Raw genomic sequence first — 72,089 nt, forward strand, 5'->3', positions numbered from 1 at the left:
AATAGAAATTAATACTTTTCAACATAATTTGTCAGGAAATAGATTCTTCGGCAAATCAGCCCAAGAACTTTCACCCAAAATGGGTGGGTTAATCTTACGAAGCTTGTTTTCTTCATTGATAGCAGTGTAGTGGCAAACCAAACAGGAAGCTTCTGTTATCAAAAGTTCCTGCCCCCAATTCCAGTCTGTACCAGGATCTTCACAAATGTTGCCATTAAGAACTACAGAAAAATAATACGTAGGAAGAAAAGTGTATCCTCTCTCTCTCTCTCTCTCTCTCTCTCTCTCTCTCTCTCTCTCTCTCTCTCTCGTTCTTACAAGCCTGAGCATGAAATTAGACATCCTGTTTGAAAACACACAATGAGCCAATAGGCAGAGAATGTAAAGTCGTATCTGGGAGAAGCAACACACAACTACATTAAAAGAAAAATGACTACCCTGCAATCCTATGTCCACTTATCATTGAGACTTACTTCCAAATAAATATCATTGGTATTGTTCTTGAGGGACACAATAAGTCCCACCCTCAGTCAGTCACTCATAAACTTGTTTCAGTAAAAGACTTATTTCTGTCTCAGACTGTTTTCCAAGGTAATTAAGGACATGACTGCAAACCATCTTCATTTTTTAAATGACATCAATAAAATAAAAATCAATAATCTCATGAAGAACACAAAATAGATAAATCAGAGTTAAGAATTAACTCACAGGATACACAAACAGGAACGTTTTAGTTCTGCCTCTAAAACCCTGGTCACACATATCTTTTGCCCTCAAGTAGGAAAACCAAAATCAAAACCTCAGGTGAAGATCTTGTGTTCCTGAATCAAAGTCCTTTCTTACTCCATCTATATCAAGATAAAAATGGCAATGCTGATTAATCATGATATCAGCCTCCGCATGAGTTTCTGAATGTAATAAGGTTTTAGATTTCTGAGAGATTTTTATAAGTCTCTTCCATTCTTCCACCCCCAAATAAAATAAATTATTCCAGTCTTCCATGAAGCCTAAAAAAGATATCAAAATGTGATCCTAGTTGGACTTGATTAGCCTGATAATGTGATATCGCATCAGCTCATAGATTGCCCCACTCTCAGTTTTAAACAGCTATCCAAAGTGTGTTTGTTTATTGAATTTATATATTGAATTTATATAGCCTCCCATCTCACTTCCATGTCACTCTGGACAGCTATAGGAAGCATATAGTTCTTTTTTCTTATTTTTATTTTTATTTTTATTTTTATTTTTATTTTTATTTTTATTTTTATTTTTATTTTTATTTTTATTTATTATTATTATTATTATTATTATTATTATTATTATATCTTATTTTATTTTTTTTTCAAAATTACCGTCTTCTTGCTTATTCCTCCTCACAGCAACTCTTATAACAACTAGTCTTATTCCAGGTTTACTTCTTATTAAGTGTACAAGAGCAGCTCTCAACAGCAAGTAAGGTTATTATATGTCTGGTATTTCCCAGACGAGTCCAGGTTTTGGGAATTCAAAAACAGAAATAATGTCCTGGTTTCTTTTTTCTTTTTTCTTTTTTTTAGTTTCCTTTCTATCTCCCAACTTTCTCTGTCCATATGCCGTCCTGTCACTCTCTCTCTTGCTCTCCTGGCTTTCTTCGTAACCCACATATTCCTGCTTTTCCTTCTTCACTTTCTCCCCATGTCCCTTAGAAGTCTACTCATTTGGGCCATTGAATCCAACTTCCTACTCAGTGCAGGAATCCAGATTAAAGCATTACAGAAAGATCTTTTTAGCCTCCTCTTGAACACAATGAATGAAGTACAGTCACCGACTCTCTGGGTATTCATTATTCTAAATGTAGTAAATAATTGGTTTTCTCTTCTCTGTTTTATTCCCTCCTTCCCTTCAAGCCATCTACTTGAGCCTAGCCACTACATTTTTCCCCACCCCATACTCCACTGCTTTTCCATCCAGTTTTCCACCCTCCTCATTGCTAGTTCTGGTTCCAGCCCAAACCCAGTCCTTCTCCTACGCCTGAATCCTAGCCTAAGATCCAGATTTCCCCTTCTCAAAAATCAGCAATCCCCAGCCCAGCAGCTATGGGATTCAGGAGCAAGAGTGGATATGAATGTTTAAAAAAATAAATAAATAAAACTGCAGAGACCTGAACATTCAAATCTGTAATTTCTGCAGTCTGGGATAGTCAGGTCCAGCAAGGACTGATCATGTAGCTCAATTGTTACTTTTTTCTTCCTCCCTTTACTACCTTTGTGCATGAAACTTTTGTTTGCTTTAAATATATTTTTGAAAGAGCCTTTGGGATTTATGACTCAGTAACTACTGTCTCCTTAGGAAATTTATTATCAGATGAAACCTATTTGTTGTTTCTCATTGTCAAAAAAGACATGGGAAGAAAGACATGAAACCAGATGTTATTCTCAAAAAATATAAGCAACTATAATTTTCCAGACTGTCACACAGAAGAATTTTTGAGCCTTTTCTATATCCATCACAAATGTTGGCACATCCTGCCATCACCAATGGAGATGGCAATTAAGTGCTAACTAAATGAGGAAGCATCCAGTTCCTTTTGCTGATGCATAATTTAAACCATTAGAAACTAAGATTGTCATTATCCAGTTTTTAAACAAAAAGCTCATTCAGATTGACAGATTTTGCTCAGTAAATTAGCCTGAGGTTTCTCTTTGTCATTCCAGCCCTTGTATAATAGCGACAATGAGTCCCAGCTGCCAACTAGGACAATTAAATTAGTTTTGGGAATTCTGATTATTTTTAGCACACTACTCTGCATTATCATCATTGCCATCATCATCATCATCATCATCATCATCATCATGCATTTTGCAGAACAAATATATTTCTGCAGCAATAGATTATCATCAGATTAAAAAATCTGCCTTCTCTTCTACCAATTTGCTTGAGAAAACTTGCACAGTTTATTAATTACCATCATTTCTTCTCCAACTACTTTTCCAATCTGTCTGATCTGGTTTCTATTGACTTATTTTTACCTATACATCATCTAGAATTATTTCCAGTTATAGCAGTGTGAACATTATCTAGTATCATTCTGTTGCTGCTTTCTGCCTAATAAGGAATCAAAGTATTTCTTTGAAGGATAGAGAGGGCTCAATTCCATATTACCACAAAATTTTATATCTTCAAAAACTGAGAATAAGCCATCATTTGTTCATTCCATGAACATTGAAAAAAATCCAGGTCCTTCACAGCATCTAATTTGAATAACTACAACCTACGCCAACTTTCCCTCTGCCAGTTTAAGATTAAGTACCATTTATTTCCCCCCATCATCATCCTTTCGCTATTGCTTTGCTTATCATCTTGCCTGATGTAGTGCTCTGGAGGTCTGGGAAGCTCACATACAGTTTTGGAAGCCTCACCTGGCCTAATCCGATGTGGTCCTAATGCAGATTGTAGATTTTTTTTTTATAGCCTACACAATTATCTTACTTTTTTTATCACAATAAAATATGATATATACCTTGTCTTCCAAGCACTACTTTTCTTATGCAAATCAGGTCTGGGACAGAATACTTCACCCTTGCATATCACATCTGTTTACTCCTGCAGTTCTCTACATCAGCTACTTTTACTCATGCTTATGTCTCAGATCTATATTTCTATCACAAACATAACTGTAGAACATAGGATGTGGGAAAAGCAGCAGGGAGAAGAGGGGAATTGTCTGTTGTTTTTCTGGTGCAACTGAAAATTTTGACAGGACTTGCCAAAAAAAAGAAAAGTTCAGGATAGCAGGCCATGTAATTCTATCCTAAGTGTTCTATCATGATGTGAGTTAAGGGTATCCAGGGGACAGCTGCATTAGACTATTGCAGGAAAAATAACCACATAATTGGAAGGGACAATTCAGCCTCTGCTTCAGCTTATCTAGCAAAGAGGAGTTTATCATTTTCCTTGACAATTTGTTCCACTGCCGAACTGTCCTTAATATTAGAATACTTTTCTAACATTCGACCAGAATCTGCCTTGCTGAAGTCCTGGACCATAAGTATGATACCCTTTCAGGTACTTGAAAATGCTATCATATCCCTCCATACTTGCCTTAGTTCAGGGCTAAACACTCCCAGTTCCCTCCCTTTCTCCTCATAAAGTTTAGTTTCCACCCCCTAATCATCCTTGTTGCTCTTCTCTGCATTTCCTCCACGTTTCTCCAAATCTTTTTTGAAATATGGTTCCAAATACCGAACACAGGATGCAAAGTGTTGTCAAATCTAGTGGAATAATTACTTCTTACGGCTTTTAAATAATGTATCTATTGATGTACCCTAAACTGCATTTCTCCCTCTCCCAAGTCTTGCAATGCTGCCCGTCATTGTGGTGATGGGCTATTCCTAGGAGGGACAAGTGAAGTATGCCAGGAGTGTATACCAACAGTGTATTCTCCCAGCAAGGGCACCCAAGGTGTGAAGGTCATTCCAGCTGCCCAGATACAGGAAGTAAGCACCTATATTACGCAGGAGCAATTTAGGAAATGCTGGAGGTAGGCGACCACTTTAGTGATGACAGAAAATATCTCATTTCATACTGCATGGGAGAAGGCAGTGGTAAACTGCTTGTATTTTACCAAGAAAATCACACAAGATAAAGTGATTGATAATATGGTGCCAGAAGATGGGTCTCTCAGTCGGATGGCACTCAATAAGCTTCTGAGAAAGAGCTGAGGATCTTTCAGAGTACTAGTGATGTTTATGATGTGGCTGTATTAAGGTCTTTAGGATGTGTAGTTGCTGACGATTTGCCACACAGGAAAAGAAAATCTGAAACTGCAAAGACAGAATTACAGTGGGAAAATGAAAAGTAAAAAGCATGAATATAGGAAAACTCAACACAGTGAAATATGAAATGAATTGACTACGCATTGACATCTTAGGCGCCAGTGAATTGAAATGAACTGGAATTGGACACTGTGAGTCAGCAGATCATGTTTACTGTAAAGTCTATCCTTATTTATTCAACCAATGTGCCGAACATATATTGAGGAAGGCTGGATTGGAAGAGGATGAATATGGTTTCAAAATTGGTAGAACATCAATAACCTGTGCTATAGTGATGACATTACTCTGATAGCTGAAAACATAAATAATCTACAAGCTCAAGTAGTGAAAATCAAGGAACATAGTGACAAAACATTGGACTACGATTATACATGAAGAACAAACTAATGACAACAGGTATAGCAGCCAGCCTTAGAACTGACAATGAAGACACTGAAGTAGTAGTTTCTGCCTTTTAGGATCAACTATCATTTTTAGTTTTAACTTTTAACTTTTAGGATCAACTATGCGGTGGCACAGTGGCTTAATGACACTGAAAGTTGCTGGCCAGAATTGGTCGACACTTCAGCAATTTGAGCCCAGCTTTTGCGTAGAAGAGTGATCTCCTGCTTCCTCCCCCAGTCAACCCAACAGTTCGAAAACTTATGTGAGTAGATAAATGGGGACTCTCACCCCGGTGGGAGGAAAAATGCTGGCGGCGCCTTGCAAAAGGAGTCGGGAGCAGTTGCCGGTAGCGCGGAAGCTGCGCTTGCCCGAAAAAGGCGTGAAGCAACGGAAACCCCGCCTCCTGCACTCGCCAGCTGGGTTCGGCTCTAGGAAGGAGGCTCTGGCAAACCACTTCCGAAACACCTTGCCTTGAAAACTGCAAAGGACTCATCCAAGCAGTCACTGCAGAGTCGGTAATGACTGAGTGCAGATTAAAAAAAAAAAAAAATCAATAGTAAAGGAACCAGCAGTCAAAAATATGCTGAGAATTGGCCTTTGGTAGAAAAACAACAAGGCCTTGGAAAAGATATTCCATACCTTGTTTTTACCTTTTTTATTTTAATTTAAATTGTGGTTTATAATAGTTTTTATGTATTTTATCTTATTATGTTCACCGCCCAGAGTCATTGTGTGAGATGGGAGGCTATATAAATGTGATAAATAAAGAAATAAAATAAGATATTCAGAAGTCATGCCATGTCTAAACCTACAAAAATCAGAATTGTGTAGGCAATAGTTTTCCCTATTATACTCTATGGAAGCCAAATTTGGACTTTGAATAAGCAGGATTTTTTAAAAATTGACATTTTTTGAATATTAGTATTGGAGTATACTCTTGAGGCTTCCAAGAAAACAAATAAATGGATCACAGAACAAATCAGTCCAGAGTCTCACTCAAGGTACAAATGACCAGGTGTTATGACCCTACTAAAGAATATGCCCTCAGATCAGAAGGATTGGAAAAAAATGGAGCCAAAGGCATCTGGTAGTGGCAGTCCTATGTAGCAGTACTGGAGTCAGTGATTACACTCTGGCTTTTATAGAACCAACATATTCCTAGGACCCCTCACCCACACCCATTGACTGTCTCTCAGATTCAGACGTTCAGTCTTTGTCCTAGGCAGAAGTCTTAAGTGAAGATTCAGAAGCAGAGAGGGACTCATACAGCTAAAAAGCATGGGAGTGCTATTGGGAAAGCAGACTCTGCAGCTTCTATGTGATATGTCTCAGCTTGCACTGAGTGGAGGGTCAGTTTGGCTTATTTATTGCAACATTGAGAACAACTTTCAAAACTCAGCTCTGACCTGTATCTGTGTTGCTTTGCCATATCTTAGACCCTGGATTTGCCTCATCTTGTCCCTTGCCTCTCATCCAGATTCATGGTCTGATTGTTTGTTCACTGGTCTCAATCCACGTCTGACCTGCTTAACCACAAGCACACTCTAGCCTCCAGGTACTTTTCAAAGACTGCTTATTCTCTAGTGACTGTGAATCAGCCTCAGCTCACTCATCTGTGGCTATAGCAGATTTATAGCTTGCTAGTTGATATTCTAGTAACCAGCCCAATTGACACAGAAAACTAAACTCAAATTATCATATTTTGGACACATCGTATGAAGATTCAGCTCCCTTGAGAAGTCCATAATGCTGGGAAAGATGGAAGGAAAAGGAAGGAGACAACCAGCAGCATGGTAGATGGGCTTGATTTCAGCACTGAAAGACCTGAAGGGTCAAGTTGGGGACAGATCATCCTAGAGAAGATCTATCAGTGTGGTCACTAAGAACTGACACTGACTTAATGGCATATAATCAATCAAAACTGCATTTGCCTTTTTTAGCAGTCATGTCACACTACTATTACATATTCATATGCAGCATGTGATCCACTACAATCCCAGAATCTGCTTTACCTGTAATATTATCAAGCCATATATTTCCTATCCTATTCCCATATCTGGGCATTTTATTTCTGTCTTCTAAGCGAAGAACTTTGTATCTGTCGCTATTAAATTTCATTCTATTATTTTCAGCCACTTCTCCAACCTATCAAGAGTTTTGTTAATATTATTTTTGTATTAGCTCTCCTATCCTGCTTTGGGTCATTTCTAATTTTGATAAGCATTCATTCCACCTTTTCATCCATGTCATTTATGAAATTGTTAGGGAGTGTCAGAGCCAGGGTTAAATTCTCTGGGATCCTGCTTGATACCTTACTTTAATTTTAGCTCTTTCATTCATGATTAAGACAACACCTCTACTTCTATGTATGCATTCATCAATATCAGACCCCTTCATTCAGATCTCTTATATTCTTCCCTTTCTCTTACTTTGACAAACACATAATAGAAAGTTTATGATAGATGACAGACGGGGGGGGGGGGGAGGTTACTAACCATAAAGATCCAATTTGGATCCCATTTAATTTAATTTAATGTATTGGGTTTTGAGCCCCCCTCCCCCCAAAAAAAGACTCTGGGCAGCTTACATTTAAAATACACAATTAAAAAAACATGACCACCTGAACAAAACCACATCAACAGCCTTCAAAAAAAAGATTTAATAGGGGCTCCACAAACACCCTAAACCCCAGGCCTGGGAACAGATGGTCTACCCAGGATGCTTTATGGATTCATCTGGTTTCTGACAGGCACTTGAAGATTTCTGACAATGTTGTGGGCTAGTTGGCTGACAGCCTGGTCTGCCCGCTGGTATGAGGTGGAATGTTGGGACCTTGACAAAGTTATTTCCAAGTGGCCTCTCTGTCAGCTGATCCCAGTTGACTCCTTGGTTCTACAAGGATCTTTGGAAATGTGCTTATCTTAGTCCTTTCGGACCTTTCAGTGGCTTTCAATATCATCAAGTATGGTACCATTCTTGATGGGCTGGAGAGAGTAGAAGCCATATGTATCCCTTTTAGCCACAATAATACTCAAAGTCCAGGTTCATTTCAGGCACTCTCACTCTATTGTATGCAGGTTATGACCAATAACTGGCCAATCTCTCCCTCTCCCAACTACTGCTGACTGGAACTAGCCACTAAGAAAGGGGAACTATTGCAGAACAATGCCTTCAATCCCTAGTGCCCACAGCTATCCCTCATTCTTCACTGATAACTTGGGCCTATGTCCCATGACTGTATTGACCTACTTGCATGCCCTGTTGTAGATTTTCCAGAAAAAGATGGTTTCCAGCATCTGGCAGGTAAATACCATCAGTGTGACAGAAGGCGCAATACCCAAGTAAGTTAAGATCCATTCAAATTCCAGGCACTGTTAAACATTATGTCTAAACAGTTGTTTATTAAATGAATCACAACTGGCTGGATTCTCATAACACCCTAAGGCATAAACCAAAGTTTTCAGATTGCAATGGTTGGATTCATGTAACACATTAAACCCTAATATTTAGCTTTGGCTTTGGCTTTGGCTTAGCATATCGTATGAAGCCAACCACTGCGTTCAGTGGGACTTACTCCAAACAAGGTTTTGGCAGTGGGGAATTCTGGGAGGTACAGTATATTGTATCTTCCCTAACATTAGGGAAATTTATATTCTTCTATAATCTATGTATGGTTCTGTGATAAGGGATTTTGGATCAGAAGTCAGTAATCATATACTATTTTGTCTGTCGGGTTAATACTTGGAAAGTGGCCCTGACCCCATGCGGTCTGGGGAATTCTGGGAGTTGAAGTCCACTCATCTTAAAGTGGCCAAGTTTGGACAACACTGCTCTATGATTATTAGTCCTTACGGCTTGAAGGCTATATAGTCAACAAAAGAGAGGGATTAGGGAAGTGATAAGAGATATGCCTCCCCATCATACGTTGGTCTCGGCCTGAAAGGAATGTCTGAATATATCTTGAAATGATATAGATTTTATATTACAGTAATCAGGTGAGCGTAGTCCGGGGTTTGCTTGCTTGCTTGTTTATATCTTGCTTTTCTGCCCAGAAGGTATTCAGGACACCTATCCTATATTTTAAGTTTTAATATTTATTTTGTCATGTTTTAATTGCTCTTGGCAGTCTTTTTCAAAACCGGGTAAATACAGCTGAAAGCAAAAAGAAAGCTGAAAAAACTAAGCATAGGTGAGTATGAACATTTTTTTGTTGTTGTTTAGTCATTAAGTCGTGTCCGACTCTTCGTGACCCCATGAACCATATTGCACCAGGCCTTCCTGTCCTTCACTGCCTCCCTGAGTTTGCTCAGTTTCATGCTCATTGCTTCAGTGATGCTATCTAACCATCTCATCCTCTGCCGTCCTCTTCTCCTTTTGCCTTCAATCTTTCCCAGCATCAGGGTCTTCTCCAAAGAGACCCATCTTCGCATTAGGTGACCAAAGTATCTGAGCTTGAGCTTCATTATCAGTCCTTCCAATGAGCAATCAGGGTTGATTTCCTTTAAGATTGACTGGTTTGACCTCCTAGCAGTCCAGGGGACTCTCAAGAGTCTTCTCCAGCACCACAGTTCAAAGGCATCAATTCTTCGGTGCTCAGCCTTCTTTATGGTCCAGCTCTCACAGCCATACATTACTACTGGAAAAACCATAGCTTTGACTATGCGGATCTTTGTCGGCAAGGTGACGTCTCTGCTTTTTAATATGCTATCTAGGTTTGCCATAGCTTTCCTCCCAAGGAGCAAGCGTCTTTTAATTTCATGGCTGCAGTCTCCGTCTGCGGTGATCTTGGAGCCCAAATAAGTGAAGTCTGTTACTGCTTCCATTTCTACCCCTTCTATTTGCCAGGAATTGATGGGTCCAGATGACATGATCTTAGTTTTTTTAATGTTGAGTTTCAAGCCAGCTTTCGCACTCTCCTCTTTTACCCTCATCAAGAGGCTCTTTAGTTCTTCTTCACTTTCTGCCATTAGGGTGGTATCATCTGCATATCTGAGGTTGTTGATGATTCTCCCTGCAATCTTAATTCCGGCTTGTGATTCTTCCAGCCTGGCATTTCTCATGATGTACTCTGCATATAGGTTAAATAAGCAGGGTGACAGTATACAGCCTTGTCGTACACTTTTCCCTATTTTGAACCAATTGGTTGTTCCATGACTGGTTCTAACTGTTGCTTCTTGGCCTGCATACAGATTTCTCAGGAGACAGGTAAGGTGGTCTGGTACTCCCATCTCTTTAAGAATTTGCCACAGTTTGTTGTGATCCACACAATCAAAGGCTTTTGCATAGTCAATGAAGCAGAAGTAGATATTTTTCTGGAACTCTCGTGCTTTCTCCATGATCCAGCGAATGTTGGCGATTTGATCTCTAGTTCCTCTGCCTCTTCGAAACCCAGCTTGTACATCCGGTAGTTCTCAGTTCATGTATTGCTGAAGCCTAGCTTGTGGGATTTTGAGCATAACCTTGCTAGCATGTGAAATGAGTGCAATTGTGTGATAGTTTGAGCATTCTTTGGCATTGCCCTTCTTTGGAATTGGAACGTAAACTGACCTTTTCTAATCCCGTGGCCACTGTTGCGTTTTCCAAACTTGCTGGCATATTGAGTGCAGCACTTTAACACCATCGTCTTTTAGTATTTTAAATAACTCAGCTGGAATACTGTCATCTCCACTAGCTTTGTTGTTAGCAATGCTTCCTAAGGCCCACTTGACTTCACTCTCTAGGATGTCTGGCTCAAGGTCAGTGATCACACCAGCGTGGACATCAGGGACATTAAGATCTTTCTTGTATAGTTCTTCTGTGTATTCCTGCCACCTCTTCTTAATCTCTTCTGCTTCTGTTAGGTCCCTGCCTTTTTTGTCCTTTATCATGCCCATCTTTGCACTAAACGTTCCTTTCATATCTCCAATTTTCTTGTAGAGATCTCTAGTCTTCCCCATTCTATTGTTTTCCTCAATTTCTTTGCATTGTTCATTTAAGAAGGCCTTCTTATCTCTCCTTGCTATTCTCTGGAAATCTGCATTCAGTTGCTTATATCTTTCCCTTTCACCCTTGCTTTTCGCATTCCTTCTTTCCACAGCTATTTGTGGAACCCTCATCAGACAGCCATTTTGCTTTCTTGCATTTCTTTTTCTTTGGGATGGTTTTAGTTGCTGCCTCCTGTACAATGTTACGGACCTCTGTCCATAGTTCTTCAGGCACTGTCTACCAAATCTAATCCTCTAAACATTTTTTTAGTTACATGTAAAATGTGTTTATTCATTTACATTTACCTTGTTTATACAGTTGCCCATCTAACAAAACTCTCTGGTTGGTGAACAAATAAAAGCATAATCCATAATAATAAAAAATGACATAAAAAAACAGAAATAGCAGTCGAGGCATAAATTTGCATGTATTTACGTGTGAATTTGCATACTTTTGTGTATACATTTATAGGTAACTGTCACTATATCAATTGACTACAGCCTGATTAGATTTTATTGGCAATCCTAACATAATCGCTTAACAAATTTTGAGAAACGAATTATATACAGTTTAAGCAACTAAACCTATACTATCTCTTTGTCAAGACATGCTAACTCATTTTTATAGAGAAATTATTTTGTTGGCAAAGAACTACATTATAGAAATAATATAAATTCTGCATTGGCAATACCTTGTTATTGGAAAATTAAACATATTTGCGAGGGGGGACAGAAGAAATAGTAAAAGGTGTTGTTTGGTAGTGGAGTTTAATTTCTTTTCATAGTCAGAAACTTATTAAAATATATAGAGCATAAAGAAATGTATCCACTATTGATATTTCATCTCAGCTAGCTGTAATTTGAAACAAAGAATCTTATTTCAAAGGGCACTTTTCAAGCAGAGAAAATGTGGATTAATATGTGAAAGTAGTCCAGTTCTAATGTAATAAAAGCCCTGGAGACAGTTCAGTGTAGAAGATACAGTCTATTTCAGTTTATGTGGATAATATCTATAAACAACTATAAAACCCTCTTGTAGCAGTCTTTCAAGACTTTTCAGAAGCCATGATGACCGCCAGTACTGAATGAAAAGTAATGCTTCCAATGTTTTAAGTTGCCAAAAGTTAATGGTACTGATGTATCACAAGCTTTGACATGTACTTTAGTATATATTCTTTCACTTCAGTTGCCAGGAAGTTGCTGTGAGAAAAGATTGCATTGATAAGGTTAGTCATTAGTTGCAGCAAGTAGTCATTAGTTCACTTTCAGTAATGTGCCATGCTTGAATTTTTGACTGCCAAAGGAGTTTTGCCAGTTAAAATTCACTGCCAAATGCAGATTGTTTATGGTGATGACTGTGTTGATATGAGTACTGTGCATCACTAGGCCAAAAAATGGTGAACCAGGAAGAGTTTATTTGTGTGATTAAGAATGAAATGGATGACCTGTGACAGCAACCAATGAGTTTCACAGGAGAAAGGTTGACAATCAGCAAATCACTCAAAGAGAAATTGCTGTCAAGCTTGGTATTTCATAGGAATGTGGAGGTCACATTACTGATGTTCTTCAGTATCAAAAGATTTGTGCAATGTAAGTTCTTCACATGCTGATGGCAGAGATTAAAATTTCAAGAGCTGGAATTTGCCAGCAATTGTTGTCACACTGCAAGAATGAAGGTGAGGTATTTCTTCATAGCATCCTAACAGCCAATGAAACAACTCATCATTATGATTGAAAAATGAAGTGCCAGTCCATGGAATAATATCACAAAGCTTCATCTGCAGGAAAAAAAAAAATCAAAACTCAGGCTTTGTCAGGAAAACTCATGATTACAGATTTTGGGGATGCAGATGGTATTATTCACATGGATTTCCTTGAACCCTGGAGTGCTATCAATTTAAAGAACTACATTGCAGTTCTAAAAATTTGAAACAATGATTAAGCAGAGTTCAGAGGCACAAAAAATAAATTTTGCTGCAACACAACTCTAGGCTTCACACCACACAAACCACAAGAAGCAGTTTCAGAGTTGGATCTCACCATCTTACCCCATCTACCATACACTCCAGGGCTGGCATCATACAGCTTCCACCTTTTCCCAAAATTGAAGGAATACCTTCAAGGGTATCTGTTTGATTTAAATGAAGAGGTGGAAAGTGCTGTCAGGATCCAGATGAAAAAGCAAAGTATGGAGTTCTTTTCTGATGGTCTTAAAAAGTTTGCCCATCATTGGCAGAAGTACATAGCAAACAGGTACACACAGAGAACAGGGAACAAAAGACCTCATTTCAAAAATTGCTTTTCTTTTTCATTTACTAACATATCCCTATTTAATCTAGTTATGGAGGTGATGGGATTTTCTTTCTTTCTTTCTTTCTTTCTTTCTTTCTTTCTTTCTTTCATTTATATAGCTGCCCTTCTCACAGGCAGCTTACAATAAAATAGATAAAATATATAATCTACATAGTATAAAAAATAAAACACATAGCAGCCAAGCATCATAAAACAACTATCAACATAGCCAGGAGATGGGCTCTGTTACACACTCAGGGCCCCAGGCTCAGCCCCAAAACCAAGTATTGTTGTTGCTGTTGTTTATTACTATTACCAGCTCCATGGGATTTTAAAATTGATAACTTAAGCTCTATTGTGCTGTCATTTCTTCATTCCTACTAATTATCTCTTCCTTAAAAGAGGCACAAAAGAAACGTTCTAAAAATGTATTGTGGTGATACCCTGGAAGCTACTGGCTGAAACTTCCATGACTAATATCTGCTAAAATGTTTACCATCCTAGGTAGGTAGGTAGGTAGGCGTGTGGGGGGGTGGGGGGGTGGGGGGGTGGATTTTACAGTCTTTCTAGGCCACCCCACTCCCAACAGACTGGGCAGTGAACAGCAAAACAAGAGCAACGTAATTAAGACAAGCTACCACTAATACAGTAAAATTCCTAATGCAGTAACATTTCTAATGTTTATCCTGTTCTGCAAAAGGTCAAAGCAAAACAAAATGAAGTAGCTCCATGTGGTTTGATGCTTCCCCATTATAACTGATGATTACAACTTTTTTCATTGAAACAAACATCCCATTGGTTCAAATTTAAACTTGTTCCCATCAAACCACAAATTCAGGTCACATCATACCACCTTCAAATCTTGGCTCTCACATACAAGTAGATAAATACATTCCTAGCAAGTATCGTCTTCCCTGCATACTTTCATAAGCTGCCTCCTTTCTTTTTAGCCAGAGTGCTAGATGAATGTTTGTTGCATCGGAATTGGTTATAAGGAAACTTAGGTCAGAATAATAATTGAGAAGTGTTGATTCCACACTGTCAATTCACTTCTGTGGTCCTTGCTGTTTTAGAAAGTAAATTAATATATATGCAAATATCTGGAAATCATTTCCAGTATTCTTCTTTAAACAAATAAGGATCCCCTGCAAAAGTTTGTTCAATCCTTTTACTGGAGTCTAAAAGAAAACAAAACAAACTTCTGGGCTCTTCTTGTCTTCTGTCAGTCAAGAATTATCTACGATACTCATGATTAGGTGTCCCATTTTCTTTGCCTACAACTGTTCTATAGTATCAGTTCATTTGAAGTATCTTACCTCAAGGGTATGCTCTTCATTAGTTTTATAGTTTAACGCTTACTGCACTAGCCCTCCATTTCTATTAGGTGTGTTCAATGAGTTTCAAAAGCCAAGTAGTCATTGCGCCAAATGTGTGCTATCAGAAGCTACAAAACCCATTATGAAAATACACAGCAATGCTTTCAGCTTCAGATTTCCACAGGCAGTTGAGCTTATTCTCTTAGTGTTGACTGAAATATGCTTCGCAGAATTAGATCCAAAGTTCTGTTCTGCTGGAATTGAGTATTAGCGAAATGGGAAGGAGTCTGACCAAAGGAAAGTTGTTGGTTAAGCCAGAACAATTCGTTAATAAGTTAGCTAGCTCCTCAGCTACAAAAGGCCAGCGTTGGGAATAAAGTGATTTGGAAGTGAAATGAACAGGACATGGTAATGAGAAATCCCATCTTTTCCTGAAAAAACAAGCAAGAGGAGGAAAGGTGTATCAAGACTGGGAAAATGCTAAATCTAGGTGAAAATCCCCCAAACTGCTATTTGTTTATGGGTAGGAATATTAGAGGTAGGAGCATCCACAGGGTGGGTCAAAAAAGTCAAAAAGGCAGCCACAACTATGCAGTGGAAGCCATGGCCTTTTTCATGTATCTTGCAGATGAAAGGGGATGGGGCTTTGCTCATGCAGGCACAACCACCATCTTGACTTTTTTTTTTTTTTACCTCCCCTGCAGACATCCCTGATCAGGGATATCAAAAGGATAGCCCTCCAGTTTACCTATAGAGCAAATATTAACTCCAAGCAAGAAGGTTAGTTTCATCAGCAAGACAGTGCATTTGGAAAGGATAAATGTTCTTCTGCTGCCCCTATAAAATTCTTTGTACTCTAAGTTTAATGACAGCATTTCCACCTAATCCTGAATGAGTGAACAGATGACAATCAGCCTGCAACAATATTGCTTAGTGATAGAACCTGTAGAAAGAGTGGAGAATGTAACAAAGTGGAGAATGTAACAAAGAGCGGAGAGGTTTATCATATTCTTCAGTCCATAAACTATGACCAGACCATAATTTATTTTAAAAAATACAATTAAAATGATAATTCAGAATTGCTTTAGAATGTTTAAATTCATGTCTAGTGAAATAAACCATATTTGATACTGAAGCTTCTTAGAACACTATAATTCCTGGTTTTGCACTGGAATTTAAGAAGCTTTTAAGAAGCACTCAAGGATACAAAACCCGTTATTTAGTACAGAGAGAAAGCCAAACTGAAGTAAATAATCATGTTGATCTTCTCCACTTCTAGATAGATGTACAGTCACTCTTAGCAATATCAATAGAGTGTCTAAGATTAGCTACATATTCCGAAAAATATTGAACATGGCATTTGATTCCTTTTGTAAAAATATTTCTGAATACAAAGGATTAGCTGTAAAATTATATGTGCACTTATGGTTACATTTGTCTTTTTGTTTCTTTAATTGAACTTGTGAGCTAATTCCACTCACATATATTCTGAAGTTCTAGAATGGCAATCAAGGCACTATCTCCAAGCTAGCAACCTATTTGCACAGGCCTCTGATCATCAGGTGAAACAAGTAAAAAAGATGGCTCAACTCCGGCTCTGAGCACCAATTTCACTCCATAGTCTTTTTTATGCTTATTCTTGCCTTCACAGAGGTAATGTGAGTTATTCCATATACTGTCTGAAAACACTTCAGCTACGTATCTCTTTTATGTGATTGCCAGAGTCCAAGGGTGACCATCATTCTGCATCTTCTCTCATGAGCTAGTTGTTTGGAGTCAGTTGAATAATCACTCTTCATCAGGCAAACATCTCATAGTAGCTAATTATAATTGCCTACCCATATACCCCTTGCATTCTGTACTGTATCTGCCTGTTCTACTAAATCAAGATCAAGACTAAAACCAATTCCTTAAACCACTCACTTCTGATGTTACAGAAGGGGGGGAGGGGTGTTTTTCAAGGACCAATCTGAGGGCAGCTGGGATGCCCCAAATATTTTACTTTGCCCAAGATTTCCGGCTGTCTTGTATTATCATCTAATTTGCTTCTTGGAAAGGGTCAGGTATTGTCAGCCGTATGAGGCAGACCAGACATAGAAACAGACTCCACAGAAGACTTTATAAACTACTTTTATTTAGATTGGCTATAGTAATATAATCTTGCAAGTCTCATTGTGGTTCCCCTCCTCTCTCTTTTATATTCATGTGAATTAGGGGTGTGTCTGTGTGAGATATTTTCAAAATCGTCCCCCATCATTTGGACTTGAGTAATATTTCCCTTTTTATTGCTTTGGTAACAGATCTTCCCTCTCTTCATCAAGGTCATCTTTACTCTCTACAGATATGATGAGGGATTTTATAATCCTCCCCCCCATCAATCCATTTGGTAGTTTCTTCCTACTTTGGGAAAATGAATTCGGATAGTGGTATCCATGAGGGGGTCAAGGAGAGCAAATGATGAAAGTAGCCCTGCACTGTCATGATCAAGCTCCCTCCCTTTTGTATGTGTATCATAATATAAGATGCACATATGAAAGGAGCGGAGCCTGCATTGCAATCTGTTACTTTTGTCATTTTGATGAAAGCTTCCAATCCCGCAGGCATCTCTGACATTTTTAACTGGCTATGAATCTGATGAATTCAAAAAAGAATCCCTCCTTTTTTCATTACCTTCACTCTCAGCATTGATTTTACTGTATACTAATCTCCTAATATACACTGTGGATATATGTGTAGTACACTCATACATATTGTATAGTTAAATGGACAATATAGCAAGTTTATTTTGTTTATATCAATCAACATGGGAGGGGGGATTTTAAGAGTTTCTGTACGGATTAACATTTTTTAAGTGATGCCAAATGTCACTAAGCTGGTACGGGTGGGCTAAGAAAGCAAAGCTCTGAACTCACACCGTGCATGCATCATAAATTCCTAATGGCCAAGAACTAAATAAATCCCATCATGCATGCAACATAAATCTCAGTCTGTGCATATGAGTGATCCAAATCTCCAGACTGTTAACATGCCATACCAATTTGGAACATTAATCCAAGAAGAACTGATAACTGTTCACAGATCCATGTTGACTTAAAAAAAATACTGGAATGATAGCTGTTGATTCTACTTCTTTGGCCCAGGTCAAATAAATATTTTTTTAAAAAAATTAAAAATTCTATTCTTTTTTTTCCCCATGTACCTTGTCAGATAGTTAGCTAGGTAATGCAAGAATGTTTGGAACTGACCATCTTGAGTTGTTGGACTGACAAAATTGTATGATTATTTCCACATGGCTTAGCAGAATTAGATAATTTCTATATCTACTCTCAGAATCAAGGACTGGAAACATATCCTTCTAGAAGTCAAAGTATTTCCACATTTGCTACATGAAAATGTGGTATACATTAGGCCCAAGACATTTTGATTAATACAGTATACTTTTTTTTCTTTTATCAGATTTTTAAAGTTTCTAGATATGGACAGGAAATTCAGTTTGTTTTTCTGATCCTCAAAAAAGGATATTTGTGAGGGCTACCAGATCTAGTCTGCAACAAGCCAGATGACAGCTTCCACAGAGTGGTCATCTGGACTTTTGCAACCCAGAACTAGTAGTCCTAGTATTACTCACCTCAGGATGGCATCTTTTCTTTTAGCAAGGTCCAAGTTCTCATTTTAAGTCTCCAGGGAAATAACCATTTCGTTCTCAGATCGGCCAAGTTTAGAGCAGTCAGGAAGGACTGAAGCACCTTAAAATTCCTTCTCCAAATTACCCAGTAGTAAATAAAATTGCTTCTTCTCTTTACTTCTCACCATAGGGAAAGCTTGTGAGGGACTTTGTATTCTGAAAGTATTCCTTCATCTCTGTCTTGAATCTCTGCACCTCCTTATTGCAGCTGTTAGTGCACCAGGTCTTAGCTATGGCTAAGGAATGGAAGCCTGTCAAGGAAGCAATTAAATGGAATGGAATGTTCCCATCAAACACCATGGTAAAACAAACATTCAAGTGTGCTGAAAATAAAGAATGGATATGAGTAGTTAGAGCTGAGGCAAGGTTCTAAGCTGCAGGATGATTCTCTCTAACTACAGTCTTCTCCCCTCTTCAAACCTTTCCCTACCCCATTCATCACTGATTGGCAAGGAGGTGTGAGACAGTATTGCAGCTGCATGGCTGGCACCAACTTTGTGGTCCAATTCTGTCTTTGATAGATTATGTAAAGATACACAATCACAACAAAGGGCCTTACACATCTGCTTAAAATAAAATGGGCTGATGTTAGAAAAACTAAATAAAGCCAGACCTGTTTAGGATCTGAATGAGAGATCATTGGGAATCCACGGCTGTAGACTAAACTAGGAAGTTAAAAAAAAAAAATCCCGGGAGGAAAGAGCCAACCGCTTCCATACTGTTGCAACAAACCCTCTCGTGGACATGGTCCTTTAGTTGTCTGGAGTCAAACCTGACTCAGGTGAACCTTAACTTTTATAAACAGGACTACAAATTCCACCATATAATTTAAACACGTTAACTGGACCTTAGAAATTAAATAATTGTTTAAAATAAAGCTGCCTTTATTTTGATCACATCTTTATTTGGATAAATAATTTTGTTTAAATATTTTATGACACTGAGCAATTTGCGGCATCTTTCAGTGACTATCCTGGAAGCAATAGCTTGCAAAAACAAATGTTACTTCTTTGGCAATAATTAGCTGTATGCAGATGAAAATTAAAAGCTAATATTTGCAGTAATGGTTTTTGTATGTTATTTGTGTGTATATATGCTAACATAATATATACGTTTATTGACATTATTGCACTAAGCTCCCATATACTGCAGCTGTGATAATATAAATGTTAGCATAAATAACGTATATATGTGTTATACATACACATATATAAAAAATACTGCATTCAATTTTTGAAATAGTCTTCCTTTGTCAGTAGGGTTACGTTTTTCAAAACAGAAAATTAATTCTTGTTTTATATGGAGAAAATGAAAAATAAAAATGATTGACAAAAACAGAAGAAAGGGGATTGTATTGCTAATGTGAAAACTCCATTCTCAGCAAGTAGCTCATCAGACAATGTCCATTTTCTGGCAGATGTCCATTAGGAGATGTCTAAGCATTGTGTTTGGACAATTGAATTCAATCTGGGAAAGACATGTACTTGCATTTACTTACCTGATGCTATAAATTGGAAAACATGCTGAATTATCAATTTCCTTTCAGGCTTAGAGAAGCTTCAGAATGTAAAGCAAACAAAAAAACAGGAAAAATATATCTTTGCCAGGGATTTTCTTTTAAAATTATAGAAATGAGCACTGGGGATAAGATAGGGATGAATCCTTGTATGCTAACATTTGTATTATCACAGCTGCAGTCTATGAGACCCTAGCACAGTAATATTACTGAACTTTTTTCAGAATGCGTACCTTGGGGGTGGGGTCACAATTAACCTTATCTAACATTTTAAATGTAACAGAGATCAATATCTATGGGCACATCTGGTGATAACAGATTGCAACATGGATTGTAAGAGAAATAAACAGTAAAGTGAAGGTCTAGATTTAATTATGAATGAAAGAACTAAAATGTATGTCAAATTGTATGAACTGTTGTCTTCTAAGTTGTCATGGGTACATATGAGAGTAGGAATCTATAAACTGCGTGTTACACTTCAGTGAATGCTAATAATGGAAGAACCAATAAATTTAGCAGAAAATTGTGTAACATTCTAAATGAATGTGATGCAGGAGAAAAATATTCTACTAAGTGACATGAATGAAGGAGAATGAGATAAAAGAGTACAGAAAAAATTACTGGTTGTTCAGAGACTCAAGAATGAATGAGAATAGTGACTGATGAATATATGCTTAGAAAAAGAATTGTTCTGAATTTGTGGTTTAAGCATAAATCTGTATGTAGATAGGCAAAAAGAATCAATAAAAATCTAAAAGCATCATTGATATGATTGTTAATGATGAAAGATTGAACTGCTGAAGGATAGAGGGATGATAAGATATTATGAACATAAGATACACTAGTTTTTGGTAGTGTCAAGACTGGATGTTGTGAAAAAATAAATATAGAAGAAAAGGAACTACAGTGAAAAGAAGAGTCCTATATAAAAAAGTATTAGAAGAAAGTTCAGGCTTCCAACAGAATGAATGGGAAGTGGATGTGAGAAAGGCATTATGAAAGCTGCTTTAAACAGAGTAAAACGTTAATTTAAAAGTACCACAGAAGTCTGTTTTACATTAATGGGATGTATGAAAAAGGCTAGGTGGCTTGGTAGAATGATAAAGCAAAAGAGGGTGTGGATGAGAAAAAGTGCATATGAGAAAATGATTGCTGTGAAAAATGAGGATGCAAGAAAGATGTGTAGATACAGTAGCTATAAAGCAAGAAATGGTTAAGAGTAAAATAGATTAAAGTGCAGGGCAATTTTGATGAAAATTTAAAAAATGGCTTGGAAGTGGAAGAATAGGGCTAAACAAGGAGCCTCCAGTAGAGTGAATGGAATTAGAAATAATTTGGGATAATGGTTTGAGATAAAACTGAAGTGAAGAAATGCTGGAAGGAGTATTTTAAACATTGTATGGGAGTGATAATATGTTGAAGAGTGGAACTGAAACAATACTATAAATATTTGAGCAAAAATATTGTGCAAGGAAAATTATAAATATTGTAAGAATGATAGAAAATAGACTGTATTAAAATTGATTGTATTATAGATAGTCTATATATACTGTATAGGCAAGCACAGAGATCTGATTTTTATGACTAACAGAAAGCCCTTGTGTGTCATGCCATGCTGTGTTATGTTTTCACAGAAATGCAAGAAACATAATCAGGGTTCAAAGAATTTTTCTTTCTACTGTGCTCCAAACACTTGCTGACATCTCTAATGTGAAATTTTAAATAAAATAAACTTAGCAAGATAGATCTAGAATAAAAAGTATAGATGAGTCACACAATCCCAAATAATATATTGCAATCTGTGGGATAGTATTGTAGGAATCTATGCATGTAAAGCTAAGCTTCTTTGCACATGAATATTATTATTTCCATTAGGAAAGTTCCAGAGTTAAGTTTGGGACAGGAGGACCACCTATCCATACAGTACCTATTAAGGCAAAACTACTACCAGTTCACTCACTTCTTTTCTTTTCTTTTCTTTTCTTTTCTTTTCCTTTTCCTTTTCCTTTTCCTTTTCCTTTTCCTTTTCCTTTTCCTTTTCCTTTTCCTTTTCCTTTTCCTTTCTTTCTTTCTTTTTCTTTTTCTTTTTTCTTTTTTCTTTTTTCTTTTTTCTTTTTTTTTTGAAGTTGAAAAAAAATATATAAACATGTAGTCACTTTGCATTCTTCAAGTTGATGGTAAAGATAGAAAATGTAGATAAAGAGTGAAAAACTAAAAAGAAAGGGAACAATAAAACATCAAAGCATTGCAAGGAGGAAGTTTCAATAGCACATGTTCTCCTTCCCTTCTATTGTTCCCAATCACTAACCATTACTTAAGTACAGGTAGTCCTCAACTTATGACCACAATTGGGACCGGAACTTCCATCACTAAGCAATAATCATTGTCTTTTCCGATTTTATCCATTCAGAGCAATTACAAATAGTAAAGGAGAAAATGGACATCCTTGCCTTGGACCTTTACTTACTGAAAAGCTTATAGAGAGTGTTCCATTCACTGTGATCTTTGCCATTGATGTATGCCTTCCATCCAGGCTTTGAATTCTTCTCCAAGTTTCATTTTGTTTAAGGCTCTAATAAACCATCCATTCCAAATTGTCAAAGGCTTTTTCCATATCTAGAAATATTATTGCTGCCTTCTTTTTCTTAATGCTGATGAATTCTAGTGCATTTATGATAAATCTGCTGTTACTGTATCTTTCATCTTCCTTTTTGGAATGTAACCTGTCCAGTTGGTGTGTATAATTTTGGAAGTGTACCTCCTCATATATTCAGCTAATATAGTAGTGAATATCTTGCAATCAACATTCAATAAAGAAATTGGTTTCTATGACTGAGGTTTCTTTGGATCACTTCCTTCTTTGTAAATTAAAGATATATATGTTTCTTCCCATATCTCTGGTATCATTTTTGTCATTTGGATTTCATTCAGCATCTTCAGTAGCAGTTCCACCAATTCTTCCTCTAACTTTTATTATACTGAGCTGTCAGCCTTTCCAATTTTGATTTTCTCTATTGCTTCCTGAATGGTGATAAATTTGTTTAATATTTGTCTACTATGATTTTCACTGAATTCTTTAAATTCTGAGTCTTCTTTGTATGTTTTCAAACCTTCTTTGTCAATTGTATGCATAGAGTATAATTCCTTTAAAAAAATCTGCAACTTTTCTATAATATTCATTCTTGTGTATAAAAATTTCTCAATCACTGTTATCATCATTCTTTCCTTCTCTTTTCTAATTTGATATGTCAAAAATTTACCTGGTTTGTTTGCATTCTCAAAGTGATATTGTTTGACACATTTTATCTTTTTCTGTAGTTCTTCCACTTCCATTAAGTCTAATTGTTGTTTGTCTATTTAGCTCTCTCAATACCTGTCATTTTTTATTAGTTTTGTGAATGTGTTCTAATTTCTTTATTTTTTTCTTCCAGTTGTAATTTCTGTCTATTGTATTCCTTTCTCTGGTTCTTTGCAAGTCTTATGAGAAACTTTACATATCTCTCATATGATTATCTTTGACCACCCTGGAATTGTGTTTATTTAACAAAAATATTTTATTTCTTGTTTACATTTTTGTAATATTGGAGAAACGATGTGTCATTCACCCTCCATTTAAAAGGCATTTTTTCTCCTTGGAACCAAGTTTTTAAAATTGGATTATGATCTGCATATGTAATTGAGGGGGTCTTCACTCCCTCAATGAAGGTGTGAGAGCCTTGGAGATCCAACACATATCACTTCTGGGGTGCATTTGGTGTCTTGCTGAGAACGTATAATCTCTTACTTCTGGATTTTTTAAATCTCCAAGTATGTATCAAAGTCAATGTATCCATATACTGAAAGACTTTTCTCAGAAGCTTTCCTCCTTTTTTTCCTTTGAAATGATTTGTCTGTATTCAGATCTAGCACTCCATTCATACCTTCAACAATGATTATTTCCCTGTATGTGATTTCTATTAGCATTTGGAAAAAATCTTGCATAAAATTGTTCCTTACTTGGGGCATAGATGGATGTCAGGGTTAAAGTTTTACCTTCTTTTCTTAATTTCAGGATTAAAATGTTTTCTTCTTTGTCTTTTAATTGTTCCAATACCTTCCAGGAAAGTGTCTGAGATAAATTGTTATTTCATTTTTCTTTGTCTTTCCTACTGCTGAATATTCCTGTTCAATTTTTTTCCTGTTATAGCAAGTTAACCTGCTCTTGTTTTATATGCATTTCTTGTAAACAATGTCAGCTTTATGTTTTTTTTAAGTTTGTTTAAAAATGTCTTTCTTTTGCTGGGTAAATTTAGTCCTTTTGCATTTAAGGAGATTAATGTTGTCTTCTTTTCTGATTGCCACATTGGGTAACATCTCCAAAGTTTCTCCAGACTTTTTAAAGATCTCGTGTCTCTTTGCTTCCCAACTTTCATTGTGATATGCCTGTAACATTATGTTGCAATCCATATAGATATAAGTGGAGAAGGTTCTCAATGGATCTTCCTGATTGGGAAAGAGTAGTTGGGAGTTGGGAAACAGCAGATTCTGGCTTGTGTATGTCAGAATAAGGGGATTTCATGACTTTCACTTGTAATATGGCCTTGATCCAAGCAAGGCTCAACGGTAGTCTAAAAAATCTACTATTCTTTGCACTAGTATTCTTTCTCTTCTGTGGTTAACAGCAACTTGGAGTTTCTCCAGTTTGTATTCACACATCAGTGCTGTACTGGAATATGTGTTTGCCTTTGACATGTTTCAGCTTTTGTTTGTTTAGTTAATTTAGGTCTTGTAATATGCTGTGGGGAGGAGGATAGTCTGTGAAGTTAGGGTGATACACTTGATCTACTTTTTGTTTTCACCATCACCACATTTAATGAATACGATTTCACATTCAACATTGTCCTTTTTCATTTCTACTTCCCAATGTCCTGGAATTACAAGAAAGCTGTGAAAGACCACAAGCAGCAAAAAAGAAGGGTCAAAGTACACTCCTAAAATCAGTGCTGCACACAGAACAGGACTTTAAATCCCCAGTTATTTTTTAAAAAATTGTATAGCTTTCCCTCTGACAATCTTTCTGTCTCTGGGACTTCTGTTTTTAGATATCCTAGTTTCTCTGTGAGGGGTTTTCTTTATACTTATCTGCTGTCAACAACTTATAAGTTTCTACTATAAGCAGAAATCACATCAAAAAGGTGACGCATGTGGAGAAACTCCAAGTTGCTGTTAATCACAGAAGAGAAAGAATACTAGTGCAAAGAATATTGCACTGGTAGATTTTTTAGACTACAGTTGAGCCTTGCTTGGATCAGGGTCATATTACAAGTGAAAATCATGAAATCCCTTTATTCTGACATACACAAGCAAATGAAATGGGTACTTTGCATCAGCTGCATCATGTTTTCTGATGCAAGTATGTAAATTGGATCATTTGCACAAAGATATAGCCCCCTCCATTGTCCCCCTCACAGATGCCTAAGCAATTACATGGTTTCTGTAGCCATGTCTTAGCCTCCCCATTAGTCCTCTACTTTGCCCTGCAGACTTCTATTCTTTTTCCAGTTGTTGTTTCTTGGCAAAAGTTTCCAAAATGGTTCATGCCAGAGTAACTATGTCCCCATTCTGTCCCAACATGCAGAATACCTGCTTTATGTACTCCTTATATAATTTAGATGGCCAGCCATCCTGTTTGTGATGACAGACCTATTGCCATGCTATTAAAAATGGTTAAATTGTTTCCCTTAGAGCTAGGTGAAATGTTTTGTTATGAACTGTTAAATGAAAAACTAAAAAAAGTTTAATAAGAAATTATTTAAAATGTGAAGAAGTAAATATGTTAAAATTCAGCATTAAAATGAGGAGACACTAAGGAGCTCTACAAAGAATCTTGGGCAATTAAACTCTGGGGTCATTACACTAAAACAATTAGGAAAGCAGAACACCAGGATGGTTTCATTGAGAAAACCTAAAATTTGTCTTTATAGGGAAGGATGCTAAAATACATCCATTAAAGCTGGAGTATTTATATATCCAACAGAGAATGCTGGAATGAAATTAATGACCCAGGAAGGAAAGGTAGAAAATTTAAATAAGCAACTTGAGGCTAAATGCATAATTAAAGTTTTCTCTTAATGGACAAAGATGTAAACATTGGGAAAATCTGATTCCTGGGCTTCAAAAATGATTTAATTATTTATAAACAAGGTGTTAGAATACAGGTTAAAGATTAATTAGTAGGAGAAAGATTCATTACTAGTATGCTAAAAACTTTTAATGAATTTAGTATATGAGCCTGGGAAAATTTATAGAATTATTGGTTGATGCTAGCAATAAAGACTTATGAAAAATGTAAAAACTGAAGCATAATACACTTAGCAACTCATTCTCTCTTGTTTCATATACTGTGGTAACAATCCAGCCATTATTAGAAAACCAAGGTAGGCATTATTATTCTTACCTAAGTAGCAATAATGTAGCAATGTAATAGCAATCTGAAGTTAAATGTATGGTAATATATGTTTTAATACTGTGATATATATTTATGCTCTTAGTAAAGGCAAAACATCACTTGTTTTTATTCAGAATTATTCCTTCTTTTAAACCACAGGAGATATATGACCCAGGTCAGTGTGATAGCGTACTTTAAGAAATACAAATTTATAATTGTTTACATTATGACTAACTAAAGCAGAATCACACTAAGAAGTTGTTTTTTGTTTTTGTTTTGTTTTTTTGTAAATTATAGAGTAAATAGCCCACTCTGGAGAGCCAGTCTGGTCTAGTGGTTAAGGCACCAGGCTAGAAGACTGTGAGTTCTAGTCCCACCTTAGGCATGAAAGCCAGCTGGGTGACTTTGGGACAGTCTCTTTCTCTCTCAGCCCCCAACATCAGACTCGGGTGATAAGCCAGTCAATTCCTGTCACAACCAATGATTCAACATTTGGTTGATCCAAAAAAAAGTGGACCCTGCACCTGCAGGAGAATGCTAGGAAGAAAAATAATAGCCCACTCGGTAGTGTGAACACCCTGAAGATCAGAGTTGTTAGTGTAATATTCTACTAGCCTGACCTTGAGGTTTAGGAATCTTACTTCTTTAGAGGGAAATCACCCTACATACTGATAAGTGAGAAATAAAAAATGGGTCTACATTACTTGTTGATTAAAAAAAAATCCAAAATATATTTTTTAATACTATAAGGATATTAAAATCCATTTTTTTCACATTTAGTGAAAATCTACTGTATGTTCTTCAGAATTTGAACATACCAGTCTACTAGCTAATTTTACTGCCTGTGTAGATAAAGGTTAGCTAATTATGAGGTTGTCAGTACTTATTGACCTCAGAATCCTTGGCGAACCATTTTTATAAAGAGTTGGCTGCAGTTCTAGAATCCAGTGGAAACTTCCAAAGAAAGAGGAGGAGCTAGAATTCCATGAGAGCTGATACACATAAAAGCAAGAATGATCTTAACTTCTACAGGTCTACTCTCCATTGTAAGCCCCCCTGCCTTCACTTTTTTTTCCTTGAGCAGCCTAACCTTGTCCTCTTAGTGAATTGACTGGGATTCCAATGTAGATGGGACTCTACAGTTTACCAGAGTATTTCCCTTAGAGCACCAATGTGCTTGTGCTTCCACAGCTATATTAAATATTTGTCCAAGCAAACTGTGGTTTCTACATTTTACTGGTATTTTGCTATCTCCTTTACCCATTAAGATAGAACATCAGTCTTTAAGCTGTAATCCACGTTGGACATTCATTGCTATCAAAACATGAAAAAAGAACCAGAAATTCTTCTCCCAGAGAGAACTAGGAGGAATAATTAATTAAAACTCACCTCCTGCTGAACTCCGTTGTAGTTTCCCTCATGGTTTTCTTTTTCTTTTAATGAAGTCACATGATGCTTTGAAGTTGATTGGAACAATGGTACTTGGGGAAGGTTTTTGTTTTGTTTCTTTATCCCTTTCCCATCCTCAGCCTTAAGATTCAGGGTTACAATTTATCTGCACAGAGAACTCTGCTTATTGTACATAGTGAATAATTAAATAATAAATATACTTAGCGAGGACTAAATTTCACTGAACTCAATAGGATTTACTTCTGTATAGATGTGTACAAGAAGGTAAACCACCCATCTGAAAGAGGGTTTTTTGGGTAGGGGGAAATATGGATCTGGAATAGAGCACAAAGAAGTGATAGCTAAGCACCCATTCCCTCATCGTGAAAAGAGCAATAACAGCAGCATCATTACATGTGTTTACTACTGACCATCCAACCAAAGTCAGGATGTGAGTGGCATTTTCCAAAACCAAATTGCAGATCTTTCAAAGAGGCATGAAGTAGCAAAGATAGCAGTTTTAATTGTACTGGCATCTGTTGGGAAAGGCATTAGGGAAACATTAGAGGAAATGTAGCAGGCAAAGGAAAAGCTATCTGATAATGCTGGAATACTTGACATTAAAGCTGAGTGTAATCCAATACATATCTTATTCAAGGAAGATATATTCATAAACTCACAACAATGATAATAGAATTCCATAACAGGAAAAACAGGCCAAGATCTGTGAAAGTATAAAAGGCAGATAGGCAATATTAAAAGCATAATTGTAAACAATTAAAACAAAGAAAAAATTGAAAATAAGCCAATCTGCCTGCACCAAAAAGTTAGTGAAAATCTGACATTCTAAAAGGATACATAGAGCAGGTGGTAAGAAAGGCAAGACATCACAGAAGAGTTCAAATAAATTGTTCGAATTTGTAAAGATGATGTCTCTAAGCTAAAGCAAAGAATGAACTGATATTAACAAAGGATAATGAGGACATAAAACAGGGTTTTTTCCCCCAGATATGTTTAATTAAGAAAAAAGAGAAACAATATAGCATCTTCTCAGTGAAGATGGCAAAAGGGAACAGATAACAGAAAAATGCAGAACTATTCAACTCCAACTGAAACAAGGATAGATTTAGCTGGAGGATCAGGATTCCAGCATGAGTTTGCCTAAGCCCAGAGAAAACCCATAGCGGACAGAACAGATGTTACTTGCTTCTCCCATGGGGAATGATATTGGTCTATCAGTGCAAGTTGGACTAGGGTCTTGCCCCTATTAATTTATTTGAACAGTACTTTAATGGGTAGAGCCTCAGACAGATCTCAAGAGAGACACATTCCAGTTCTAACAGGAGTAGTGCGTTTGCAACAGAATGAGGAACTGGAAGCAGCAATCTCAGAAATTTGGACTGAACTGCTTCTAGCGCAAGGATTTCTATGCACACAGCACTGTGCGTCATACAGCAAAAGACTTAGCATTTTAGCTTTTGGAAAATGTAATTGCCACAAGCACATCGTTCTTTCTTTTACAGTCTGTATATCTCAATATTCTGTTAGAAACTTAGGTGCGTCAAGCGTAAAGTGTGAGGATTGAAATTTCCAGTTGATAGACCTAGGTATTTAAAGGGCTTTGCCTGTTCAGTTTGGATGTTGTTGATTGTCCAGATCTTATGGAGGTTAGTATGCCACTTAGTAAATACACCCACCTTAGTTTCTGCGTGGTTAATTTCAAGCATTTTGACAATATAATGCAAGCAAGTGGAGGTTTTGTCACAGCCCCACTGGGGATACCGAAAGGAGGGCAGCATTGGCAGCATATAATAATATGGAAACTGGCCTGTGAGCTAGAAATGGAGGATGGAATTTGGCTCTAATGAAAGCCTGTACAATATCACTAATATAGAAATTAAGTAATAGGAAAGACAACATACATCCCTGTTTGACTCTTGTTGGAGGCTGGAATAGACACAGTCAACTCTCTGCTATTGTCAGCCCTACGAGGCACACCAAATCAGGAACTGATTCCACAGGAAGGCTAGAACTAAGCTTTATTGAGATAGGCTATATTAATATAGTCTTGTAAGTCTGATTGTGTTTTTCTCCCCTCCCTCTTATTCCCCATCATGCAGCATCATTATTAGTTGGAGAAAACATCAATCAATGGAGAAGGCTGCCAATGCTTGTTATAATCTCTCTCAAGGAATTGAATTAAATGTCACCTTTGGATCTATAAAGGCGGCATAGAAACCTCATCTTGGTAGATGGGCATATTTTGCAATCAGACGATTCAAGATGGTACGTTGATCTACTATTGAAAAGTCTGGTCAAAAGCCAGCCTGTTCCATAGCTAAGATTCTTTCTTGGTTCATCCAGTCAGCTAGCTTGTAACCGAGAATTTTCACATACTGTATAATTTACAAATCATAGGTGGGAGGCTGATTGGATGGTAATTATCTGGGTTAGTCTTATCGCCTATTTATGGTTTGGAATTGCTATAGAATTTCTCCATTCTTTTAGAATTGGCAGGGAATTATGATATGTACGCATGCATGTGTGTGTGTGTGCATGTGTGTGTGTATCTATACACATACGTATGTACATACACAATTATGGTATATGCATAAGCCCACTGGTGAAATTAACAAAGTCCAGATAAATAAGGAAGTTGAAATCCACAACATGTCCTCCTCCTACCAGACCATCTCCTCTAGTTGTTGCTGTTGCATTTCCCAGAAACTGATGGATTCCCTTGTCGGAAACTCTCACCCCTGCGAATGGGTTAGTGAATGGCTGGAAAATATTTCATAACAGCTCTAAATACTATCAGTCAATATGAATCATTTGCTTCTGTTTCGCCAAGGAAATCTCTTCAGATCAGACCCCAGCACATGGATTAGACAAATCCGTCGGTTTCCAGACCACGTCCATTTTGCACGTGCTGAGTCACAAGTCAGTCTTAACCCGCTTTCATAATAATCAGAGAGAAAGCAAGAAAGCAATAAATAAACCATACATTTGGGGGAAAGTTCTCTTCTAAATTTATTTCAAGCGTTTCCTCACAGAAGATGAATTTCTAAATATGCTTTAATTTCAAGATATGCATTTAAAAATCTATTCCAAAAACATTTTGAATTAGGAAAATGTGTGACAAAATTCAGAACTGCACAAAATATACAAGTAACTATATTCTGATCTACATAGTAGTTTGGATCAGCTTTGTTCATATCAGAATTGAGAAAGATCAGTCTTCAATCACCCTAACTCAGCTCTCACTGAATAGTCTTGCCAAATTATGCAGCCATTATAAAAATAGGAGGATATCATAATTTGCCAATTCTTGTTTTGGCTATAAGATTTGGTATCCTAACAAAATACCATTAAGCCCATTTTGGATCTCTAGCTCCAAACAGTTTAGACATATTGTCATCCCAGTTACATATTTTCTATATAATCATTATGAATAGAGAAGAGATTGGACAAGAAAGGAAAAGAAACTTTCAAAATGAAAGTTGCATGTACTTTGCCAGTACTTATCGGTTAACCATTTGGTTTGTTTATATATTTCTTATTAGAATGGTGGCTAATAATTCTTCCCTGGTCTTATTTTAAACTAATTCACTTACTCCATGATTTCAAATCAGTGCAAGGAAATCTCGTTATGCAATATGATTTCACAGTTTCTGAATTCATATTGATCAGGTAAACAGAGGCCATTGTCAACAGCCTACTGGTCTTAATGCAGCTGATCATCAGTTAAGTAAATTGCCATTTGGACTTTAGTCTCTCTGGGACCTGAAAAGTCCATCAGCCATCAGCCTGGGCTTGAGCTGCCTTGCTTAATTGCTACAACAATCAGGCCCTCTGTGGTGCTTATAGAGCAGAGCTGCAAAACCTTGTAGCAAGCAAATGAATATCGACCTGCCAGTGATGGAAATGACGCATCTCTGGAGGATTCCTGGTGTTAGCAGAAGACAGAAACTGAGAAGTAATGACACCAGAAAGCATGCTGTGAATAAAAAATAAGAAGTTGCAAGCTGTCAAGGAGAGAATAGAAACTGTTGCTAAGTGGGAGGTACATTTATCTCACCTTTCACACCAAAGGAAGGAAAAAACAAAGGAATTGTTCTCTTAGGGGAAAAATATTTTCCATCAAAACATGCTAATGAACAGCAATATAGTTTCTGTTGCAAAGAAACCAACATGAATGTATGAAGTTCTCTTGCTAGGAAAATGCAGCATCATTTTCCCATCCTAGCACATGGCTAGGGGCTGTACTCCTTGGAATTAATGTTAGTGTGAAAGTTACCAGCCTTCTCCACTTTATGCACAACTGCAATGCTCCCAAACAGGTTGGAAAAGCTTGCTGGAAATGAATTCTCAAACATTTCCACCCTATTTATACAGAAGGCCAATCTCTTTGTAATGAAAAAGGTAGAGCTTTCAACCTCTCCACCACAGCAGGGGTAACCTTTGTATGTGTATATACTGTATGTGTGTGTGTGTGTGTGAATATGCATGTACATGTCTAAGTAGATCAGGATGTATGGGTGCACATAGGTGTGACCTCAGCCAGCACCCTTCAGTTTGCATGCAGCCCTTGAAGCTGAAATGGCCACCCACCATTCAAATGCAACTGGGGGCTTCATTGATGATTCATTTTGATCATCTTCCCTATACTTAGCATTAGGCTTAGTAGATAGTTGTAGCTGAATGCTATCCATAGATAAATAGATATTAGTCCATATATTGGATTACAAGCTTTATTAGTTTATGTTCTAGTCTCTGTTTTCATATTTATTCACCACTCAGGCATGTCTCATCCTGCCATGCATAATGTGGCTTTTGGCTACAGACTCCCAATGAAGTCACTTAGCTACATGTGGCTAACCAGACACGTGTAAATAATGATGCATAGAACATTTTCACACTAGTAATTTATTGCACTGTCTACAGTCATCACAACATTCACTTCAATGGTGGTTGGATGATGTTAAGAAAACTCTGTAAGATACTGCTGCAGAAATGACCATAGTAACAGAAGAACTGCCGAGGAGGCATGACATACAGTGGGTAGATTCTGTTTGCTTTGGTCCAATGGAACTAGTACGTGGCCAGTTCACTTTTAACAACATTCACTTATTTGGGAATAATATAACCAAGTGGAGGGAATATTATTATGCACTTCCTATTTATAACTGCAGCAGTCCTTGATTACTGTACATGCTCCAGGCTGATCTGTTATAAGCTTAGAAATACAAATGCAACTGATCTCGAAGTTAGTAAGGCTGCTTGTGTTTAGCAGTCAGTGCAGTCCAGTTAAGTGATGTGTGCATCTGATTATGCTGTTGGGTCTCAAGTTGGTTTTGTATTCGTTTGTTTTTAATGTGACTTTTGCACATCAACTTTGTGTTGATAACACAAGCTATTGCCAAAGAAGCAACTGTAAGTAGAATATCTAATTGTTCAGAAGAAGGTGGCTTATGTAGATTGCATGACTGATGACTTACATAAGCCTTGCTGGGTCAGATTAATATCTATTGTACATTGCAGTAGTTTGGAGGCTCTTGACATTACCTCAAAATTTATCAAAGTTTTCTCTTATTTAGATGTTCAGAAGTGGGGAGCATTTAGTAAGTGAACAGCCTCAATAAACCCTGTTCTTGCTAATGTTGCTCTAATGATGTAACACACTCCAAGATATCCATGCATATAGTGCTGGAGATTTGCAGGGAAAAGCCTTTATATATGTGAATCTATATGTGTTAACTTCCACATAAGCAAGTACCCTGATGGGACATTGCCTTGATAATGAATTATTATCTTCCCCAAATCATTGTTCTTTTGTGTTCCATACACTTACTGTAGCTGTGTGTGTGTGTGTATGTGTGTCTTCAACTCCTGGCAACTGCTGGCTTTGCGCCTAGAACTCACAGTCTCCCAGTTTCTAGCCTGATGCCTTAACCACTACACCATACTGGCTCTCACAGTGTAGTTAATTACTGTAGTGTAGTTAACTACTATAGCTAGTTGACTTAAAAAGCAAGATATTATTCTAGGGTCACTAGCCCTGTGGAAACTCTTCTCCAAGACAATTCAAGATGACTTGTCTACTGTGCTTTGTAAAAGAGCTTAAAGACATTGTTGTTTCCAGCAACTCTCAGAGGACAACTTGTGTGATCAGAATTGGGCTGCCAGCTTATCAATGACTATATGCTTCTAATATGATATCTTAAGTCTTTATTTGGGTTTTTAATTGAACCTCTAGATCAAATCAGAATTATTTACTGTAGATTTAGAGCAGAAGAATATTTGATGTCTCTTCCACAGGCTGACCCAGGGCATTGTTCAGCAGGAGGTAAAGCAAAACCTGATTTGCCTGCCATTCCATGATTAGAAACAAATTTACTAGCTACTATCCTGTTTCAACAATGGCAATATAACCCATTTAAGGGCCTGGAGAACAGGTGACATGGAGTAGCTAGCTTTGTCCTCCAAGAGAGGAGATGCCAAATGCCCCATGAAGAACAGCAGAGGAGATGCCTCAGCGGCTGCCAGTGCCTGCCATATCAGACTGACTTAACTGAGCCAAGTGACAGATGGCCCTGCTTTGTCAGGAAATGATTTTAACTATTGAAAGTGTTCCTGAAGAGGAGATATTGTGGCCCATAGCAGGTTTAAAATATCTAGATTTCCACAGCACAATGAAACAGGTTAAGGGTGTCTATGTTATGCAGCTGATCAAGGAAAAGGAGGTGTTTTCTTTTAGTTTTTTTAATTGAAAACAAAATATAGTTATTTTTTCAGACACAGCTGGATGATAGTTGGACATCTGAAAAAGCTTTTCCTCCAAATGCTCAGAAAACAGCTCTCCACAGCTAAAGTAAAAAAAAAAAATTGCTCCTTAAACAGCAGTATTTAAGTACATTTTATTTCCTGAACACACAGACCAATAGCATGAGCAACCCCCCGCCAAAAAAAAATAGAGATGGCAATTCAGAGCCAATGTTACTAATTTCTTGATTTCTTAACTATATTTTCTTCTCCTTATCATAAGGTTCTATGGGCAAAATGTAGTAAAATATAGTGAAAATTGGCTTGTTTGAATTTTAGTGATATAAAAGTAGAAAGGCAGCAGGCTTCTCTAATCATTCTAAGCATTATGTCAGAGCTCTTTTCCCCAACTTGGAACACTTCAGATGATTTAGACTAACCAGCCTCCCATGATCTCTCTCGCTTTCAGGCATTCATTTGTAGGGCTCAGATTGAATTGCATGCATATAGGTCCCACTCCTTTTTCTTCCAAGATGCCTCACATTCATCTGAGCTCTTAAGGGAAGCTGGACCTGTATTTGATCTCTTGTGAACTAGAAGCCAGTTTTATTAGTGTCTTAGACTGTACAAGAGATATCCTTGCATTCAAACTGATGTAAGTAAATGTTCCCTTTAGACCTCCAGCTGAATTCATTGAGTTTGGAAAGAGTAAACAATGAGACTGCAATGCGTAGTCTGATGCTCCACCCAGCTTGAAGACTTCTGTGCATTCAGCTGAAATCTCAATAGAGGCTTGCTGTCTGGTGTTACAAGAACTGAAAACTAACTCACCTAGAAGGCTCCAGAAACAGAAGGCTACTTTATAGGCAAGGTTCTTGAAATATGCAAAATGGGAAACTGAGAATGAAAATAAGAGGTGAATGAGAGGGAGAGGGAGGTAAGGGGAAACTCGGAGAAAAAAAAACAACAGCAGCAAGTAATTTTGCCAGGTGCAACTTCTTCCATTCCCACCTGCATTTTGACACACTAAAATGTGGGTGGAGGTTTGTGGATTCAAGAGCAATAAACACACACATGAGGGGAAAGCTGAAAGAACTTATTAAGCAAAGCACAGCTAAAGTTTAAGTGTGAAGCATAATATAAAGAGAAAACATCCATAGACAAGGCAATAAAACCAGACATGGTAATATTTAATAGAAGAGCATAAATATAGGACAAAACCCCATGCCCTTCCGGAGCTGGAGCTCCTCATCATGATCAAGGGCAGCTATGGATGTTGCCCAGATTATTTTGGCTAACTACTTTTCCTATACCAAAAACATGGGTCTTTCTTGCAAATGCTTGAAGCATCCCCTTTTCATTCCTTAAAACTACTGAAGCCGCTCTGAAAATGGGTATCTGGCCCTATTCACTTTTGAACTCTGCATGCAACATAAAGGCTGAGAAGGTTCTTGCATGACACCACATTGGACTCTGTCCTAACAATTTTGTTATATCAAGATTTGGAGATATCACAGGGGAATTAAGATAATTGGGCTTGATTTATCTGGCCCCTGCTCCTCCAGTCACAATGAAGATCCCCACCAATGTCTGCCTCCACTTCCCAAAAGCTTGCCTCCATGTCCAAGGTGGCCTTGCCAAGTTGGTAGGTCCAAATATGTACTAAATGCACATTGGTACAAGTGCCATCTATCTGCACTGCTCATAACAGAATGTGTATCCTTGTCTTGCTTCTAGCAGAATGAGTAATAACAAATAATACCTCTTAAAAAGTTGTCTAGTCTTGGACCAGTATAGGAGACTGTGTATCCCTTTATATGTGTTAAAAGTAGCCTGTAAATGGACATGTTTGTCTTTCTTAAATAAATTATTTTATTATGTGCGATGATCATCTATGGAAAAAAAAGTCTGTTCTAAAAAAAAAAAGTACACCATTTTCAGTACAGCTATTTACAAAAGTAGCCACTGCTCCTTGATGCCAACCAACATGTCATTTCTGCCCTTTAAATCTGCTGTGTATCTAATTTCGTGCCAGGGTTTAATCTATGGTTATGGATTGGCTATCCAGTAGATACACATTTGAGTACCAATTTTCAATAATTACTGTTTTTAGCATTATTTACGAGAGGTCTTTGGACCTTATTTAGATGTACCAAACCTAAACGACTCCCATAGGCTTGACCTTGGCCACAGACTCTCAATTATCAGTCGTTAATGTAGCAAAGAGTCAGATGAGTAAGTCTTCTTTCAGCCAGGGCTATTGAAAGTTTTCTTCCCCTTTAACAGAGCTGGCTAAAACCTAGCTAACTCGGATGATTTACACAATCCTTGGAGAGCTTGGTTCTGCATCTAGTAATCTAAATGGATAGATCATGGGGCTAAGATGACTGTCAGAATAGATATTAGTAAGAAATATGAGTGTATGAATTTGTACTGCTATTCACCTGACAGAGCTCAGCAGGCAGAAGGCAGATTTCATTTCTCACTGGGACTATTCAAACACAAGAACAATTCTACAAAGGATGCCCCTGAGTACAAACACTTTCTTCATGGATAGAACATTTTAACCTAGTAGATATGCTGTGGAAATCTTCCCTTTTCAAAGTCAGGGAGGTGGATAGAGTTAGAAGTCAGCACTGTGGAAGGCTCATCAGCTTTTCTGATTCTGAATCAGACCAATCTGGTTTAAATATAAAGATCAGGACATAAAAATGCAGATTACAAAAAATATAGGGGCCTTAATCGGAAGTATCTTCGACATGCTACAAGCAATTACTGAAAGGAAAAGCAAGACTTGGGCTATGGCATCTTAAGCTACCTCATGAATATCTGCAAGGAAGCATTGTGGAAGCTACAGTCCCCTCTGAAACTCCAGTTATGGACAGTTCTGAATCCCATGGAAGTCTTTGTGCCTGTTGCTGTATATGTGAAGTCCGCATATGTGCAGATATTTGCACTGTGCATGTGACTGCCAAGGTAAAGAAGTAGATGTTACACGGTATTGAAGGTAAGACTGATTGGCATGGTGCTACATTCAACTCAAGCCCCATAAGCCTTCTTTACAAACAACAGTGGCAAAACAGTGAGGAAACACACCCTGCAAACAATATAATCCAATCAGTCTCCCACCCTCTGAGCTATGACCAGTTGAATGATAACAAGAATCCTATTATATCCACTCCAAACAAAAGGAAGTAAAATAAATTGTTACTGCCTCCATACAATGCTTTTCAGCAGTGTATATGTATTTGTGTGCATTTCTCTCCTTTTTGCCCAATACTGCAAGGATTCATATTTTTTCTTATAGATGTGATTGGGGGAATGGGGAGGGAAGTTCTATCCAATGCATACCAGAAGATTCACTCTCAGAAACAGGAGAGAAAGAGAAAGAAAAATTGGCCAGGAACCAGGTATGTAATATGTATGAAGGAGGAGTAGGTACCTAGAAAAATTGGCAGGACATTTCCTCCCATTGGCTGTATAATAACTCCTGAATAACTCTGCCTATGTAAACATAGAAAGTTGAAATGAACCAAGTTTGTTGGTTAATCACAATTTCCATTTGTAACAGTTTCTGAACTGTGTTTCAATCTGAGAGACAATTGTAATGATACCTATTAATTTCTTATAAACAAGAGAAATCATAAATCTGGTATATGGCAGGAAAAAGCATGGGCAGAATTTGAGTTATTGACACGAGCTCTTTAAATGTTATCCATGATTAAGCACTGAGGCAGAACTATATCTGCATAATGTTGATTTGCGAAAGAGCCCACAAGCATTCAATATGATCTTAAAATTCATGTGCTAATTGCCATGCCATATGTTTCCTGTGCCCTGCAAAAATCAGAAATTTTTGTTTGCACAATAAATTTAAATTAATATGTCAGTGTTTCTGACTAGATTTTAAGTAGCTAAGGACATAGATTTCCCATAGCCAGCCTGTCATCTTTGATATGTTTGGGGAGATTTTTTCCTCCTTACAAAAATGGCTTTATTACACCCAAAATACCAGCAGCAGTCTACTGCTGCAGCAAATTACCTGAAGTTTTATTTGGAGAAATTTATTTTCCATAAAACAAATAATGGGAAGCAATTTAGATCAATGTTGCAGTCATTACCTGCAAAAGAAGATCTGGAGTAGGTGGCAATATGCATTAATAATGACAAAGTCGCCCAGCCAGAGAGGCTACAGGAAAACAGATTCTTTGTTGCAGATCAGCAATATATTACATTGTACTTTTTTTGAAATGCAGAAGTGTCAAATAGCACAAAATAACTTGTGAAGCATACATGGAATATTCAAAGTTGCCATGTACCTAATCAAACATTTGGTCCATCTTGCCCAATCTTATGTATTTTTACTGTGTTAGTTATCTTTGCAATTTTCTATTTCCAAAGTTGAGGCAACACATTCTCTTCCTTCTCAGTCCTAAGAATCACTTAAGTGGAAAGACCAGACATTGAAATTAAAGAAGAACAATATTCCATTCTTTTTAGTAATCCAGCTGTATATTTATGCTTGCTATAAATTTAAAACGAGGTTAAAATGATTAAAACTGTGCCTGTCTGAAAGTCACTTATTTCTACAAGAGATCTTGGCCAAGATAGCGTATAATTCCATTCTTGGGCTTGTCTGCTAAATTTGAACAAGACTGACATAATCCATAGGCATCAACTGGAGCAGGAGGCAAGTGACAAGAGATCTGTGACATTCTGATGTAAACCTTGCTCCTTACGTGCAATACATATGTGCAATGTTGCAAGCCGAGTACAAAAGAATGGAGCTTGTTTCATGACATTGGAGCACATGATTAGTCATTTTGGTATCAGTGTAATTAAGATGTAACATAATTTGCAGAGTTCTGATATTGGGGCAGTACAAAAATCTTGTCCATAAAGGCAAGATTTCACCAACCCTGGTACCCTCCACATGTGTAGACTTCAAATCCTAGAATTCTCAGTAATGTTCCTACTGACTGAGGATTTCTGGGAGTTGAATCTATACTTCTGGATGAAGCCCAACCTGGGGAGGTCTAGCCTTGATTCTTCCCTTTCAACATTTTTCTTTTCTTTTTGTTGTTTCCCACTTTTTCTCCTTTTTGGGGGGAGGAGGGGGAGGATTCTCAGAAATTAATACAGACCCAAAATAGTTCTCCTATTTTAACAATGTTAAGTGGCAAATGCATTACTTGTTATGGGGAAGGAGAATTCTATCATTTGGGGAAAGAGTTACCATTCTAAGAGAAAATAGCACAGGGTTATCACCAGTTTCTCATTTGTATATTTAGAAAACCATCTTAGCTTGAAGTATTAATGGAGCTGTAAGCAGTAGTCCATTGGCATCATAATGCAACATCATTCCCAGGGATTTTGAGGAGAAAACAATGGTTACATTACTCTGTAAGTTATATGTACAGTGACATTTTAATGATCGCAATCTCTACTTAAAACCTGCAGCAATTAAAAAGAAATTCCACAACATACATTTTGCAAAATAAATGTGTCTATTTCTTAATCTGTGCAGGTTTCTTTTTCTAATGAGGATTGAAGAGGGAAAAGTTTACTCCCCTCTTTAATTTAAGAGATTAGAGTTTCCTAATCCCATTGGCTTTTTGATGTTTTAGCAAGGGCAGATACCTTGCTGGAAATCAATTATTTCCTGTTACTTGGCTGTTTCTATAGTGGCAAACTTTATTGCAACTGGTATAATAATTAGATTATTCCTAAGGGACTGTGTCTCTGTGAGCATATTCAGAAGTATATAATGGTATCAAAAAGAGAACAGAAGTTGTTAGATTATTTTAAAATGTAATAAATAAATGCACCATAATAAATATCTCATATTTCACACATCCATGGAGCCTGGGATTTCTTGGGAGATAAACCTCTGTGGTATATAATAAACCTTAACCATAGATCATAAAAAGTTGATGGTGATGGTGATGATGATAAAGATGATAGAAACAAAAACATTGATACATTTATATAAATGATCATGGAGAGAACAAATCAATAATAAAGAAGGGAAAATAATCTTAGAATTTCCCAAATAGATCTATAAAATATAGTTCTCAATTTTGGCACTTACCAAAAAGTTGGCAAGGCTCTGAGCAGCTGCCCACAAAAATTTTGCCAAAGCCATAAGGTTCTCTCTATTATTAGAGGCAAGCAGAAAATAAATTTTCTGGAAGTCACCCACTTTCCCTTCCGATAGAGGGGCTAACTATTTTACATGTTAAACTGAAGATGCTACAAAAATTGGATGAAACATTAGACAAGAACAAATATCCTCTACAACATCCTTGCCTTGTCCCAAGGTCACAGAAAAAGATTATAGGAAACTTTCCTCTAACAGCCATCAAGTACCATTGAAGACATCTGCTGTTTTCTTTATCTGCCAGTCAGGATCTCCTGCCAAAAAAGAAAGGAATGCGTTTTAAGTAATTCTTACATTCAAAATTGTTTCTCATTATAGCATAACATGAAACAATTTTTGCCTGGACAGAATGGCTAAACTGTGCACTCTGGATCTATACATTTATCCAGTTGTAAAATAAGTTGGGAGTGGGAGAATAAGAAAGAAACTGTCAACATTACATTAGTTTAAGCTTACAGTGTAGACATGCCCTATAGCACTATTCAGTCTGAATAATACAAATCTTCATCTACCCTGCAAAGAAAATGCAGGTGTGCTTTTCAAATGCCCTCAATGGCATGTGAATTTCATCCAAAGTGCAAATGATTGCACAAATTGCCCATTTTTCAAAAATACCAATAAAAATCACTGTAATCATTCAGTGTATCCTTCCCCACCTCTGATCCTATTAATGCCTTTATGTCCGACCATGACTAAAATAGTTTTGTTGCAGAATTTGGATGTGCTATAAAAATCAATTATATTTTGATATAACAGGAATACAATGTAGCTTTCAAAAATGTTGATATAACTTGTGATGGAAAACTCAGGCACCTCGGTATTTCTTAGCATAACTATTCACTTAGGATTATAGATAGAGAGGACCTACATGAATTGTTTTGAATTGAAATCTATAAGAATGTGTGAAGTGGGGAATAAATACTAAGAAATGCACTAATGGAACCACCACCCATCAATTTGTTTCTATTAATGGTAACTATCAATCAATGATACAGTTAGCACCAAATCAGTGGTGGCATAAACTGTTATCAGCAACCATACACTTGCAAAGAACAAAACAAAATATGACACTCCATTGAGTACTTTCTTACCTGATCAACTTGAAAAGTTGTCCAATGATTCTTAATACCAGTATATACTGGTACAAGCTGCTTTGTACTGCAACTGACTACTGATCTAACCCAGTTTTGAGCTGGTTATGCTTTCCCAAGCTGGAAATTCTCTATTTCCAGACCTACCACTTTAAATAGGCATTGCTGGGAATGGCATATTAGAGTGGACCTTGCAAATCTGGACCCTCTAGTAGCTCAAAGTATAGAGAACACAATAGGCAGGAAGCTAAGAGAAAACATTACAATCTGCCTCCAATAACAGTGGAAAAATAATGGGAACTGTACTTAGATACAACAACTAAGTTGAGTGCCATCTAATGGTTAGCCCTCATAATAATGTCATCTTCACAATATCAGTAATAGGACTGACACTTGATCATGCTGGTTAAAAGACAAATATTTCTTCATTCTTATTTACTTTTTTAAATTGTTCTATTCATTAAAATGGATTGTACTGTGAAGGACATGAGAAACAGAGCAGAGCAGAATCTGTGTGCCTCACAAGTAAGGTCCAAAGCAAAAAAACATATATTTTTTAGTTATGATGCATTTCTAATGCTATTGGCTAAATATAGCCTCTTATTAATGAAGGCCTTACAAAGATCAGTTACAGAGATTTTGGCTCCTTTCCTGATCTCCTGAAGAGCAAAATTCTAGAACTACTTGATCTGTACAGCTTGATTAGTTAAAGTTACCATATGTAAGACTGGAGAGCCAGTTTGGTGTAATGGTTAAGGCACCAGGCTAGAAACCTGAAAAGTGTGAGTACTAGTCCTGCCTTAGCTGTAAAGCCAGCTGGGTGACCCTGGGCCAGTTACTTTCTCCCAGCCCTGGGAAGCAGGCAGTGGTAAACCACTTCTGAAATCTTGCCAAAAAAAATGCACAGACTTGTCCAGGCAGTCGCCAGGAGTCAAACCTTGCATTTATATTGCCTTGCCCTAAACTTACTTACTCATGTCTAGGGCCTATCTCTCCCTTGTTATGTCATCATCTTCTGGAATGTAGTGTTTTTTAGGTCCACTAGGCTCTATTATCAGGACCAACTATTCTGGTTATAAATGCTATGAAAAAAATGCATTCAACTAAGCTCTGTTTTGATTACCTTTGGTTTTTACTACTCAACAATTTAGTTTTCTTTAGAAATTAGAAACATTTTATAAATTTATAGAAATTTAGCCAATAGCTGATAGAAAACTTTGGATAGGCAACCAATGAGCAGCTTATAATACACTACTAATAGGGTGTGGTATCTTGTAGAGTGCCATGTGACATAGTAGTTAAATATTGTATTAGAATCAGAGAATTCCAGGTTCAAGACCACCCATAGCCATGGGAGCTCAGTAAGTGACTTTGGGCCAATTACCTTCTCTCAGTCTAATCTACCCCACTGGGTAGTTGTTGTATGGAAATATTGGAGCAGGGCTATGTAAGCCACCTTAAATTGATTGAGGAAAGATGGGACGTAAACCAAACAAAAAAAATAATAACTTTCTTTGGGGGGAGGGTCAAGTCTGTGAAATTCTGTGCAGGTAGGTACTAGAACCTTACCATCTCCATTATGGAATCCCTATTGGAGAACCAGGCCAACCAGAATGAAATCTCATGAAAATAGCATTATGGGCATTGCTATACTTCTTCAAACAGATATGAATGCAAATCTTTGTGCATTATTAAGGAAATATATGGCAGTTCCTTTTCACAAAGAAAGTTCAAGGTTCAATCTTTAGCATTGCTTCTTGAAAAGGTCAGGTAAGATGTGAAGAAAGATCCTTGGCTGCTGGTGATTACAGTAGATAGTAATGGTCTTGATGGGTCATCAGTCTGGTCTGGAATAAGACAACTGCCCATATTCCCACCATTTTTAGAGTTTTTCAAAAGCAAATGTATTTGGATAGCCACATTCTGAGCTCCTTTAATTATGCAGGGGAAGGGGGGGCTGTCTTTGTGTCAATGTTATGAAATATATGAAAGGAAGAAATAAAGAAGATATTTGCATAACGTAATAGTTCAGTAAAATCCAGCATGGATTTATGAGAATAGTCATTACTGAAGATCTCCCAGGTACTGGAAATCAAAATTCAGTCCAAGTGTGTCTATATAAAATCTGCAAGATATTTCTCCTTCATCTCTGGCAGAATGGACAAGGATGAATAATTTGCTGTGGAGATGTACAGTGGAAAACTATTAACCCTTTATAACAATGAATTACAGATGAACATTCCAAATAGAGATGATTTAATATCCGTGCAGGAGTCCACTCAATGAAATTATCCAGAAAACAGTTCTTTTTTTTAAAAAAAAAAATGTGCTTTTTCATCCAACACCCATGAATCACATTATGGTGGGATATAGCCAGTAGAATAATTCTGCTTAATAAAAGATTTGACAAGTAACAGTGAAAAGAGACGTCTTCAGTAAATCATGTTATTTGTCAAATAAGGCCATTTTATGACCAAGGACACTTGCCAGAATTAGCAACAGGGAAGGAAGATACCAGATATCATGTGGCTTCTTGGGAGTCAGTGATACTGGTTGCTGCTGGAAAAAAAAATAGATGAACAATGTCAATGGCCAAATTTAAATGCACAATAACTACCATAGTTCCTAAGTGTATATTCTTGTTCAGTCTTGGGCATTACAATCCTACTTGCTGCCCTAGATCAATCCAAAGAAATGGCAACGAAAATATCCAGGCACTACCATTCTTATGTCAGGGCGGGGGGGGGGGGAGGATGGGAAGGGAGTAACTTTCTCTGTTCCGCCCCCCCCCCTTTCTCTGGACATTATTTAAAAATACAGATTATCTCATCATGGAGGAGAAATTCTTTCTATTCAATTTTTCATTTGTACTGATTCAAACTGCATCTCCTGAATTTATACCTAAACTAGAGTATGCTTGGGCATCTGCCTTTTCAGAATTTTGTGAAGTAATTTGTGACTTTGTCATGGAGAAAATCTATCTATGTGGTCGCTAGGAGCAGGCAGTGACTTGGCGGCACATAATCAATCTGTGACTAAAATGCATACAAAATACACATGTAAGAGGAAATGGGGCAGTGCATTCCTCCTGAAAATATAGGTATGCAGTCTAGATGTGTTTAGAAGTATTCCTTGAAACTCCAAGTGTCTCAGGAATTACATTTGCACAGTTACATCTAATGTGTCAGCTGTGGCCATTCCTGAGCCACCAACAATTACCCATGGCTTGATGACATCCCCATTTGACTGCTACAATGCACGTTATGTGGGGCTACCGTGAAGGGGTAAATTGAATTTTCACTGGATGCAAAATGCAACAGCCAGGCTGCTAGTCAGTGCACATTACTGCAAGCATAACAATGTATTTCTTGAAAGATCTGCATGGGTTGCCAATTATTTTCTGAGCATAACTGGTTTTAATCTATAAAGCCTTAAATGGCTTAGGGCCAACCTATCTAAATAACTCCCTGTTTCAATATGAACTTATTTGGCATTAAGATCAGCAGAAGAGCTTTTCTTAAAATTCTCTCATGATTTTAAATCACTTTGTCAGGCACCTAGGAGATGGTTTTTTTCTCTGTTACTTCCAAGCTACACCCTTGTAAATTCATTCAGCCCCTCCCTTTTTTTTTTTTTTTTTTGGCATTCAGCAAAGTCAAGACCTTCCTTTTAAAACTTTTTTTGTGAGATTGTGCTTTTAATTTTTTTATGTAATTTTATGTATACTTAGCCATCTTGAGTCCCATATGAGCAGAAATATGGGTTACAAATAAACAAGCAAAAAGGTATTACGTTAATAGAAAGCCAGTTGGAAAACATGGACACAATGCTTTAGTACATTGGATAAAATGAGTACAAATTTTCATATAGATTTCTTTTTTATCAAATTTGCAAGTAAAGCAGAAGTGGGATGAAATATAACTCTGTTTTGGAAAACAAGCACTGAAGCTCTAATCTGAGATGTGTATTTTATTTTTGGCAAACAGTTTTCATCCTTATAACATCTTGAACCTAATGATACAGTCTACTTTCTAGTCAATTTCAATTAGCATAATGCATATATTGCCCTGATTCTAATTTAGGTAAAAGAAATATTAAGAAATTATACATTTAGGTTCTATAACATTAATGCAACATAAACAAAAAAAAAGGAAAATATCTTAGTGTTATCTAATTATTTTTATCAATTTTTCATTATTAAATGCACATCACAGCGGCTAACACAAAGATGGGTTTAGATGCAGAACTTCAGCATTACAGATATAGTAATTTCTGCAAACTTGGCACCTTAATGTTTGTTAGGGAGTGTTGTAGCTTGTGACTATTGGTCACATTCAGCTTCTGAATGGCTTTATGTATGTTGAATAGAATATTATCCCAGACATGTTACATAGTTAACAATCAAAGTGTATTTGAATTTAACCTTATCTGCTGTTGGATACAAAGCTAGCAGTCATATTTCAGAACCAGGAAGTTTGTGAGCTGAAGCTGGAATCTTGGCTCAATGACTTGCAATCATTATGTAGTTTTTGTATAAAATCACCATTAATGTCTTATCCAACACCAAGCTGCCATGAAATAACTGCAAGTGGATAAGTAGTAGCGGTTGGGGTATGACTCAAGAGTCCAAGGTCAGATCCACCCTCAGCCATGAAAGCTCCCTGGATGACTGTAAGACAGTCACTGACTCGCACCTCAAACTATTTCACAGGGCTACTATTGTGGGGAAAAACTAGAGAAGAAGGAGTATGTACATTGCCACGAGTTCCTGAAACAAAAGGAGGGTAAAAATCTAATAAATAAATAAGAAGCCAAAGAGGTAAGATGAAGGGTACATGCACCACACACCCACTATATTGGAGGAATCATAAATAGTTTATGATCTTGGATACTCCGTAAGTATTTGAACCTCATGGATGGCAGTCTATATGAAAAGACGAAACATTGTTCCAGACCAGTGTTTCATGGGAGCTGACAATATTGGTGGTGTATATTCTATGATAAGCTTTGGGTTACTTGAAAGCATAAACACAAGCCTCCAGAACAATGTCTTCTCTAAACTGGCATGCCATCACATCTACCTTAACACTTCATTTGGTCATATCATACTCTCAAACACAGTCCCACGTCCCTTGTATGTGATATAATCTCGCTCTTTGCTAGAAAGAGAAAAGGGTTGTTTAATACGCATGGAACATATTTCCAGAAGTCACAGTTTCATTTCTGACATCAGTAAGAGCCCCAGTATATATCTGGCAACCTATGGTGCTATTCGAAAGGTTTGTAATACATTGGTATGACGGAGCCATTGGATTGTACAAAATTAATGAGACAAAACAGCATGTTTATCAAAAAGGATCATTAATACATTCTACCAGATGGTTCTCAAATAATAAATCTTGCACACAATATCTCAAGGGAGTTGAGTATCAAAAGGTATTATAAGGCAATCCAAAATGTCCACATCAAGACTGGGAGAGAAAGATATCATATCAGAACTTTTGGCCAAACTCAAGAAAATTCTATGAACTGATATACTGGATTTTAAATATAAGAAGTGATACAAAGGGTGGATGACATAAATATTGGAATACCATCCTTAACTGCTCATGTATCACAGACTTGATCCAATTGTTTAAAGGAACAGAAAAGAAACAAGGAGTTAATCCTTCACTCAGAAGACATGCTTCCGACCTTGAGCAAAATGCCAGCAGACCATCTTGCTGCTATTCTTTTAAAGCACCTGGCCTTGCACAACCCTAATAGAAATACAATGTGAAAGAGATCGTTATACTAAAGAAAAGTATAACACTTGATTAGCTGGTCGTCATAGTCCTGTCCTATTTTCAAACTGTCTTCTAAATCAGGCAGAGACATCTTCTGTCAACCAAAGCACCACGTCAGGTCTTGATGGCCTGTTGAAAGCAACTCCCCAAAAATGTACAAGGACAGGAACCAGGAGGTTTCAGGAGTTTTGAGGGGTGAAAGGGTGCCTTAAGCAGCTGTGAGGCATCAGGTGCCATTCTGACTCTCAGATTTTTCCAAATCAACCCCAATTGCAGAAAAGGGCTTGTTCCACTCCTGCACTAAATCCATGAATACTTTGCTTTGAGAAGCAAAAATTTCCCTCTACATGTAATATGAAATGTCTATCAGGCTACTCTTCGTTGCAGATGTGCAATGTATTATCTAAATGGAATAGTCTGTATTAGTTCTTTATCAATACTGAGACTTTCAGTGAAATAACCCTTATCTGTTCAGTAGAAGAAAGATATGATTTATTTGTACGCCCTTCGTCTGTTTCCCTTTAACAGCCAGCTTCTCCCAAGCCATCTTTTACTTTGGGAACTCCTACCAGCCCTTCCTCTTGTTCACTGATCAGGATTATATTTTACTACAATCTGGAAAAGTCATGCAGATGTCCATGGGCTCCTAAGTCCTTGTCCCTTCTAAGACCAAAGATGCTTGGGACAAATGTTTCCTTATGTTTGCAGAGCTCGCCTGATCATGGCAAATAGGATAGCTCTTATTTCCTTGGTGGTTAAGTCAGGCCATATGAAGTCAGTTGTTGCTATGGTAACATGAAAATCAGGGAGAAGAAAATATGGCTGAATGAGAAGAATTGATCGCAGGTAGATTAGCTCCTATCTATTTAGAAGATGACGGTGTGTGCTTTCTTGGGGAGATAAAGCACTTGAATTCTATTGCAAAATAGTATGTTAACACATGACAGAAAAATTCATTAACAGTGAACATGTCTTCTGACAAAACTCACTTACAGGAGCTTTTTCAAATTTCTCTCCCCTATTGCCCACAAGTTGGTTTTAGACAGAAGAAATATGCCTCATTATATACTCATATAGGTGGAATATACAGCATGTGATTCCTAAGATATATTACAATGAACCATCTATTCACTTATTAAAATTGTTGTTTTCCCTCTATCTGAGAATGCTTTGAGTGGCTTATAATAAAACTTAAAACTAAAAATACAAGCCATAAATAGAAAACAGAAACAAAATCTGAAAACCAGAGTGCAATATAAACAATAAAAGCAAACATAAAACAACAGATCTAAAATATATAAGAAAATAAGCTTTTACCCCAACAAACAAGAGAGTATTGTAGTGTCTGGCTTCCCAGGAGAAGACATCCTAAAGTGACCTCATTGCCTAAAGGGAAGATCATGTTGCTAATCTCCAACCATGGAAATAGGCACTAGTGTGATATAAGGATACTATGACAGATCTGAATGCATGGCCAGATTGAAGTCCCAAATCAACCACATTGCTCACTGGGTAAATTTGGGCTGTCACTCTTCTTCAATCCACCCTATTTCACAAGCTTGTTGTTAGGGGGATAAAATTACGGGACTCTCAACCATGCATACAACTTTGATCTGCTAAAAAGAAGGCAGGATGTAAATAGAAAATGGTGGTGGTTGTGGTGGTGGTGATAAAAATGATATCTGATTCCTAGGCTGTTTGAAGCTCTAAAGATTAATATTAGGTTTAATTCAAGTGTCCTAACCACTGGAAAACTCAGTAGTTTCCATGCCAATGGGGTGTCCAACTCCTTCTGAAGATCAAAAGATAGGGTAGATGTTTGGCTGCAAGTTTTTAGCAGGACGTCTTCCATCTCTATTTCAAAGTCTGTGTCAAGCACAGCAGGGCTGCTGGGTACATTTTAACATTGCTTAGAACAGTGTTTCTCAAGCTTGGCAACTTTAAGATATGTGGACTTCAACTCCCAGAATTCCTCAGCCGGAGTTGAAATCCACACATCTTAAAATCATCAAGGCTGAGAAACACTGGCTTAGAATACCACAGGCTATAGAGTTTAAAAAACATAAAAATAGAGGGAAGGCATTTATCTTTTGCCACTCTGTAAATAATAAATGTTATTCAGTCCCAATATTCTTCTGCCTGAGAAAATTTCCATCACTTTTTCAAATGTGACTTCTCACCTCATGAGAATGGCACTGAAAAAGCAGATAGGCAGCCCTTATTAATATTTTAATTGTGCCTGGAAGTGAATAAAAAAATAGTAGCATATGTCCCATTCACTCAGGCCCAGTCAGTTTTCTGTTACATTTTGAAACAATTGTGGTTTTCCTAGCAGTATGCAAAACAGTCCAAGCAACACTTGAATTCCAGAAAAAAAATGAGGTAGGTTATGAAAATCACAACCCTACTTTTTCATTTCTTCCAGGGTTAAACAGATGATTCCCACATAGTCTTCTAAAGAAATGACAATCATAGCCATGCCAAAAGATAAGGGGACAAGTATTTTAAAGTCCCTTTGCAACCTGTGTACTAGCTTCCATGATCGAAGCAAGATGTTACCAGATGTTGTCTAACAGGATCTGCAGGTATCGTGAAAACAATGGCTTTACACTATGGAAGCTACCTAGACAGATTGCACATCATCCCTAGCTTGGGAATCTGTGGTCATATAAATTAGAGTGCAGTGCCTTTACACATTAAAACCCATATGGAGAAATAAGCAAATGGAGGTTACTGAACCAAAACTGGTTCTAAGAAGGAGGTACATAGTCCCTTTGTTGCTATCCCCAAAATAAAATTCCTGTATGAACGAATCCATCAACAGTCTCCTCTGTGATTACCCAGATTTAAGGGGCTGTGTTTTGGGCCACTCCCAGGGTGCAAGTTTCCTTTTTGCTTTGGCAAGTAGCAGCACCTTCCTAATCTTTTCTGGATTTGGAAAATAAGCAAGGTTCAATCTAGTTAATATTTGGATGGGAGGCCACCAGGACTCAAAAAAATCTCAGAAAAGGCAATGGCAAACCATTTCCGTATTTTTGCTATGGAAATTATATGATTGTACCCTTTAGTCCTCAGGATTCAAGCTCAACTCAACGGTGTCCTCACTTTTACCCTTTGACTGCCAGCATTCATGGGTGTCAGATTCTGACTAAGGAACTCAAAAGCACATTTTTTTGTAATTCAGGGTGATAGAGAAAACTCTTGTTTATTATATATGATATTAACAAATACAAAATTACAAATTCATGAGAGCAATTATATCAGCATATATGATCATGGTAAATCATTCACACACTTGAAATGATGAATGAATGGAAGTCATGATGTGAGCTAAAATGTAAGACAAAGTAAGGTTTTAATTGAACAAATAGGATAGGACACCAAGACAACCTTCATCTAGAGTTTATTTATTGGTGGCAATAAATAAAGAAATAAAGCAATAAAACATGCTTAATTATTTGAAAGCTGATATTCTTATTGCGTTATGTAGCATAATTCTGGTCTCTCATAACCTCAAACGTCTATATGGCATTAGTCTCAGTCCAGTGATTCTGGTGCTGGCTGGAAATGGTGGCACTTGTACTTCAGCACACCTGATGTATTCCAGGTTGGGAATGGCAGCAGTAGGTAATAGCACTATCTTAATCTAATATCAAAATCCAACATTTGAATTTCAATGTGGATGTTTCACTTTGTTGATATTATTTGAAAAGGACGTTTCCCAGTTGCTTAAATAAATGAGAATGAAGTTAGCACAAAATTGGCTAATAATTAATTTTCCAATTTAGTTGTCAGATATGAGGATGTTAGTCATTTGTCAAAGATTGTAAATATTTTACAACCACATGTTGTGCAAGCAGATATTGATTATTACTGAAAATCAGTGGATATAAATGTGGATATTCAAATCAATCTATTCTGTCTCTCTCATGATTACGGGCTTTCCGAAGACATCTTGTTGACTGTTGTATGAACAGAAATCCAGATGAAATAGACTTATAGTCTGTCACAGTAGGGCTTCTTTTGTTGCTGGGTATTCAAACACTCACCAGATGCTTATAGAATACTTGTCTGCTGAATTTGTAGGGAAGAATTTGGGGAAGAGAAATTCATGACTGCCCTAAAGTTACATCCACTTAGATGCTACAAATGTTTCCTTTGTCTCAACAGCCTTACAGCCTAGACTAGGTGAGGCTTGTCTAGTTCCCGGTCCTCTCTTTTGGGGTTTTCTCAGCTCTAAAGGATTTTAGTCAAATACGTTTGACTAAAAATCTCAGGCAAGGATTGAACTTCAGACCTTCTTTATGCAGAGCAAGAGCTTCCCCTCCCTTTCCAGATCCTCTGCATTCAGGATTAGGTTGCTGATGGAAACTGATTAGCTGACATCTCCCCGACAGGATAATGTAGTATGTGGCATGGCCTTCTTGGTGAGGAACTAATTGAATCTCTTTCCAATTCCTCAACTTTCCATGGCCAAATTGTGGTTCACCTTATCACTTACAAAATGATTAACAAACTAAAGATTTATTACTGTACTTGCACCACTTTACAACTTGGAATGAATGTCTGTGCCATGTTCCGGAAACCTTATTTTCTTATTTATTGCAGGTACCTCATAAATACTGTGCATTAATCTTATTTGGAACTGTCAGGTGACAGTTAGCTTTTTCCCCATCTCAGTTTGTGTGACTGTAATTAGGTTCCAGGAATAGCTGATAATGGAAAGAGAAATGCTATTAATTGTAGGTTATTTTCTTTCTGCCAGAGAGATGGTCATAGGAGGTTAGGTAACTTTATCACCTTTCAGTCCTAGTTAGGATCAATAAATAATTGTAACGGTCAGTAAGCAGCCATAATATATTGATATGTTAAAGTTTTACAATAATGCATACATGCACCAAGATACTGTTTTCAATTAATAAAAATGCAATGATTTTTCTATAATCACAATAACACATTATTTAAGCATTATTTAATTCTTGTTCCCCAATATGAACTATGGGATTATACAAGAAGCTTTCTAGTTCCTGTAACTAGTGGCACCACTAAAATGTATAGGCATTAGGATAATAGAAGTTCAATAGGTTCACCAAACAATACATACAGGCTGACAAAATAAAACATGAGAATGTACAATGCTTATTCATCTATAACATTTCAGAATGAAATTCAATGAATACATCCTTCATGATGATGATGATGATGATGATGATGATGATGATGATGATGATGATGATGGTTGGTAACACAGTCAGCCAGATTTGCCATTTTTATCTATATATCAAGTTCTTCCCAAGGATCTGGGATAGGCAGATGTTGTTGTTTGATGGTTTGAGGGTGTTAAAGTATCGTTGCAGGATATGAGCTGTTCCAAGTAAAGCTGCCTTTTGCAATTGACTGATGGTGATTTTGTTAATGCTGATGGTGTTCAAGGGGTGCTCCAGGTGTTTTGGGATTGCTCCTAAGCCACCTACAACTCTTGGTACTGTCTTTGCTTTCTTTTGCCATAGTCATTCTACTTCTATTTGCAGGTCTTTACATTTTGTGATTTTCTCCAGTTCTTTCTCTTCTCTTCTGCTGTCTCCAGGTATTGCAGTGTCCACTATCTACACATTTTTGTCTTTCTTATCAAGTCTGGGGTGTTGTGTGGCAGATGTTCTGTCTAAAGTCCCAGAGCACTTTAGCTTTTTCATTTAATGTTATTTTGTCTATTTTGTGGTCCCACTAGTTCTTGCTTGCAGGAAAATTGTTTTTTCTTGCTGCTGCTGCTACTACTACTACTACTACTACTACTACTACTATTATTATTATTATTATTATTATTATTATTCCTTTGAGTCAGTGTTGATTCCTGGCAATTGCTTGGACTAGTCCCTGCAGTTTCTTGGCACCAATATTCAGAAATGGTTTGCCCTTGCTTTCATCTTCCTAGGGCTGAGAAAGGATGACTGGCCCAAAGTCCCCAGCTCGCTTTATGCCTAAGGCAGGAGTACAACTCACAGTCTCCAGCCTGGGGCCTAGACCACTATACCAGACTGGCTCTCCTTTCATTATTACTGTTGAAAATTCATTTGATGTGCACTCAGATGTGCCATGGGCCAGGATTCTTAGGACTAATGTTCCTTTTCATTAAAAATTTCTATTAGTGATGCTTAAGGAATTCAGTCTTTGTAAATTCCAGCAATATGTACTGAACTGCCATGTTCACTATCAGCTAGACTAATGTGCAGATCACATTAGACACTGGATGGAGTATAAGATTGTAGCCTTAGAAATACATATTTGGAGAGAAAATGCTTTAAAGTGAAGATGGTAAAAGAGATACATTTCAGTATAAAATTTTACATAAATTTTTACAAGAAGAAATGGACAGATGGGTGAAGAAATGTAAAGGTGACATGGACCATACCATCCATCCCTAATTTTTGCTCAGAAAGTCATTGATACTTATAAAGAAATGCAATCCAGATTAATTTGAATTAACAACTTTCCTTGAACAAGAACCCAGCAGTGGATGATGAGAACTGAGCTGTAGAGAAACTAATTTTAGAGAGTGCTTTTACTCCTTTCCCCCTGTAACTCTGGTACCTGATTCCTCACCAGTTTCCTATTTATTGTCATTGCCTCTTTGTAATCTTTTGTCAATGCAATCCTTTAGAGTCATTCTTTAACCTATCTCATCACAATCAATCAGATAAAGCTCACCCTAATCTCGCTAGCAAGCAGACTTCTCAGCTGATGCAGATGATGGGTTTTGTACCTAGCTATACCCTTACACTATGATAGTCATCTATGTCACATTGATTTCAAATGCGCTGACTAATGCAGATGATGGATCCACTCTTCTGCATTTTTGCATGTGTCCTTTATCCTACGTCCTAATGTATCACCCAAACGCTGCAAAAGAACTTGCAAATATCTTAAACAACTTTGACAAATCTATATTGCATCCCAAACTGTCAGATTTTTATAATCATTTGCTATAGAAGTGGGCTCCTTTGGCTCCTCAGCCCTTTCTTTTGAGACTCTTGAAATGTCCTCCATTCACTATGGCAGAAAACAAGGTGCCCGCCATTTTGAAGATTGTAGTATGAGCCCCACACAAAGTATAATATAGTTTTCAAAAAACAAAAAGCTCTCCTTCAAACTCCTGCCCCCAAGCCTAGGAAAAAACTAGCCCCCAATACTTTGTATATTTAGCTTACCGACTGCAGCCCTTGAGCTCCCCAGAAATGTGAAGTACAGCTTGCGGCCACCCAAAAGTTCACCCACCCAACTTAGTGCAGGTTAATTCAACTTGCTAAGCAAAACTAAATAAACCACGCTGTGCACCAACCCAACCCTAGAGAATAAATGAATGTGGTAAATAAAGGAAGGGAAAGGGAGATGGGTCCTCTAAAATGGTCCTCTCTTCTTCAGAGTCACCCAAGACATTTTAATGCTTGAAGTGAAGGATAAAGATGCCTACTTTCGTCTTGCCACCTGCAAAAGCTGATTAGGATACCAGTTGAAGGATACTGGTGTTGGGACAGCATCTTACACCACATTTGTGAGTAGCAGATGTTCTTAGAAGGTACAAGATCATCTGTGTTGTTCAAACTCCTGAGGGTTTTCTGTCTTTCCAAAAGACTGCTACCTGGAATGGCTGCCTCATTCTTCCTAATGGCAGGACTAAGCGGGTGGGTTCTGTCTTATCCTGGGATTTCATTTTATCTCAAGGAATCCCTAAAAGCCTGCAAATCATGGTCAGATACTGAGAACTGACAACCTCCTACCTATAGTATTGTTAACCACTCTGAGGGCCAGCTCATGACTGAATTGAACTGAAAAAGACTCTGGAGGGTGTGGGTTTTTTTTTTTTTTTTTTTTTGCTGTGAATCAGTAACTACTCTTTGAACAGCCCCTAGCAAGATAATTGGTGCTTGGAACAAAGCTGCATTTAGTGCCAAAGTACAATAGCATAAAAGAATGAATGTCAGAACTTCAGAGAACCCATTGTGAAACTGTGAAATGTCACAACTCCTTTGCTGTCTGTGAAACACTTCATTTCCTTTGCCTTCTAAAGCATCATTATGCTTCAGTAGAGCATTGCAGACTTGAAAGTAATGAAATAAGATCCACATTGATGTTCTTTTCAGCCAGGCTGTTTTTAGTTTTGAGAAATTAATAGAAGTTTGGGGAGGGGGCAGTGTTTTGTTTGTTTTGTTTTTAATGAGAAACTGCTTTAAGTAAAGTGCTCCTCTTGCAATAGCTTATCATGTTATGTTTAGCACTGTATTCTCATTTTGTGTTCTCAGATCAGTTAATCACTCCTGTATCCCTTCCTCTAACCTTTGGTCAACTTATCTACCACTCTCACCCATACACAAATATTTCTCCCCAGAATGGCTTCATTCATTTATCCTTGTGCCTAAGTTCTTTTCAGCTGTTCCAATAAAGCCTCGAAAAGCTCCAATAATTATAATATAATTCAACATAATACAATAATATAAATTATTATAATTACACTTCACTGTAATCCAAAGTATAAGAACTTGGAATAATCACAAATTCTTCCTATACTGTCTCACTCTTCATTTCTTCCCCCTTCCCACACTTCTCTTTACAGTCCTTTGGAATATAGCTCTATCATACCTGTTTTTTTTAATACACCATAAACAGAAAAGGTGACTTAAAAATGGAAGAGAAGTGGACTTAAAATTTAACAGTTATCAATCATATCTTTGAAAACTCTGTTTTTGATCTAACATGCAAAAAAATTCATAGAATCAATCTATTTCAACATTACCTATAATTTGTACAAGATATTTCTATAGGTATAACATCAATCATTGAATCCCAAAATCAAAATTGCATTTTTTTGAGTGTCAAGCAAGAAGTCCAAGAGTGGTTTCCAATCAGAAACAAAGCTAGACATTGTCCTCTCTTTAAGCAAAGTAGTCAGTTTTGCCATCTCCGCCAGTTCTATTAGTTTTAATATCCATTTTTCAGCTGTTGGTATTTGTATATCCTTCCATTTTTGTGCATGTAAAATGCTTGCTGCAGTTTTCATATAGAGAAATAAATTTCCGGGTTTTCTTTCCATTTGTTTATCCATCATACCTAAAAGGAAAGTCTCTGGTGTCAATTGCAAAACCATTTTCAGAATCTTTTGAATCAAAGTACATATCATGTTCCAATATATGTTAGCTTTTTCACAAGTCTACCATAGATGATAGAATGTACCTTCACAATGATTACATTTCCAACAAACATATTTTCTACTATGTAAATTTTTAGATACTAGAGTAAGAGGTGAATGCATTTTACATTTATACCTGTACCAAGGAAAGTTGGAAGCTACTTTTCTTTTTCTATGTCTTTTCTTTACTGATCTTCCTTTCCTTTCCTTTCCTTTCCTTTCCTTTCCTTTCCTTTCCTTTCCTTTCCTTTCCTTTCCTTTCCTCTCCTCTCCTCTCCTCTCCTCTCTCCTCTCTCCTCTCTCCTCTCTCCTCTCTCCTCTCTCCTCACTCCTCTCTCCTCTCTCCTCTCTCCTCTCTCCTTCCTTCCTTCCTTCCTTCCTTCCTTCCTTCCTTCCTTCCTTTCTTTCTTTCTTTCTTTCTTTCTTTCTTTCTTTCTTTCTTTCTTTCTTTCTTTCTTTCTTTCTTTCTGACTTTTTTGTATTTTAACCTTTTGGAAAATTAATAAAAATTTATATATATATATATATATATATATATATATATATATATATAAAGAAAACTCTGTTTTTGGAGATTGGGACTGTATTGTATCATCATCATCTTCATCATCATCATCTTTATATCCAACTTTCCACCAAAATAAAATTCCTCAGGAAGTTAATAATAAAGGATATTAAAATATTTTTATTAATAATGAAAAATACAATACAAAAGAAATTAATGACAGACTCAACTGAAAAGAGAATTAGCATACAGTATTATAACTACATATAAAATTTAAAATATCAAACATAATGACATTAGAATTTTAGAAATCAGTTCAAATGCTTTCTCAAAGTTGGGTCATTGGGACTGAACTTAACTCCAAAGGGAACATATTCTATTAGGACCCCAGGCTTCAGAATAATTTAATATCTAGATAGATTATATTCATTTAATTAACTTTTATACTACTTACTGTACTAAGAATAATATATTGAAGTGGGATAAAAGGACTATTTATTATAATAACAAAAGAAGCAATTGCTTACATACTTAGGTCTTTCATCAACTGTGTCTTTAAATGTTAAAAGCTTTTACCTAACTTGATCCTGAAAAACAACTGGCAACCAGTGCAGATTTTACTACTACTCATCTAGTCATATTTTAATGATGTATTTAAAAATTGGATTGAGTGACTTTTTCTATAGGAAACATAAGATGTTTCTGGGTTTTTTTCCTCTCTTTTTTTCTTTGTTTTTGTGGTTTTTGTGGTTTTTGTTTTTTTTTCTTTTCTGAATGTGAAAGCATGAAAAAAAAAACATAGTTGTTTATTTATACAACATTTGTGCCTGAAGAAATAAACTATATGAAGGCTTACCATTATGGCCTAGTTCATACAACTAAGGCTAGGTTCTCACAACTGGAACCAGTCCTGGAGGAAGGAAGACAATCAGTACAATACAGTGCCACCCACCTGCAACCCCCAGAGCTGATCCAGAAGGATACCATGGCTGATGGTACTGAAAGCTGCCAAGAGGTCAAGAAGAGCAAGGTTGGATGCACTACCCTCATCCCGGTCCCATCAGAGGTCATCCCAAAGCACAACCAATGCTCTTTCAGTCCCATACCCAGGTTTGAAACCAGACTGAAAAGAGTCCAGATAATCTGCTTCATCCAGGATCCTCTGAAGCTGATGGGCGACCACCTTCTCTTTTGTTTTTAATAATAACTTTATTATTTTTTTTAAAAAAGAACAATAAAAAAACTAACAAAGACCAATATTAAGAAGAGAGTATAGAAAGAAAGAAAGAAAATTTAGAAATAAGAGATATAAAAGACCAAAAAGTGTGGAAGACAAAAAGAGAAGAAAAGAATCAAAAAGAAAAGAAAGAGAATTAACTTCCAACGCTCCTCACAACAAGTATGAGTAACACTGTACATCCAACTCTTACTCTAAGGTAAAAACATAACTTCCATTATTTCTATTAATCCATATTATTTCTAATCATCAAATCCATACAACAAAATTTCATTTTTTTCCATATCTTTCAAAAAGTCCAAAAAAGATTTCTAAGTAGTAAGGCGACCACCTTCACAACCACAACCTCCTCAAAGAACAATCACTAGACCCAACCTTTCCTTAAAAGAAGATGGGATACTGGATGACACTTGTCCAATAAGGTTGGGTCTAGTGATTGTTCTTTGAGGAGGGGATGACCCAACATCTTTTTAAGAGATGGAGGGACAACCTCCACTGTCAAGGAAGAATTTGATTTGGATTCTTGCACTAAGCAGGGGGTTGGGCTTGATGGCCTAAATGACTCCTTTCAATTCTATGATTCTGTGATATATGTTGCTCCAGGTAGGATTTGAATTCTCACTAGTCAAAGGAAGGAATTCTCAGCTATCTCCTTGGTCTCCTAAATTAACTGTCTATGGGGAGACTTCTAGCATGCCTTTTAGACAAAGCCTCACATGATGAATCAGATTTTCTGGTTTACCCTTTATGCTGGTCTATGACCATAACAAAGATTTGGTTTGATTTGATCTGATTTGATCTGATTTGATTTACCCTGTAAATGTACCCTGTACCACAAAGTTAATTTATTGCCAGTCCTATAAAATGTTTCTATCCCCAAAGACAGCACTGTTGGGGGGGAGATGGCTCAAGTGATAAGGATAGATATATCATCTTCAACCTCTCTGGGTACAGACATAGTGTCTACTGCAACTTCTTTATATCTATTCTTCTGGAATCAACAACATATAGATTGTAGAGGAAGAAAGGAGTATGCTTCAAGAACTGGAAAAACTCCCCCATGAGGAAAAGTTTTGGTGTGGACTAAGTAAAAAAGTGATTAAGGAGTATATGTGATAGATCTATATAAAATTATGATATAGAAAAACCGGAAAAGCAAATATTTTATTCCTTTCTTGCATAATGCCAGAACCCAGGGTCCCTAATAAAAGCTGAATATTATTATGTTAAGGTCAGGTAAATGAAAGTACTTCTTTAAAGTGCATAATAAGACTTGGGAAGTGGATATCAGAAAATGTAGCTTTGGTCATCAACTTAGATCTTTTAAAAGAAGCTAATGAATTCATTGATGATCAGGCTATCAATGGCAATTGTTCATCATGGTTATATATTATGCCCAACAAATGGCACTAAGTTTTCAATACCAGTTAAATAATAATGAACAGAAGGACATGATTTTACTGATACCATGATTGGCCATAATCCAATTAATTTTAAAATAAAGTGAAAAATTGAGAAGCAAGGCTGAGAAGAGAAACAAAGTCACCTTCTATCACTGCTTCAGCCTTAGAATCAATTGACCAAACTCCTCAATGATCTGAAGGAGAAGTCCTGGATAAACCGAGTGGGAGGAAACCTATTCCAGGAAAATAGGTTCAAAAATTGCTTAGCTAGAAATAATACATGAGTTTTTATTTAATCTTTCTGTCTTTAAAGTTTAATATTTTGTCTCTGGTATTTATGTTTCCTGTACAAGGTCACTAGTGCTGTCTTTTCTTGCAATCTTTTTACAACCAACTTGTCTCTAAATTAAAAGTAGACCAGCATCATCTTGTGGTCTGCCCAGAATCATATATTTTCCTTGGTATTTTTCAGTGGGAGATGCTTTTAACTTGTGGTCTGTGATTTGAACAAGTCAATATTCTTACCTTGTTTGCCACTGAATGCTTCCCTTATGACTACTTAAAGCAGGGTTTGTGTCCCAAAAAAGGGAAGGGGAGAAAGCAACTCTTTTTTCTTAGCCACACATGTCAACCTACAGGGTAGGGGGTGGTATTATAGAATTTAATTCATTCCCTATCCTTCCCTCCCCTCCCCCAATAAACTAACACAGCAGGTGGGAACCCTATCTCTCACACACCAGCTTTAGCTGGGAAGATGCCAGGTAAGGTACCTGTTGGAAAATAGGTGGTGTTGGCAGTAATCACCAAGCCACAACACTAAGGCAGAAGGTAGAACTAGGATATGTAGACTCAGGGAACATCTAGAAAAGGTATTTTTAAAGCTTCAACTCCTTACTGTTTTACGTTGTCATTACACAGTGGCAGTGGTAAGATAAAGTGGGCATCAAGGCAACCCACGGCAATAAGAAATTAGCAAAGAAAATTCAAAGACATGGCACTTTGGTGTCTGACACATATGCAAGAGTGACCCATGATGGATAGATGGGCATTATCCACCACTACCATCACCTTTTTTTTTCCTTAAATTCTTTTTAGCAGAGACAGAAAGTCTTTAAAACACACTTCCTTTTAAAAATTTTCAGGTTCAACAGCATAGCTAGATTTCTGCTAAGAATTATTGCTCTCCAGCCAGAAGAAAATATTTCTGAGAGCAACAGGTCATAGTTGAAGCAACAGGGTATAGCGAGATAGTGCCCAAGGCCAGGGCAGTCAGTCCAAGCACTGCCAGGGAATCTATTGCCTCACTTGACTTAAAGGGAAATTCAAGCCAAAAAAAGAGTTTAAAAGGATGGAGATGGAAACCCAGAGAACTGGGACAAGTGGAAAGAGTGAAAAGGTAGAGCTGGAGGAAAAAAATGAAAAAAAGATGCAGCTGGAAAAAAAAGAAAAGAAAAGAGACCTGCTTTTCTGGAAAGAAGAAGCTGAAGGATGAGTGAGTGTCTTTTACTGCAACCAGTCCAACACTTCCTGCAGCTGCTGTAGAAAAGTACAAGTTTCTAGAATACAAGAAAGGGGAAAATCCTGAGCACTTCTTGAATAATTTTGAAAGGACTTGTCACAGCTACAAAATAAGGGGAAAGTGCAGTTTCAGAAGCCACATTTAACAGGTTCTCTCTTGTCCTTGACCTACACCAGTGTTTCTCAACCTTAGCAACTTTAAGATGTATGGACTTCATGGCTGGCTGGGGAATTCTGGGAGTTGAAGTCCATACATCTTAAAGTTGCCAGGGTTGAAAAAGACTGGCCTATACAATGGCTCAGAGTGAAATGGACTGCTATCCACTATTCAAGGCCCTGATGAAATCCAGGCTAGAACAGATATCTGAAAGTGCCTTAAGGAACAACAGATCTCTATGGCACCAGATTTATATAAGAAATTTCACCACAGAATAAAAAAATATAACTGATGTGAACATTTTGTCACATCCAATCCCATTATGCAATGTAGGAATTACAATGCAGACATTGATCAGTTGATATCTATTTCAATAGCTCCAAGAAGAATTCTTGCTATCTTCTGAAACAGTCTGATCCACCCTCAACTATCATTTACTTTTTCTTGCAGGCAACTTTTCCTAATGTTTAACCAAAATGTGCTTACTTCCCGTTTCCACTCACTAGTTTCATCTAGAGCATTGACCCACTAGTGTTTTTGTACGAGAGCCATTAGCCAATTCAATGCAGATATACTATCTGTTTTCATTTTCTCACTTTTTAGTATAAACTTCCTTGCAACATATACAAACAATGTCGGTCAGAGCAATAAACCATTTCCAGAATTAAATTTCATGCTATCTATATCAGTATCATTTGCAATCTACCGCAGTATGTATTTCAATGATTTTGTTAAACTGAAGCCTATATGCCACAGGTTAAAGTTGCATGAAAACCAAGGTTAATTGTATTCCACGCATTAAACTGGGAAGTTAAGATCAGGTATGGTTATAAATTCAGAGAAAACAAAATTCTCAAGCAACATTTCTTGTACCAAGGAATGTGAAAATCACATTCAAATACAACTCACTGTGTTTTCATTGTGGCTTGAAGTCTACCATAATCTGAAACTACAAGAGCAGAACAAATCAGTGATGAAGAGACTTTGCAACAGGGATTTCTCTATCAATCTTCTATCAACACATTCAGTGCTGCATTTTCTCTTCAATCTTCAGATATACAAAATTTGCACATCTCTCATTATATTTAGTGTTTTCCATATGTATTAGGAGAGAAAAATTACTCTCACAGACATTTAGGATTTTTACTTTCAGGATATGCATAGGTAAGCACTTCTGCTTGATTCTTGGTAGTCCAAAGACCTTTCCTGCAATCATGCTTTGTATATCATCCCTGTATATAAAACAAAGTGCTGAATCTGCTATAGCCATACTTTCAGGTTTTTTAATTGTCAAAAAAGGCCAACTGTCATATGAATGTCCTTGAAATATGCTTGAAAGGCTTCTACTATAAACTAATCTGGTGCCAACATGAAACTAAGCTTTTATATAGAGATGAAGGGAAGGACAGCAACATTTATTGGGGATTCCTCCTATAGCCATAGACACTTATGCTCAAATGGTAGGATAGTAACAGGTAACATAATGAGGACAGAGCACCTCAATTCTTATTTTGCTTCTGAACTAATGCAGTTCCAAAAGAGAACTATATTAAATAGACCTAAGCAGAACAAGGAGGGAATGGAAATTAACGCAAGAAAAGAAATGGTTAGGGAACACCTAGCTATTATGAATTAGTTTAAGTCTCTACAACCAGAATAAGTACACCCTAGAATCTTGAATAAGTCTGCAGATGTCATCTCAGAACTTATTTCTGTGATTTTTGAGAAAGCATGGAGAACATATATAGCACTAGCATGTAGGAGAAAGACAAATGTTGTTCAAAAAGAGGAAAATGAAACAACTACACACCAGTCAGATTGACATTGTTACTGGGCAAAACACTGGAACAGCTTTTTAAATAGTCAGTTCAGATGTACTTAGAAAAGAATGCATTTCTTGGCAGGAAGCAGCATGAGTTGATTAAAAATAAATCAGGTTAAATCAACCTCAACTTTTTTGATAGCATGATCAGTTTAATTGACCATAGGAATGTGGTGGGGATTACGGTACCATTAGTTAAACACAGATCTAGCTGAACAACAATATCCAATATACATACTTTCAAATCAAGCTGGAGAGAAATGTTGAATGCATACCACAGAATTCCATTATAGGTTTTGTGCTCTTTCATGTGTTTTTAAATTATTTGGATGGTAAAATATGGTAAGAAAATATGGTTATCAAATTTGTAAAATGACACAGGAGGGTAGCAAACACCTTAGAGGACAGTATTAAAATTCAGGAGGTTCTTGACAAGCTGGAATAATGGGCAGAAACTAGCAATATTAATTTCAACAGGGACAAATGCCAACAGCTGCATTTGCACAGGAAAAATCAAAGGAATTAGTATTTGTTTATTTGTATACCATCAAGATAAGAGAGAACATACATGTGAAAAAGATATAGGTGTCTTACTGGATCATTAGCAGAACATGAATCAATTGTGTGGTGCAGCTGCAAAAAGAAAAAAAAAGTAGTCCTAAGATTCATAAACAAAAGTATAATGTAGGATCAAGAGAAGTAATTGTTCCTCTCTATTCTGCACTGATCCCACTGAACTTAAAATATTGTATTCAGTTCTGGGTCCTGCATTTAGGAAAGAAGTTAACAAACCGAAATGTATCCACAGAAGAACAACCATGATGATTAGGAATCTAAGAGGGAAAACCCTTATAAGGGATGGTTGTGGGTGAGGAACTGTTAGATATTCCTGTATTGGGCTGAGGATTGAACTAGATAATCTCCAAGATACCTTTTGTGATGCTACAATTCAATGGTTCTAATTTTACTCAGCATTAGAAAAGATACAGAGGAATTACAACTGCCTTGGAATCGGAGCCAGAACTGATGGCTTCCAAGGGGAGGGCAGGGATGGAAGCATTTCTGGAGAAGGCCCAGGGCATGCTGCTTTCTAGTAGTTTATGGGACACATCTAGAATTAAGCCTTCTTTGCAAGGAGATGAATCTGTTGTCATGGAGAATTTGAGTTAGGAGTCTTACAGAGTTCTAAGCTATCTCAAAATGTGTACCACTTTACATACAATGCCTTCAGTATCATCACTGGATAGTGTTATCTACCACCTTTCTTTCAAGATCTTAGGTTGATAGGTCACATCTTGATTATATCCTCAAATAAGTCATTTTAGCTCTGCCTTTCAGAACTGTTGCTACCCACAGGATACACTAGTAATCTACAAGAATCACAAACTTTGACTTAATGTAACTTTTTATATCTATTAGTGTTTTTGGGGCTCATTTCCTCCCTACAAAGAAAAGGAAAAATGGTAAAATAATAAAAAGGGTTCAAGCAGACATTTGCAAATAACCATCCAAAAGCTTATTGTCAGGCAAGATTTTATTGAAAAAGAAGGGTACCATTTCTAATAAAACACCAGCTGAAGAAGTAATTGTGATTCCCATCTTTTCTATGTTAACAATACATTTAATTCATAAAGTGATTGCCAAGAAGCTGAGAGGTTCAATGCCAACTGAAAAAGCAACAGCTACAGCAATCAAAACGCTGCCTTGTCCAGTAAAAGGTGAAGTGAATAAAGAGTGTACATGTTTCCAGGCTGCATCTTAAAAGCAGGCAAGTCCTCCAAATCCTTGTGGGCCTAAGTATAATAAAATGATATTTTTTTCTGTTTATTCTCAGAATTCCCATATGAATGTCAGACAAACTGTCCTATCAAGAAAAGAGTGTGATGACACTTCTCAGTCAAGCCAAGCCAAGCCAAGCCAAGCCAAGCCAAGCCAAAGCAAATTTTATATATATATATATATATATATATATATATATATATATATGTGTGTGTGTGTGTGTGTGTGTGTGTGTGTGTGTGTTCCACTAAATGCATTCAGGCTAATTTGTGCCCATATAGAAGAAATAAATTTTGCAGAATTGAGTGAGGAGGTACATGTTACATGGTGACAACTGTGATAAAGTATGAGTACATGTGCCTCACTTCCCATGAACAGTGAGACGTGATATCTAATAATAATTAAAAATGTCTCCAAGCAATAGCCATATTCTCAGAGAGCATACTACTTTTGGGAACCTTGGTTCAGAGTTGTTTGCATGCTACTCTCAAACAGAAGCCAGGAATCAGAAATCAAGCCTTGAGTTAGAACCATGTAATTTGATCCAAATAATAGGCCAATAACGAATAAGAACTTTTGTAACCCAAGAAAAATCCCAGCCTGAAAGAGAAGCCTTGGCAGCCCACCCTGTTAAAGAGAGGCTAGTAGCTCTTCTGTCTAGGTAGGGTTTGACAGGATTGTTGGCTTCTCTGAGTTTGCTTTTCTTCTTACAGATGTTTCATTACCAGGCTAAGTAATATAATCAATGCATGTGGAGTAAAGTTTGTTTGCTGTTTTTATGGTAGCTTGTCCATTTAGCCTTGATTGGATTATTATTTCTTCCTTGATTGCTCTTTGAATGGGGTATTGTTTCTTCCTTAATTATTCCTTCTTCATCATAAACCTATTAACCAACACCCAGAGAAGCAGGAACCAGCACCAGATAAACAGGAACAATAAAGACCTGTAGGACAAACTACCATATATAAACAGGAAGCAATAAACTTATAAACAACCATATATAAAGAGCATGCACTGATGATTTTATCTAGCCTCTTAATGAAATGTCTGCAAGAGGAGAAGTAAGCCCAGAGAACACCAAAACCCAACAAGTCAGTCCTGTACTACATATATTCATCACTATGAGAAGATCAGATGTTCCAAGAACCAAATGGTATTCTGAAAGTATCATTATGGTCTAAAAGCTCCTGTAGAAATTCAATGGAGGAGCAGTATCTTGATGAGGTGCTAATGCTATGAACCTCACTCTGTGTATAATGATATATCTGTAAATATATGCAAACATAATAAAATGTCATTAATTCCAGTGATTTCACTCAATGCTCTGAGTGAACATTTGCACACCTAAATGAACACTTCTCAAAGAATTTCCAGCTGCTGAGAGGATATAATTCTACATACCAAGAAAGGGTGGGGGAGGGAATTGAAGGAGAGGTCTATAAATTAGTTTTCTATTATCATACTGTTTTAAATGGCTTGGAGCTTTGCCTGCTCCAATATCAGCCTGCTGTGTATTAAGATCATCTACCTTCTCCAGATGCTTCTTTCTATCTGAAAAGCAGTTGTACAAGCTAGCTCAAATGTATAGATTCTATATTGTATAGCATGATAACAGATACATACATTTCGAGAACTCCTGCCTTTTAGCCTTCTGAAAGTGGAATCAAATTCAGGTTTAGCTCCTATTTGTCTTCAGTGGGAGATAATATAATTACTTTTACAGAATTTTTAAAAAGTGTTTTCCCCTTTTAGCCCCATCCAAGTTCCATTATAAACAGTGGGAGTCTTTTTCAGTAGAGAGCTGAAGCTGTTTTGAAAGATCTTAACGCTTTTGATCCCACATCAAGCATTTAATCGTACAGGAAGTATTTGTATACAAGCAATGAAAATCCACATTAAAAAAAAATCAAACAGAAGCAAATCTAAGAGAATGAGAGAACAACATAATGAACAAGCAATTTATTTTGCTTGCAACAATTTCCTGGAAGTGTCTCATGGCTCCTCATTATGAAAAGCAGTCTCATATTTTGCATCTAGTTCTGCAAGGTTGCTCGGACCCTACATTCAGATATGAATATTGAGTTTATTACATCATTTTCAGCCACCATGGAAACACTTGGATTGCCACGCAATTACTTGAAAGCTTAATCAATGAGAAGATAATGAGCAAGAAATAACTCCTGAACTAGCAAGATGTTTAAACTATTTTATTCCTGCTAAAGTTTATTCAGACTTAAGGTCATTTGCACTTTTCATTTCTTACTTCTATCTTGATCTTTCTTCCAGATGGAAGCCATAAGCAAAACAACTCAATTAATATACAGTATCAGACCATATAAAAAGCCATATAACAGAATGCATGCAAAACAAACGGCAAAATATTTCAAAAGAAATTCAGACAAAAAATCCAATCACTCCTTAAAAATTAACTCAACAATAAGAATCCTCCTTCTGGCCTGTATGTTCCAATAGGTCCCCATTTGGCCTTGTTTCTAGTGTAATAGGAACTGCTGCTCTGTGACATGCATGACCCCACATATATGTGAGATGAGTAAAATGGATCTTTGTAATCCAGCAAGCAGCTAGCAGTCAAATACAGCAGCCAAACAATCCACATGGCTGATGATCGGATTTATATACGTCATGAGAAATCATGGTCTCTGTGCTTGTTGGTCATACAATGCATGTATGTACATTGTCCTAAAAACTAAGGCTGTAACCTGTTTCTAAGTGCTGTGTTTTAAAATGGTGCAGTACATTTGCAAAGAAGAGTTACTTCTGTACCTCCATAATCCCATCATGAGGCACCTAACTTCATGGATAAACTTGAGTGTATACAGTGAATTATACCGGAACAGGCACAGCCAACATTTCTGGGATCACTGCTTTCCCTTTCAAGGCACCAGTATTATCAAAATTTCTACAGTGGTTCTTGTATAAACAGTTCATTTACCCAAAACTTTGTCTAAACAATTGATACATAAGACACTGCTTTATCAGAATCATATCACTGATCTATATAGTCCTCTATTGTTTTCTCTACAAATAGCAGGGAACACTCAACACTTACTTGCAAAAACGCTCCAGGGTTTACCGTGAAAGTTTTTTCCAATCCTGCCTGGAAGTTTCCCTGGTTTAATTGCTTGGCCAGATAAAGTCACTTTTTTTCACAAAAGCAGGCTAGGAAATTTGGTTAAGAACACTTACTACACATTCCTGCCCACTCCCACTATATGTTAATTGCAGTAACATTATTTAGAAAACCTAAGTGCAACTGAGCTAGAAAGTGTGTTTCAAGATAGAGATAGAGGAGAGAGATCTTAAATCCAATTTTATGAACCAGCTCCCTCAAAATGAGGTACTATTAATGATGTACCATTTATTATCGATTTATTCCTTGAACTATCACACATCTCTTTTTAAAATAGACAAAATAGCTCTTCTCTAGCCATGATGACTCCTTAGCTGTACAACTGCTTTGGTATCTATGATATTGCCAATGCATATTCTGCTATATTAATAAGTGGTTGGAAGTTCCCAAACAGTGTGTAATGACTTCTTTGAGACACATGATAAAACACAAGATAAAATATGAAACAATATTTTTTTTTAATGTATTCACAGTTTAGAGAATCAGAGGAGATTGTACAGGAGTGCATTAAACCAATACATTTTATGCATGAGAGTTGCAACTTGCAGCAAATGCTTGGGATCAGATGTTATGTCAGAGGCTACATTATTTGCTTACCATAACAGCTGTACCACATTTCAAAATATTAGTGAGCAATAGAAGTACAGGGATACCACACTACTTTGCATACCGCAAGTTATACATTCAGCTTCCAGGATCTGAGCAGCAAAGATGAGGATAATCTGCATTCGATAGCCTACAAACCAATTGCTGATCAAAACCAGAGTCAGCAATACTGGCCTTAATGAATGAGCCAACAGAAGATCATGCCAAAAATTATTCACACACGGGATGAGGGATCACATCATGGATGTTCCCTGTTATTGAAATCTGCACCAAAAAGCCCATAGATATCCAATGGGAAGATTTCTCCCATATCATTCTTCCGTACATATTATTTTCCTAGGTACTTCCCTTTTTTCTGAGGAAGGGGAAAACCAATTTCCTATCTACAATTTGAAATGCTATGCAGGAACAATGTTGCCACTCGATTTATTTTTTTAGATCAGGTTTAATGCTTACATCTAGCATACAAGTCCTCTAATCTCAGAAGATTCCATTGTATGAATTTGTCAAAGTAGCTGTGATTCATCACTAGAACACAGGAGAAAAATAACTAATTTATTCACTGCACCTTAAGCCAACCCATAACATACTAGGTAATTACTCTTTTAAAAAGCAATGTGATAGGATCATTTTATTATATATTGCTCAGGGAAAAAAACCCTTTTTGGCACCAACCGTGCCCTAAAGATAGCATTAAGCTGATGCTTAACATCTGCATGATTGCTTTTAAGTGCATTTTTAACATTTTAAATATCAAATATACAATGTGAAAAGGCCAATACAGAAAGCAGATGAGATAGGGCACCATGCACTCTTGGTGATGAGCTATAATTCTTTTTTGCCATTATGGATAGGTACCAATAAAGGAAGTGAACAGATTTTGTTCATTAGGTTCTATTTCCGAGATCATTATACTGGCCCTCCAATATTCTTTATTTAGCAGTTTTCCTCAAAACCGTTAAGGCAGAGCAAGGTGCACATGTATATGCAACATACATAATTTCAGCCTTGCTAATGCAGCCACCACATTATTATTATTTAAATTAAGCCACCCAGTCCTCGTAGAGTTTCAGATAATAACATTTCCAAAAATGGAAAAGAACTAGGATATTTCTAATCTAACTTATTTTCTTTCACTTCTCTCATTGACATTTGTATTGACATGTAAGATAATAAAGTCATCAAATTATTATAATTTCCATGAAATCCATTATTGAGACATTGTAGTACAGATTTTATATTCTTCCCTTATGACATTACTTGGTACAGATCTTGAGGCTTAAAAAACATTATTCTTATTTTTATTTTAAAAATGTGTCTAAATTGCAGCCCATATACTACTTTCCCTTAATAAAGTAGATGAGCTGCAAGAATGTCATTTCAGTGACTCAAATCTATGTGAAAATGCTTGAATATTCAAGTTGGTCTGTCTTTGCCACTTTGGCTGAAATGACATTTTCAAAAATGTTGTTATCAGAATTCCTATGACTTGTACTTCTGTGTAAAAAGAACTAATAACGTAGCACTGAAGGTAGGAGGGGGACTGTATTCCAATTTAAATAATGAAATACTTTCTCTTTGTGGTGGGCAGACTGAAATTACATGCCCTGCTTACAAATGCCAGCATTTCTTACTGCAGCTTAGCAGACATTTTTGAAGATAGTTGGTAAGTTATAAGCAAGTGGATGCTGGAGGATGAGTCATCCCATTTAGCTGACTTATGGATTTCATTGATCCATTTATTTCATTTCAATTTCTAACTATCCAATCACAAACTGCTCAGGAGAGAGAGGCAAGGAGGCCTTAAAATCATGATCCATTAAGATTAATCAACTGAAACTCCCCTTTAAACTATCAGATACTATATTGTGGCTTTAGTACAATACAAAATGAACCCCATCTTAGAAAAAAACAAAACCAAAAAATCAAAATAGGATTGATGGAAAAGTGATTTATTCATACTGGATCAGACATTTGGAATAATGAAAACACAGTATTATCTGCTCTGATTGGCAGCAAAACTTCAAAGTTTGACATCTTTCCCATCACTAATAGCTGTGATCCTTTTAGAAGAAGATGCCAAGAAGATGCTGAATTTAGGATCTTCAGCATGCAAAGTATGAGCTGTATGATATCTGTAAATAAATTGCACTGTTTACTGAAAGAAGAAAAGAGCAAGTGATTCATGGTATGACTTTCCCTTTTCTGCTCAGAAGTTAACAACTCTTAAGAGAAAATCGGATGCTGAGATGGGGCAGCTGAAATGGAGACTCTGAAATTATATAATATGCAGTTATATTTCTGAGTTGGATCAGGATATTTACAGGCACACATGTGGAGGGGACACTTATCAGCATGATCAGGGTTTTCATCACTTTCCAGCTGTGGCTATATCAGAATAAGGAAATATGTCCATTAGCACCAATGGGAATTTTATTTCTCTGTATTCCAGGCACATGGTGGATGAATACATTTTGACATAAGCCTCTTTACCATGCATGCAGCACTTGTGATAAGCAACCTATCCCACCATATGCCCAATGGTAGTTAGGTTAATTAAAATGGAATATGCACACTAAGTTTTATTATTAAATCTACTTTGGCCCCAAGAATTCTGCCCTAAGTATCATTGATAGAATTCAGCCAGAATGACCCAATTCTCATTTGCTATTAGAAGATATGAACTGAGATTGGAGGCATTACACTAAGTTACAGTGTGGATAGGAACATGGGGGGATCAAACATATTAATAAAGAAATCATGCTTTCCATTGTTACTTCCCATTTCTTTCATTTTCCTATGCATTCACTCCATCCTATTCCTCATTAGATCTTGTTTTTATTCCCTATAAAATAACAAAATAAGTCTTGAAAGTGGTACTGTAACTTTTTTGAAATATATATTTGAATATATTATAATATTTTTAAAAGTGAAAGTTGCATTTCAATATTCAGATTTGCAAAATCCAATGTTTCAAATCCACACATTATTCCAAGAAGTGTGTATTCAGTTATTGTGTAACCAAAGTCACAAAGATTGAATCTCTCAAGTATCTAAACTGGTCAATTCCATTGTTCAATATACTACTTCCTATCTTGAAGTTGTCAGAATAAGGACAGTAATAAAGTGCATTCAGGATCAGCCA

The sequence above is a fragment of the Python bivittatus genome, unplaced genomic scaffold (assembly GCF_059951505.1).
Source record: "Python bivittatus isolate LINGU-HERP-01145 unplaced genomic scaffold, Pbiv_v1 ctg000020_np1212, whole genome shotgun sequence".
Classification (NCBI taxonomy): Eukaryota; Metazoa; Chordata; class Lepidosauria; order Squamata; family Pythonidae; genus Python; species Python bivittatus.